The sequence below is a fragment of the Schistocerca americana genome, chromosome 7 (assembly GCF_021461395.2).
Source record: "Schistocerca americana isolate TAMUIC-IGC-003095 chromosome 7, iqSchAmer2.1, whole genome shotgun sequence".
Lineage (NCBI taxonomy): Eukaryota > Metazoa > Arthropoda > Insecta > Orthoptera > Acrididae > Schistocerca > Schistocerca americana.
The window spans coordinates 395,670,290-395,742,378 of record NC_060125.1 but is presented as its reverse complement, the minus strand read 5'-3'; positions in this window follow the sequence as shown (position 1 = coordinate 395,742,378).

Genomic DNA, 72,089 nt, shown 5'->3' with positions numbered 1-72,089 from the left:
ATCTCAAATGAAATAACAGTTGTGACTTTTTTAAAATCAGATGATCCTTTTTGATACACTCTTAATATCTTATTTTATGCATTTTCTTATCTCCAACCTGTGTAGGGAGAAATAACCATAGTAATAAAATAAATCAGAGCTCATACGTAAAGATTTAGGTTTTCATTCCTCACAAGTGCTATTAGGGAGCGGAAATGTCGAGGAATAGTATGAAATAGGTTCTGTGAACCTTCTGCCAAGCACCTTAGCGTGAACTGTGGTGCAGTCGTGTAGATGTAAACGGTATGCAGGGTCAACCTTATCTATGTCTGGCCCATTCGTTACAGCTTAATCTGAAATATTTCTAACCAGTGAACGTTGATGTGATATAGAAACTGAAAAACGGCTGCCAAGTTACGTGGTGTTAGCATTTATTTCTGCGCTGTGGACAACAGACGGACATCGCGACAACTTAATGTGAAATGCTGACACAAACCTTTATATGATCGAGAGCTCACAGCGCATTCAATATATACAAAAATACGGAGCTATTTTCTGTCTCTGTAGCGCTAAATTAAATTCTACGTAATTAACCAATAACCCGGAAGAGGAGTGCAGCACAATGGATATCCCGCACAGTTCGGAGGCTCCGGTGCTGTATTCAGATGTAAATTGAGGTCTGTGTGGACAGCTCACATTGTCAGCGCTATCCGGTTCAGTGAATTGCCTCACGCTCAGTCGCACTGAACCAAGTAAAAATTAGTCATTTTAGCCAAACTAATTCCAGTAGGAATCCGTCATCGTCAGAAGGCTTTTAGATCTAAAAGACACACACAGAACGGAACACGCCGAACTTCATGTTCATTTTTGATGTCTAATTCTATTTGCATGCCTAAGCTTTTTAATATCTGGAGATGTGACGCTGAGACATCTCGTGAAGAAATGAAGCGTTTTTTTTTTTATTTATTTTATATTACCAGCGTTCTCCTATTACTATTTCTAAGAGTGACGATGACAATTATCTGTTATTATTATTGTTTTTTTCATTGTTGGCGAATTTTCCCTAAAAGGAAATCGTTAAGCTTATGACTTTGAAGGCTTGTTCTTCTTGTCCTTCCAGTACTCCTTCATTCTCTTGGAGAGGGCCTCTTTTCTCTCCTCAGACCATTCTTGTTTGGTCCGCTGTTTTAGCGCTTCTGACTTTACATCCCAATTGTCTATGTGTTTTCGGGAGGTGCGTCTGTCTGTGGTGTTTGTGGTGCCAATTGCTTGTAGGTCTTTTCGGACTCCTTCCATCCAGGGTGTCGAGACTTTAAGTGTCTTGATGTGTTCTAGAATTTTCTTGGTGAGTCTTGTTTCAGGGAGTCTATCTAAATGTCCGTATAATTTAAGGCGCCTTTTTCTCATATCGTTCTCGATGTTCGAATATGCTTCTACTGTTGAGTTCTTCTGTAGTCTGTAGCCATCTGGTGTGGGTCTTCCTCCTAAAGTTTTCCTCATGATTTTGCGTTCTTCTTTTTTGATTTCTTCAATTTTTATTTTCCTGTTGAGTGCTGGTGGTTCGCTGGCATACAGTACGGCGGGTTTGATCACTGTGTTATAGTGTCTGATCTTGGTGTTTCTGGAAATGCATTGTTTGTTGTAGACGTTTCGTACCATGCCTAGTGATTTCCGTGTCTTCTGTTGTCTGTCTTCGTAAGCCAGTTTCTCTGTTCCGGTCGGTTCGATGATTTCGCCTAGGTATCTGAAGTGTGTGACCCCTTTAATTTTGCCGTACTTGGTTGTGATGTCGTCGCCTTCTCTTGTTAGGACTTGCGTTTTTTCAAAAGAGATTTGTAGGCCGACTTTCTCGGCGCATTCTTTCAGGATTTCGATCTGTGTTTTTGCTGATGTTGGGTCATAGGTCAGTATCGCTATGTCGTCTGCGAATGCTAGGTAAGGGATTTCCAGTCTTTTCCTTCCTAACGTGACTGGTCTCCAGGTGTTTTGTCTCCTGACTTCAGCTTCCCATTCGCTCATTACTTTGTCCAGGACGATGTTGAACAATAGCGGGGATAGTCCATCTCCTTGTCTTAGGCCAGTGTGGATTTCAAAGGGGTCCGAGATTTCGCCCATGAATTTGACTTTGGATTTTGTATTGGTTAGTGTCTGTTCGATTAGTCTTCGGGTCTTTTGGTCTAGGCCTTTTTCTCTGAGGATTTGGATGAGGGACTTTCTGTCGATCGGGTCGTAAGCCTTTTTGAAGTCGACGAAAGTGCAGATGATTTTTTTGGGGCTTGTCATGTGGGATTTTATGATTGATTTCAGGTTGAAGATTTGTTCGGGGCAGGCTCTGTTGGGTCTGAAACCCGCTTGGTATTCCGAGATGGCGGGTTCCAGTTGTCCTTGCGTTCTGGTGAGAAGGCAGGTTGATAGAATTTTGTAGATGACCGGTAGCAGGGAAATTCCTCTATAATTGTTTGTGTCTGTCCTGTCACCTTTCTTGTGTAGCGGGTGAATGAGTGCGGTCTTCCAGTCGTCAGGTATGATTTCGGTTGTCCAGGTGTTCTGTATGATTTGTGTGATTTCGTTTAGCGAGTTTGGTCCTAGGTTCTTCAGCAGTTCTGCCGTTATTCCGTCTTCACCGGCTGCCTTGTTGTTTTTCAGTTTCTTTATGCAGTGGAGGATTTCTTCTTTTGTTGGTGATGGTGAGTCTTACGGTGCGTTGGCCGGTTCTCGGGGATCGAAGGTTGAGTTAGGTTCCGGGCAATTTAGTAATTTTGAAAAGTACTTCGTGAGCTCTTCACAGTTTTCTTTGTTGGTAAGTGCCAGTGTTCCGTCTTCTTTTCTGAAGCAGAGGTTCTGTGGTGAGTATCCTTTGATTTGGTTGGCGAACGTCCTGTAGAAATCCCGTGTGTTGAAATTTCTGAAGTCTTCTTCGATGGAGTTTAGCTGATCGTTTATGTATTTGCGTTTCTCTTGTCTTATTGTTTTCGATGTTTGTCTTCGAATTTCATAGAAGTTGTCCTGTGTTTCTTGTGTTTTGTTGCTGTTGTAGTTTGTGAAAGGTGTTCTTCGATTTTGTAGGGCGATTTCGCAGGTAGTGTTCCACCAAGGGTGCCTGGGTTTTCTAGTCAGCGGGATCAGTTCTTTGGCTGGGTTCACAATTTTTTGTTTAAAGCTGGTCCAATCTTTCGCCTCTTGTTTTTCCGAGTGTTCTGTGATGTTCGATTCTCTGATCTTTCTTGTATCAAATTTCGGTGAGGTCAATTTCTTTTTGTGTTGTCTTCTTGGTGTGAGTTTGATTTTGATTCTTGTTAGGTAGTGGTCCGAATCTATGTTGGCGCCTTTTCTCACTTGGACGTCGTGGATTTCTTTCTGGTATTCATAGCAGATTGCCACGTGATCTATCTGGAATTCGCCTAGTGAGTGGACTGGTGATCGCCACGTCTTTTGTTTCTTGGGCTTTTTCATCAGGGAGGTTGACATGATTTTGAGGTTGTTTTGCTGGCAGAGTTCGATCAGTCTGGTGCCGTTTTTGTTGGTGAATTTGTGTGCAGGGAAATTTCCTACTGTTTTTCTGTAGCGTTTTTCTCTGCCGATTTGTGCGTTGAAATCGCCTAGTAGAATTTTCGCGTTGTCTTGGGGTATTTTTGCCAGGGTGGTTTCGAGTTTGTCCCAGAATTTGTCTGTTTCTTCTGGTTTGTCCTTGTTGTCTGCGTTCGTGGGGGCATGTACGTTGATGAGGGTGTAGTTCTTGTTGGCGTGTTTGATTCGCATGGTCATGAGCCTGTTGTTGATCACGTTGACTTCTTTTACTGAGTCTAGGATGTTTTTGTTTACTGCGAAGGCCATGCCGAGGAGTGCTCCTCCTTTGCCGATTTTCCTGTTGGTTCCACTCTTGAAGAATCTGTAGTTTCCGTAGTCTATTGTGTCTGAATCCGTGTATCTTGTTTCTTGTAGTGCTAGGATCGAGATCTTTTGACTGGTGAGTTCCGTTGTTAGATTGTGTAATTTTCCCGTTTGTATTAGTGTCTGTATGTTGAAGGTGCCAAAGCATGTGTGTGTTTTCTTGGGTAGTTTGCCAGAGCGCTCCGACTCGCCCTTTAGTACATCTCCAGGTCCCCCAGATTCCGAGTGCCTGGTTGCCGTCTTGCGAAGGGTGGATCGTCCACCTGGGGTAATGTTGTTTTTAGGTGTACTTGCCATTATGCTTGTAATTCGTCTGGCTTGCGCCAGTTTGGTAGAACCAGGGATTTTCAGTTCCTGGAGCTCGTATCAGCCGCACCATTGGTGACAGACGCTGGCCAGAGTACCGGTGGTTACCACACAGACGTGTCTGGGCTTTTGTGTTAGTTTTCTTCGTTTCGCCGGTTTTTACTACGGGTACTTATCCTCGAGGATGTGATAGTTTTGGTCCGCCCCGAGTATTTGATTTCCTCGGTGCCACCCATATCTGGGAGGCTTTCCCCTATCCGCCACCTGGGGAGGCGCCCGATGGAGGATCTATCAACCTCACACGGGTATCTGTTATTATTATTATTGCTAAAGCGTTATTTCTCGTATTGAGGTGGGTGACTCTGGTTACCGTACTGCAATGTTAACAGGAATGTGTAGCTTACCAATTTCGGAATTCTTTTAAAGAGCAAACCGGCATTTGATTGTGTATTATTATATTTGGCATTTGCACTGTCCATATTTCGGTTTTTTACCATTAGCAAAGTATAATGTTAGATGTTGTTAGACCGTTATGAAATCGTATTTGTTAAGCTATAACTTAATAATGGCCGAACAATTTTTAGCGCTGTGCTTGATAATGACATAAGAACCGAAATCTGGACACTACAAAAGATAAATATAATAATATACCGTCATGTGGTGGTTTACTCTTTCAAAAAATATTGCATGACTTCGGCTCAACTCCATCCAAACGTATTTAAATGGTCCGGAAACATACCCCACAGGGGTTTTGCTTCACTATGGAAACGAAATATCCTCGCTCACATTTACGTACGTCGTCTTCGATTAAGTGTTAAGAATCGTACAATGTACGCTAAATTAATTGGAAAAATTAAATGTAAAGCATATGGTGGCCTCAGAATAATGTCTATGATATTGTAGGCACAACAAAGCTACGTGAAGTAAACACAGTCCTTTGTGAATGGAAACTCACAGTCCGTGATAAAAAAAAAATGGGACTGTCTGATTGGTGATAGAAAGTGGACGAAAATAAAAGTGCATCTAGATAGTGCGCTACCGCTTCAAAACGTACTTCTTCCACCATTTCACTCCAAACTTGACGTGATGAAACAATTCGGAAAGGCAATGACTAACATGCAAGGCTGTGCAGTTATCTATCTTAAAGTTAGGTGTGTTTGTTAACCCACAATGCAAGATGAAAATCTTCAACAATTAAAAAAAAACTTTGGTATATTTTGAGATAGAAGAGAAGGAGAAGAGTGACCAACTACAAAACAAAGGTGAACTCCATGATCAGAGCATCTCGAGATATGGAGTACACCATGTCCCGGAAAGTATATACAATGATATGTCAGCTGCTCTACTTTACAGAGGCTTGTAGTGATATGTTGCATAACATGGCGAAGAACTCCGTAAGGATTTCTGCTGCAGAAAGTGGGTAACAAGGAGTGAGTATTTTCCTTGCTAGAGGATTATTCTTACAGAATGTTTCGATACGAGAAAGACATTGAATGAAAAAGAAAAACTGAGATGTATTGCCTTGTGGAGAGTCGTGTAATGGTTTTTTAATGTTTATTTAGAAAAAATCTAAACTAAATGCTATAAGAAGAGCGCGCATTTGTTAATTTACGACCTAAGTTTATGTGATAAATCTTAGAATTGTTATAAAAAGTTACTTTTTTTAAATTCCAGTTAGTGGGTCCTGATATAAGTAACAAATGTAAGGAAAAAAATTTTGGCACCCGCAATTTTAAATTAAAGGCTCGAAATATAACCAGGTTAACAACTGAAATGCTTAGAAATACAATGAATCAGTTTCATGCTGGTCATTATTTTTTCCAGTTCACAAACAATGACTGCGTTGTGATTAGAGCGACGTTGAACAGTTGTAAAGACAGCTGACTCCCATTCGTGAGAATAGATATTCAAAATAAGGTCTACGAACAGAGATGAAGGCTTTCCGTGGGTTCCGTGAATAGCTCAAGGAAGGCTGCTGCAGTGGTTCTTTTCAAAAGGTGCTTGTACATGGCACTAATTAAACATTAATTTCTAATTTTCCATCCTTGCTTGCGTGCTGCAAGGATTGAACAGCAGTGAACCATTGTTAACACCACGGTCCAAGAACTTCATCGTTATCACCATTCATAAATTTCAGTAGTTCGTAACTGAATTTTGTGCAACCAGTACAACCTCGTTTTTGCTAGCCCGTCTGAGTCTTGCACCCTCTCGCAACTTCCAAATTCAGCAACGGAAATCGAGAGAATGAAAGTTAAACTATAATAAAAAATGTTATCTGACAATATCTGAAGTGTTTTCAATGACGCATCTTCAGACAAGTAAAACCATCCTGTAAGATTTATTAATTAGTTTTGTTAAATAGTAATGAGTAAGTAAACTATAGATCCACAGTGAAAATAATAATTTGTTGACAAATAAACAGGGGGAAAGATCAAATGTTGAAGAATTCACTCTGCACCTGAGCATGCGCCGATATGAGATTTCTTGGTTAATTGGAACTGTGTATTGGATCTGTCTACCGCGATTGCTAGTCCCGGAAGGTATACAACAGAACTTCAGTCAAATTTGTGAGATAGAAGGTGAGTTACTAGCGGAAGTTTAACTGTGAACGTATGCCGTGAATCGTACTTGGACAGCTCAGCCGATATACCACTTTTTCGTGAAGGGAAGGTTCGAGTCCCGTTCTGGCACACAGTTTTCAAAAATGGTTCTGAGCACTATGGGACTTAACTTCTGAGGTCATCAGTCCCCTAGAACTACTTAAACCTAACTAACCTAAGGACGTCACACACATCAATGCTCGAGGCAGGATTCTAACCTGCGACCGCAGCTGTCGCACGGTTCCAGACTGTAGGGCCTAGAACCGCTCGGCCACTGCGGCCGACCACGCAGTTTTAAACCACCAGGAATTTTCAGATCAAATATTACAAGACATAGAAAATAGCGGCAATGGAGGACATAATAGAAAAAATTCCTACACTTCAGGAAAGGTGAGGAAATTTTTTTTATTTTCCAGATGAAAATTTTTTAAAGCAGAAATTCCGCAATTTAACACATACAATAGTGACACTTTCGCTGAGTTTTGTTGTACGTAGCGACAATAGCCTGCCAAGCGGTCAATGAGCAACACTATTGAATGTGGTGTCAGATGAAAGCGAAGAGAATCTTTTGTTTTGATTTATAAAACAGCTTTTTCACGAGAAGGATAGTATGTCGCGCAATACACTGAGGCAACAGAGGTCATGCGATACCTCCTGACACCGCATTGGACCTCCTTTTTCGAGGCATAGTGCAGCAACTCGACGTGGCATGGACGTAACAAGTTGTTGGAAGTCCCCTCCAGAACTGATGTTGAGCCATTCCATCTCTATATCCGTCCATAATTGCCAAAGTGATGCCGGTGCTGGGTTTTGTGCTTGAACTAAGCAGTCTATTCAGTCCCATAAATGTTCAATGGGATTCAAGTCGAGCAGTTTGGGTAGGCAAATCATTCGCTCGAATTGTCCATAATGTTCCTCGAACCAACCGTGACCAATCGTGGCCCGGTCACATTGTCATCCACAAAAACTCCATCGTTGTTGGAAACATGAAGTCCATGAACGGCTCCAAATGGTCTCCAAGCAGCCGACCATAAACATTCCCAGTCAATGATGGGTTCAGTTAGACCGAAGGACCCAGTCCATTCCATGTAAACACATCCCACACAATTTTGGAGCCACCACCAACTCGCATATTTCCTCGTTACCAAGGCTCATGGCTTCGTGGGGTTTGCGCCACACTGTAACCCTACCGTCAGCTCTTACCAACTGGAATCTGAACTCACCTGGCCAGGAAACGGTTTTCCAGTCGTCTAGGGTCCAATCCATATCATCACGAGCCCAAGAGAGGCGCTGCAGACGACGTCATGATGTTAGTAAAGGCACTTGCGTCGGTCGTCTACTGCCATCGCACATTAACGTTACGTTTCGCCGCACTGTCCTAACGGATACGTTCGTCGTACGTCCCACACTGATTTTTGCGCTCATTTCACGCAGGTTTGCTCGTCTGTTAGCACTGACAACTCTACGCAAATGCCGCTTCTCTCGGTTGTTAAATGGAGGCCGTCGATCACTGCGTTGTCCGTGGTGAGGGGTAATGCCTGAAATTTGATATTCTCGGCACACTCTTAACACTGTGGATCTTTGAATATCGAATTCCCAAACGATTTCCCAAATGGAATGTCCCATGCCCCTAGCTCCAACTACCATTCCTCGTTCAGAGTCTATTAAGTCCCGTCGTGCGGCCGTAATTACGTCAGAAAGCTTCTCATGAATCACCCAAGTACAAATGACAGCTCCGCCAACTCACAGCCCTTGTGTACGTGATACTACCGCCAACTGCGTATGGACATAACGCTGTCCGCCGGCTTTTGTCAACTGAGTGTAAATTACATGGACTACGAAAAGAAGGTATCACATTCGTCATACTTAAGTTTTTAAAATAATCGTGAGAGGTATAAAACCTCATATTACAACACTGTTTATTTATGATACTCTTGCAACTTACAGACATTTGAGGAAGATTGACATTATTTTCTAGAAACAGGATATGCTTAGCAATTAGTAAACGAGAAGACGTTTCTCAAAACGACGTCATATACGTATGAAATAAAGTGCAATTTTGCTCTCTGTATTTTGAGCCAAAACGTTTCATCAAAGTGGGGAAAAGATAATACAGAATGCAGTAGCTACTTCATTTAACGTACCAAATAAGTTAATACAGCTGTGGCTGAAGAGAAAACTTACACGCAAGCGTGATTACAAAATGCTGAAAGGAACGCACTTATTCCCGACACAATTAAGAGCAGAAGCGACAAATACTACAGTAAAAGCGAAGAAGTTTATTTAAAAATATATATATATATATCCAGGTAATTAAAGAAACATTAAGCTTGTCGGTTAATTTGGTCTGCTACTTTATTAGGTAAGTATTTAACTTATTTCCTTTTCTAGCTTCTTTGTTGCTCATTCTCGCTACCTTTTTTTCTGTTATTTATGAAGTGGACTGAGGATCATTAATGTACGTAAGATCCTGCCGCAAAGAAAAACGCCTTTGTTTCAATAATTGCCACCCCAGTTCATATACATGCCACTCCATTTCGCGATAATACAAAACGAGCTGCCTTCCTTGAACTTTTTCGACGTCGTCCGTCAACCCTATTTGGTTCAAATGGCTCTGAGCACTGTAGGACTCAACTGCTGAGGTCATTAGTCCCCTAGGACTTAGAACTAGTTAAACCTAACTAACCTAAGGACATCACAAACATCCATTCCCGAGGCAGGATTCGAACCTGCGACCGTAGCGGTCTTGCGGTTCCAGACTGCAGCGCCTTTAACCGCACGGCCACTTCGGCCGGCCAACCCTATTTGGTGCAGATTCCTCACTCCGTAGCAGTACTCCAGAAGAGGGTGGGCAAACGTAGTGTAGGCAGTCTCTTTAGTAGACCTGTTGCACTTTCTAAATGTTCTGCCAGTAAATCACAGTCTTTGGTTTGCTTTCCTAGCAAAGTTTTGCGGTCGTTCCAATTTAAGTTATTCGTAACTGTAATCCCAAAGCGATCAGTTGAATCTGCAGTGTTCAGGTTTGTGTGACTTGTAGTGTAATAGAAATTTAGCGGAATCCATTTAAAACTCATGTGGATGACTTCAAACGTTTTATTATTTAAAGTTATTAGGCATTGTTCTCACCACACAGATATCTTGTCTAAATCATTTTTCAACTGGTTTTAAACACCTGATGACTTTACAAGACAGCAACTGACAGCGCCGTCTACAAACAATCTAACAGGGCTGCTCAGATTTTCTCCAGAATCATTAATTTACATCAGGAACAGCAGATGGCCTACAATACTTCCTTCCGGAACGTCAGATTTCATTTACTCTTTACTAGATGACTTTCCATCAATTACTATGAACTGTGACTATTCTGACAGGAAATCAGGAACTGAGACGAGACAGGCACACAGTTTGATTAGAAGTCGCTTGTGAGGAACGCTGCCAGAAGCCTTGTGGAAATCTAAAAAATATAGATTCAATTTGACGTGCCCTGTCAACAGTACTCATAACTTCGTGAGAATAAAAACACAGATGTCTTTCACGAGGACGACCACGACATTTTCTAAATTCGTATTGGATGTTTGTTCATAAATTTTTCTCTTCGAGGTAACTCATAGTGTTCGAACTCGGTATATGTTCGAATCATCTGCAAATCGACTTTAGTGATGTGGGTCTGTAATTATTTTCTAATCTTTAAGTACGGATCTTTCGACGAGCGAGTGATTGTATATGATTTCTAAATATGGAGCTGCTGAATCAGCATACTCTGAAAGAAGCGTAAGTGGTACAATCTAGACAGGAGGCCTTGTCTTTATTGATTAACCTGTTTCGGTGCACCGAGGATATCTGCTTCTAAGCACTCAAGTTGGCAGTTGTTCTTGACCCGAATTCTGGAATACTTACTTCTTCTTCTTCTTCTCCGGTGAAAAAATTTCAGAAAAGCGTGTTTAGTAACTCTGGTTTATTGGTACTCTCATCAGGAACATTTCCATTTTTCGCACACTGAAGGTATTGATTGTGCCTTGCCGCTGGTCTACTTCAAACACGACCAGAAGCTCTTTGGGTTTTCTTCCAGGTTTAGAAACAGATTTTCGATGTGAAAACTACTAAAAGCACCTCGCGTTATATCACTCTCTGTTTCGAGTGTCTATAAAATTTTCTCAGTCTTGAGGGTTTTTCGTTCTTTTATACTTGGCATGTTTCTCCCGTTTAGTGTTGTGATCTGTTTCGTGTACCGTGGGAGATCAGTACCATCTCTTCTTAATTTATTTCGAAAAAATATCCCAATTGCCAGCGATACTATTCCCCTGAACTGAAAGCGCATCAGGTTTACGCTTGCATAGTCAGATTGGAAGGAGTGAAGCCTATCTCTTAGAAAGGCTTCTAGCGAATTTCTGTTTGCTTTATTAAGTAGATGTATTCTGCGTTTACTTTGGGTGGGTTTGGATGTTACGGTATTCAGTGTCGCTTCAACTGCCTTGTGGACACTAATCCCTGCATCCGTCATGACGCTGCCTGATTACTCAGGATTATTTGTTGTTAAGAGTTCAAGAGCGTTTTCGCAACGATATATATTTCGAATGGGCTCCTGAACTAATTGTTCAAAATAATTTTCTGAGAAAGCATTCAGTACGATTTTGGACGACGTTTTATACCTATCACCCACTTTACACATTAATTTTTGCCAACATATCGAGGGTAGGTTGAAGTCACCAGCAACTGTAATTGTGCGAGTGAGCCACTTATTTCAAATTATTTCAAATGTGGTGCGAGAGGGACGGAAAGTGAATGTTTGGTGCAGCCTCATGTGCGATGAGATAAATGGACTGGTCTTCTTTGGTGAGGAGGTTGTGACAGCAACAACATACCTTGACATGTTGGAGATGTTAGCTTTTCCGCAAGGCCGAAGACCTGAAACCAAACATTTTGTTTCAACAAGATGGTGCGCCACCTCACAGGTCGTTGTATGTTGGGAAAACTCTTAATCTATCATTTCCAGGACCCGTGATTCGTTCTCCATGTTCTCTTGGCATCACAACATCCAACTTCTTTTCTCTGGGAACTCATCGCCATCACCCCTCTGGACATGCTGCAGAGGACCTGGATGGAAACTGAATACAAGCTACACATTCTTCACGTCACCGTGGAGGATCATATGAAAGTGTTTTTATGTAACTTGCCATACAACATAGTTTTGAGAAGTACGTAAATTTATTTCATTTAATTTTGTGGTGCGGTCATCATAGAACGAGGTAATACGTGCCTTTGTTGCCTGTGTTTCCGGCATGTATATTTGCGAAGCTAGTTGTCTGTTGGTACAACTTCGTAGCAGTTTCTCAGTATCGTTCTTTTCACCGGAGTATGTCAGCTAGCAGGTGCAGGTCAATCGATGGATAATCCAGAGGAAGATTAAAATCCCGACGCAGAGCCCTGTTCTTTACTAGTTGCAGCCGTCGGATGTGTGTTTCAACAGAATTTACCAAGCAACTGCAGCATACTTGAGGAGAGATCGTATGAGACACTTGTAGATAACAGGACCAGCGAGAGTGGGCAGTCTACATTGTACGTTGAGAACCGGATATTTGTCCCAGAGTCGTCCAAGGGCTCTACCACGTACTTTGTCTATGCATTGTCAACATCTTGGACATCTGTCCAGCGTGACAACGAGGTATGGAGCAGATGGGGACCAGATCGTGACTGCTCCCCTGACGATGGCGGGCGGCAGAGCTGCTGGTACCACCCCCTTCATCGCGATGATGTTCGGGTTGGAAACTAGCCACCATTTTGTCGTCCAGCAGCCGAGTTTCTTTGTCGCCGTTTGAATTCTTCGTTTCAGAATCTGCGCATTAAATCTTTTGGTGCACAAGACTGTGTCATCCAAGTATAAGGTCAGCTTACTCCGTGGTGTTGTGGGTACGCCTGCCTTATACAACATGTAAAGGATCGGGCCAGCCACCGAGCCCTGCGACATGAAGACACACTCATCGGTTGCACTTACATCGAAATTACATTCTTGCAAATAGTTGCCCTGCAGTGTCACTTCTGGTGTCAAGACTCCATCTACTACCAAATTATACAGTTGTCAGTTACTCCACACAACGTCGGAAGTTCTGGTGACAACGACGAGGGTTTCAAAGAATACGATTTGCATCCTACACCATACCAAGTTGGTTGTACAGTGCCCTTTTCGGAAGCCCAACTGGGCATGTTACTTTTAATGTAAGGTACATACTGCTAAAAGTTAAACTATACCACCCCCCTCTCTCTCTCTTTTTATGAAAGGTATCGGTTTGTTTCATTTGGAATCGAGGATGGAAATATTTATAAGTCGTGACGATACGTAAACCTCGCACACTCGTAGTAGCGGCTAATATATACGCTAACAGTCATAAGTGTTGCTACGTATGCAAATAAATCTAAGAAGTTGTTGCGTAGGGTTGTAACAATTTACTTATGTGTCAACATACACGGCTAGCTCAAAAATACGAGTGGTTTGTTTTCTGCAAAAAATATTTTCCTTTCCTGATAGCAAGATACTTAACTTTTTTTTTGTTATCTTATGAGTAGAGTCGGGAAACCATATGACTAATTTCATTTCACGTAATAGCTACTAATGAGGCATTACGACAAAAGAATGACAGACGGGAGATGATAAAACTTGAATTATAGCGATAATTAATTATTTCCACTTAATTATATTCACATGGAGGGTGAATTATAAAATGCAATTACAATGACAAATACTTTTTATACATATATTCTGAAAAAAAACTTACCTGCAATTAACAAAATCATCTTCAGATGCAGCCTGGTACAGAAGCGTCTAGTAGGTTCGAGCGCTGACACCAGAGAGAGGATTTTCTCCATCCAAGTCTTTGCCCCACAATTACGAGTATATAGAAATTCCGTGACCTGATGTACTGATAATCTTTGTTACTCGTGATATTTCTTTCACATAAATACATTCATTTCTAATATTTTTATGTTGAAAACAGGTAAAGGTGGGGGTTTTCTCGTTCCAAAATAACACTTCGTAATTGTTTGCACATTGCAGACATAAACACGCATAGTTTCATTTGTTACTGACACTCTGTGAATCGTAACATTTTGCTACGGTTTTTAAAAGGCTTTCGAGGAAACGGTAAAACGCACCCTGGAAAGTTAAAAGCATGCTTTCCCCGCAAGTCCCGTTTTTAAGTTTCTACTCAACAGTCACTTCACTATGTTTATGCAGGATAAATAAGTTATTCTTAATGATTCTCATTTTGGCTGAAGGTCATTCAGAATTATTACGTGAATACCATTTCGTTACATTTTTCCGCTTACTATACTGTGACCAGTGCAGTTATCATTTACTATACGGTGACGAATACAGTTATCTTGTCTCTAAACCACAGCGTAAAATCCGGGCAGAAGCTCTCAGGCTAATTGTATCTGACTTTCACAACATGATAGTTAAAAATCAGACTTTCACAAGAAGATACATTAATTTCCAAAGCTACCGGCATCTGCGATTGCGCTTTCATATAGGATGCATTGAAATTGTTAATTTGTTTCGTGCTTCCTGACACAATACGTTATCCATGAACACAGTAATGGATAAATGTACATTGAAACGCCACCGGCCGAAGTGGCCGTGCGGTTAAAGGCGCTGCAGTCTGGAACCGCAAGACCGCTACGGTCGCAGGTTCGAATCCTGCCTCGGGCATGGATGTTTGTGATGTCCTTAGGTTAGTTAGGTTTAACTAGTTCTAAGTTCTAGGGGACTAATGACCTCAGCAGTTGAGTCCCATAGTGCTCAGAGCCATTTTGAAACGCCAAAGCGACTGGTTCAGGCATGCGTATTCAAATATAGAATGTGTAAACAGGCAGAATACGGCGCTGCGGTCGGCAACGCCTGTATAAGACAACAAGTTGGGACAGTTGCTGGATCGGTTACTGGTGCTACAGTGGCAGGTTATCAAGATTTAACTGAGTTTGAACATGGTATTATAAGCGGCGTAAAGCTATGGGACAGAGCATCTCCGAGGTAGCAATGAAATGGGGATTTTCCTGTACACCCATTTAACGAGTGTTCCGTGAATATCGTCAATTATATAAACCATCAAAGCTCCGACATACCTGCGGCCGGAAATAGATCCTGCAAGAACGGCACCAACGACTCCAGAAGACAATCGTTCGATGTGATAGAAGTGTAACCCTTCCACATATTGCTGCAGATTTCAATGCTGGGGTAGCAAAAAGTGTCAGCGTGCGAACCATTCAACGAAAAATCATCGATATGGGCTTTCTACCTTTGATGACTGCACGACACAACCTTTGCGCCTTTGTATCGAACAGATGGACGTGTACGTGTATGAAGGCAACCTCATGAATCCATGGAGCCTGCATGTCAGTGGTTCAAATGGCTCCAAGCGCTATGGGACATAACATCTGAGGTCATCAGTCCCCTAGACTTACAACTAGTTAAATCTAACTAACCTAAGAACATCAGACACGTCCATGCCCGAGGCAAGATTCGAACCTGCGACCGCAGCAGCAGTGCGGTTCCGGACTGAAGCGCCTAGAACCTCTCTTCCACAGCGGACAGCCCCTGCATGTCAGCAGGGAGCTGTTCTACCTGGTGTAGGCTCTGTAATGGTGTAGGAAGTGTGCAGTTGGAGTGATACGAGACCCCTGATACGTCTAGATACGACTGTGACTTCAACACATGAGTAAGCATCCTGTCTGATCACTTGCATCCATTCATGTCCATTGTGCATCCCGACAGACTTGGACAACTCCAGCAGGATAATGCGACGCCCCACACGTCCAAGAATTGCTACAGAGTGGTTCTAGGAACTCTCTTCTGAGTTTAAACACTTGCGCTGGCCACCCAACTTTCCAGACATGAACATCATTGTGCATATCTGGGATACCTTGCTGTTCAAAAGAGATCTGCACCCCCTCGTACTCTAACAAATTTAGTGACAGCACTGAAGGATTCATGATTTTAATTCCCTCCAACACAACTTCAGATATTAGTCGAGTTCGTGCCACACTGTGTTGCGGCACTTCTGCGTGCTCGCGGTGGTCCTGCGTGATGTTAGGCATGTGTAATAGTTTCTTGGGCTCTTCAGTGTAGGTCGGTTAACGAGTCATATAATGTTTTGATTTCTTCGTTGCACAACACCAAGATGTAAACTGCATTTGCGTTTGCACAGTGATGTAGAACTGAATTTTAATTAACGAGTCATAAATGTGTTAAACTGTTCGATGCTCACCAGCGCACTAGGGTTCATTTTCGTTCTTATGTTTTTGATGTGACAGTAATGTTCAGTTGGTTGGCAACTCCATAGATTGCTGTGAGCACAACGACCATATGATAAATAAAATTAGAAGGAAGGCTCTATAATATTCCATTCTAACATCTTCCTAGTTTTTCTGGTTACTACTTCCTTTTTCGCCCAAGGGACAGAATAAGTTGTGTGGCAATATGTTTCATGTGGATACATCTCCTTGTTATAAAGATAAACTTTTATGGTTCCTGGCTTCTCAGAAAAGGACTCTGTGTAATTACTTTGTAAACCCATTAATTGTGCCTACTGCTGCATATCCAAGCAGTCTGATTCTGCAACCTTTCGTTGAATCAGTTCTTTAGTGGAAATTATCTCCCTGCCTTGAGCTTAAGTATCCCTGAGTGGGTAAATTACTGTTTATGTATAATGGTTGACTCATATAGAGACTGTAGCGGCACCACAGTTTAAGATAGGAAAGCTAGATTCGGCGCAACATTTCTGAGCGAACAACCTGCAGTCAAGTGCGGGCCTGTTGACAGTAAGTCACGCCGACCAGCGATTGTGACGTAGAATGGAAGCCACGGGGCAGTCGAACCACTGAAAAGAATAAAGGCAGTGGTATGCATGATGCAAGTTACAGGCAGATGGGGCCCCCTGGCGCAACCTAAATGTTGTGAGTACGTGACTCGGAGCAGCGCATTAGCAAAACAGGGGCACACAGCCGAGTATAAATTTGTGTCATTTTTTAACTAGAGTCATTTAAGTGTGGCAACTCTCCTGGATGGTGGGGAATGTGCCACCACCAGCTACACGCAGCAGCAGATGGGGCGCTAGCGTTAAAGTCCATGGCGGGTCGCCGACACAGAGTGCATAGCCAGCCAGCCAGCCAGCGATGGTTCACTCTACAGCTCGCTACCACGGGCAGTCATCCAGGCTTCCAACACATGCCGGAGGCATCCCAAGGCGTGGGCCGCAGATTCGGATACTGGATCTCAGGAGCTTGTGGTCACTACGATCTTAGCTATGCCAGCAAGGAAAGAAGCAACAGGCGACTTGGCGGCTCCAGCAGAGCAGTGCTAAGTCATAGGGGAAGAAGACCACTGAGCCGGCTGCCAGTGCAGCACTGACGATGCGGTCCTACAAGACCAACACACCGCAGCCCATTGCATTGGGTCGCTTGAGTGGTGGCCTCAGCATTTCGGGACCCTGTGACACGGACCGAGGTGAATGGGGCACTGTAGTGGAAACAAATAAATCATTTGGAAAGCTCAGACAAGTCTTAATACAGTGCCTTCTACCTCTTCCTGCTACTTTTGGTCATCCTGATAAATTCGGTGGCAAAAGTTGCCACTATAATACTCTGGCAATACTTGTCATATACCTCTTCTATAGCGATCAATTCTAGTACTATTCTTTTCCCTAAATTATCCGCGGTACAGGTACCCAATGAGAAATCGATCATTGCGGTCCTCTCTCTGAAAAACCCCGACCAGGATACAGGCAACCGATAATTTTTTTATCTTCAGGAACGTGCACTCAAAGGCTCCATTTCCCATTAAAAGTTGGATCTGCACCTTCGTTTTGACTGCCTGTGATTTGGCGCTAATACTACCGGCTACCCTACAACCTTATACTGGAAAAGCCAACATCTTATATACCTGACATAACTCTTTATATAAAGCAAAGCTCGTCACAACTGTCGTTGGTCCTGTGCCTAAAATCACTGCAGTTTTGTCCCTGCATGTTACTGTGCTAAGGATTATTTCGGTTTGAGTGGATCTAGCATATGGCCCCAGTTCGGATTAGGCTGACCTGCCTGTTGGTTTGGCCACCTATTGGAATTGTATCTACTTGTTCACCTTACCACTACCATTGCATTTGTTATTCCATCTGTACGTCGGATAATAACTACATATATTTGTGTTATTCTTCTTTCGGTCTTCCTGCATAAGATCGAGAGAATCTATAGTGGTTAGGAATTTTTCTAAATCGTCTTCGGAGACGCTTGCTAGCTATTTCAGTTAAATGATACGAAATACTTTTCTCGTGGCCATGGATTCATCCCAATAAAGAATTTTATTGATGTAGTTTTCAATACACTTACGCATGCTACTAAGTTTTGTGCTGTCCATTGTGGGATTGTACACCTCCCGTCTAAACCTTGGGTGCAAGTGCTCCAATATTTCGCAAAGAATACCTTCTCAAATTGTTCTAAAGCTTCACAGTTATATGCAGTCTATAGCCCACAATGCCGCTTCATCGACAATGTGCGAAGTTACAAATTGTATCTCTGACGTTCTGTCCAGACTTTGGGCAGAACGTGTTCAAAGCTCTTGATAAAAATAACGGGCTGAGAAGGTCTGAAATTCCCTGTGTTTTATAAGGCTTCCCTGTAATTCGAAATCTGTGTAGCTTGGTTTTAGTTCCTCAGCTACAACTAATATCCTCTCTGGATCGCGACTGTAATTGTTCCTCTCTGGGAAAGCTATCTGTTCATAATAACTTTCGTTCCCGTATCTTTTATCATATTGCGTCGTATTTTGATCGCTATCCGGCAAACTAATTTCCTTTCATTGTAGACGTGTAATACACGCTGTAATCTCATTTTTCCACTGTGGAAGGTCCCCATCTAACGTTTGTTGAACCTGTTTCAGTTCGGTTCTTAATTCGGTTACTGATTCACCACTACCGAATGCCGTTTCAGCCATGATTCTCTGTACTACCACTTGCACTTCAGTGGCTACATGTTCCCTAATCTCACCATGTTTCATCGCTAAGCACTGAGTTATTTCAGTTCCTATTTTCTCAGTCTGAGCCTTCATGTGCCCTTCTAACTGTTCGGTTCGTTGTAGACAAAGCTGGTTTAATCTATCAATGAATCCTGTACATTAGTGTCCATGTCATATTGTGCTGCCTGACACTTTTGTCCCTTATTCTTGATCTTGTTTACTGTCACGATAAGATCCTTCATAGCATTCATATCATTTCGTAGGGTTCCTAGCTGTTCGTCTAGTGTTTGTAATAAAGCTTCGTAACACTTTATTAAAAGTTCATTTAACTGACGGGCAATGTTTTCATCCCGCAATTTCTTTGTAGCCTCTTACCTCTCATGGTGATCCATAAGTTGTGGACTTAGCTTTGCTAAAAGAACCTCATCACATTCGTTTTCTGTACGTTCTAATTTTTGAAAAAATAATGTGAAGAAATCATCGCCCAGTATTCCTGCCGCTGATGGTTTAACTACTATTGGATTTGATCTCGCATCCACAGAGGTCGATACTACTGATTTAGTAACAGTTCCTAACATGTTTTTTTGGGACTCCCTGTGTGTCAGCTGCTCCGATTCCGTTCCTATCATGTTTTTTTGGGGAAAGGGTTCGGGTACTTCACACCTTTCACCTTGTAATTTTTGTAAATTACCTAGAGATTCGGAACCAGACATCTCTGTTTCCTTCCTCGTTTGCTGACCTGTTCCAGCACGGTTCACAACGTGAATAGATACAAAATTTATCGTGTTAGCTACAGCACATAAATCGATAATCAATTGTTGACTGCGCTGTTATTTGGCCTCGAGAGAGACTCGCTACTAATCGCATGAAAATGTAACTCAAGCTTCGCACGGTTACAGCCTGTTGCTGTTATACATTCAGGGTACAAACAATACAAGATCTAACATACAATAAATCAAAATGTACCATGGTCTAACACAGTAACTTCCTGCCTTATCACCACAAAAAACGCAGAAAAACACACTAGTGCTTTAGCATATTTAAGTGTAGCGATAGATCCAGCTCATTTGGAATTTATTCTTGCCCACTAATATTTAGTTCCTTGCTGTACAATATCTCTCGTCAGTGCAAGGAAAGATTCTCAATAGTTTACCACTCAAGCATAAGTCGATGAACATGTGGAAAAATATGCACAAATTAATTTCAAGTATAATACAACAAATCAATGTATTTTCTTTTCTGTTCTTTCTTTTCCCGTGGAAATCGAGCACCATGTTGGGCGCCAATTACATCATCTCCGTCTCTCTCTTTTTTTATGAAAGTATCAGTTTGTTACGTTTGGAACTGTGGATGAAAATATTTATAAGGCGTGAGGTCGTATATACACTCCTGGAAATTGAAATAAGAACACCGTGAATTCATTGTCCCAGGAAGGGGAAACTTTATTGACACATTCCTGGGGTCAGATACATCACATGATCACACTGACAGAACCACAGGCACATAGACACAGGTAACAGAGCATGCACAATGTCGGCACTAGTACAGTGTATATCCACCTTTCGCAGCAATGCAGGCTGCTATTCTCCCATGGAGACGATCGTAGAGATGCTGGATGTAGTCCTGTGGAACGGCTTGCCATGCCATTTCCACCTGGCGCCTCAGTTGGACCAGCGTTCGTGCTGGACGTGCAGACCGCGTGAGACGACGCTTCATCCAGTCCCAAACATGCTCAATGGGGGACAGATCCGGAGATCTTGCTGGCCAGGGTAGTTGACTTACACCTTCTAGAGCACGTTGGGTGGCACGGGATACATGCGGACGTGCATTGTCCTGTTGGAACAGCAAGTTCCCTTGCCGGTCTAGGAATGGTAGAACGATGGGTTCGATGACGGTTTGGATGTACCGTGCACTATTCAGTGTCCCCTCGACGATCACCAGTGGTGTACGGCCAGTGTAGGAGATCGCTCCCCACACCATGATGCCGGGTGTTGGCCCTGTGTGCCTCGGTCGTGTGCAGTCCTGATTGTGGCGCTCACCTGCACGGCGCCAAACACGCATACGACCATCATTGGCACCAAGGCAGAAGCGACTCTCATCGCTGAAGACGACACGTCTCCATTCGTCCCTCCATTCACGCCTGTCGCGACACCACTGGAGGCGGGCTGCACGATGTTGGGGCGTGAGCGGAAGACGGCCTAACGGTGTGCGGGACCGTAGCCCAGCTTCATGGAGACGGTTGCGAATGGTCCTCGCCGATACCCCAGGAGCAACAGTGTCCCTAATTTGCTGGGAAGTGGCGGTGCGGTCCCCTACGGCACTGCGTAGGATCCTACGGTCTTGGCGTGCATCCGTGCGTCGCTGCGGTCCGGTCCCAGGTCGACGGGCACGTGCACCTTCCGCCGACCACTGGCGACAACATCGATGTACTGTGGAGACCTCACGCCCCACGTGTAGAGCAATTCGGCGGTACGCCCACCCGGCCTCCCGCATGCCCACTATACGCCCTCGCTCAAAGTCCGTCAACTGCACATACGGTTCACGTCCACGCTGTCGAGGCATGCTACCAGTGTTAAAGACTGCGATGGAGCTCCGTATGCCACGGCAAACTGGCTGACACGGACGGCGGCGGTGCACAAATGCTGCGCAGCTAGCGCCATTCGACGGCCAACACCGCGGTTCCTGGTGTGTCCGCTGTGCCGTGCGTGTGATCATTGCTTGTACAGCCCTCTCGCAGTGTCCGGAGCAAGTATGGTGGGTCTGACACACCGGTGTCAATGTGTTCTTTTTTCCATTTCCAGGAGTGTATTTCGCACACTCGTAGTAGGGGCTGAAATATACGCTAACAATCATCAGTGTCGTTAAGTAGACAAACAATTCTGGGTAAAGTTACTGGGTTTGGCTGCAACAGTTTCTTTATGTTGTCAACATACACACCTAGCTCAAAAATATGAAGTATTTTATTTAAAACTGTAGTAGTTAATGCCCGATAAATAAATATTGTTGCAGAGAGACACACTATATAATAACCTACGTAGCTGCACTATTATTCTCGATGTTACGTAAATTCTTTATTAAACACTAACCTTATATACTGCTAATTATGATTAGTATTAGAAAGCAAGATTTTTACGTCAGCTATTTACTCATAAGCTAGACTGAGCCTCATGTTATTATTTATTATCTTTGCGTTCGCCGTGTACATTTAGTGAAAAGCAACAAATATTTCCTTTTCCTGATAGCAAGATATTTATAGTATTTATTTTGTTGGTGCAGCCCGATAAAAAGTGATTAATCATATTTCAATTAATAGCTGCCAATGCGGCATTACGACAAAAGAACGACAGATGAGTAGTGACAAAACTTGAACTCTACCGATAGTTAATTATTTCCACTTAATTATACGCAGATGGAGGGAGAGATATGAAATGAAATTATAAGTGCAATTACTTTTTATGTATAGAGGGTAAGTCAGGAGGAAAGGTAAATACTTTTAGAGGTGATACTAGTGTTAATTCTGAACAAAAAAGACTCCTAATAAACATATGCCCTTTTCTTAACCGTTTCCGGGTAAACCAATGAAAACTACCAGGAACGGGAAACTAGTAGCGTCGTCCTTACTAACCGTGTCAGTACGCAATTCAGCTGCGCATGGTGCAGTTGTTTACCTCAAGTCACAGACCGACAGTGCTTGTCTTAGTGCACGATACTAAAATGTTGTTACATGAACAACGAGTACAGTTTTGTGTAGTGAAAATACCACGTATCTTCACACATGCAGAATATGCTGACATGGTGTTTGTCTATGGTTTTTCCAATGGGAATTCCAGAGCTGCTGTGCGAGAATACTAACAACGATTTCCGAATAGCAGAGTGCCAGATAGCAGAGTGTTTAGCAGGTTGTTTTACGGACTGCTTGAGCGTGGTACGCTTCCCAGCGTAAATGTTGTCTCTGAACGTCCCGTACAATAAACTCTTAATGAACTTGGGAACATTCTTCAAGTAGTGGAACACAATCCTGCTACTAGCTCTAGAACAATTTCTGCCCAACTTGGTATTCCACAAGCACGAGTGATACGCACAGTACATGAGCACGGTCTGCATCCCTTTCTTCGGCGGAGTGAACAATATCTGCATGAAAGAGATGCTGCCGCCTGGCAAGAATTCTCTCAATGGATCATTGCCAATTTGTGATTAATTCCACGTATTCTGTTCACTGATGAGTCAACATTTACCAGCAACAGAATCAACAACATGCGCAACTTTCATATATGAGGAAATAAAAATGTGCACGCTACCGTGGAAACGAAATTTTCAACGCGTTTCTCAGTCAACGTGTGGTGCGGTATTATTGATAACCAACTCATCAGTCCAGTTGTTTTAGATAACCGTCTTACTGGGACACTGTATCTTGAGTTTCTTCAAAATGTGTTACCAGAGCACATGGATGATATCCCTTTGCCAACACGAGCTCGTATGTACTTTTAGCCTGACGGAGCTCCTACATATTCCGTACGGCCAGTGACACAGTATCTCAACACAACGTATTCTGGTCGTTGTATCAGTCACCGTGGAGTCACTGCTTGGCCACCGAGGTCACACAATCTTACCCCACTGGATTACTGTTTGTGAGGGTGGCTGAAGAGTGACGTCTACAAGTGCAGAGCGGACACAAGAGAGGAACTTCTCTCTTGTATTTTACATGCTTGTTCCCAACTAGAGGAATGCAAAACAGCTCCGATCGGCGACACCACCTGTCTACAAGAGCATCAACATGCACTGAAATTGATAGTGGACTATTTAAACATCTTCTGTGAGGAAACGTACACAATTAAACAAACCAACAAACCATAACATAACACTATCTTAATTTACCGTCACCTGCACCTTCCCTGTTTCTAGCTGTTTTCATTGGTTTACCCCGAGACGGTCAAAAAAATTGCATATGTTTATTAGAAGTTTTTGTTCAGAATCACCAGTAGTATCACTCGTCAAAGCACGCACCTTTCCTTATGACTCACCCTGTGTATTCCGAAAAAAACTTACTTACAGTTAACAAAGTCGTTCCTTCAGAAGCAACCTCATACAGAAACGTCTATTAGTTTCGAAAGCTGACATAAGAATGATCATTTTACTCATCCATTTGTTTATCCCACAATTGTACAGAAATACCGTAGTCTGTGTAATTATTAGTATTTGTTGTATAGAAGCAATTCGTATTAATATCTTTATGTTCAAAAGACGTAAAGGTGGAGAGTTTTCTCGTTCCAAAATAATATTTCATTGAGAGTACATTTACTTACATAAACAGGCATAGTGTTGTTCGTTATTTCCACAGTTCACTTGTGCTTATCCTGACATTTTACTACCGTTTTTACGAGGCTTTCCAGTAGACGGTACATATCTATATTTCTACATTTAACTGGAAGAAACTGATACCACACAAAACAATGAAACGAAGGTTGTGTTTCCGGCAACTGGCATCCTTATCACTAGAAAGCAGAATAAAACCTCAAGTAGTGCGTAGATTCTTTTTACACGTGGAAGTGCATACATACAGTTTCTACCGTGTTTCTAGTCTTTTTCATTACCAGATAAGATGATATTGGATTATTTCATTTCATTTTTAGTTTTTATTAATTTTTTTATTTACTTTACGGTAATTAATGACTTTTGACATTTTACTTTCGCTTTAGTCACGAAAATATATTACTATTTTGTGCATTGTGTAGAAAAATGGTTAATAATAGACATAAATCTCTTAGCGCTTGTGACTTTAATAGTCGGCAGGCTTTCTCGCCGATAGATGCAACTTGGTTCAAATGGTTCAAATGGCTCTGAGCACTATGGAACTTAACATCTTAGGTCATCAGTCCCATAGAACCTAGAACTACTTAAACCTAACTAACCTAAGGACATAATACACATCCATGCCCGACGCAGGATTCGAACCTGTGACTGCAATTTGGTCGTCATAACGTTTAGACGGTAACAACTTCGACAGAAGTGAATGTCGCGATTATGTATGTCACTTCCTTGACGACATGTAGGAAGTCTGGTGACTATTAAAGCTTGCGGCTGTACTGCCCTGGTCCCGAACGGCTGCCCTCCAGGGCAGAAGGTGGGGTGCAGCTGAAGTGAGCATGGAAGTGGCCCAACGGCTGGAAGGTGCTTTGGTCTCAGAGTGGGCCTTGGAGCCAGCTGTATTCTGTAGTCTCGTTGTATATGTCTCGTGGTAGTTGCTTTTAGAGCCTTGTCGCCCCGTTGACTGGTGTAGATCTCCCCTTTTAGAAGGAGCTGAAAGACTACGATCCCCTTGTCAAAAATTGCTGGGTATTTATGTTATATCTTAGCCAGTAATGCCACCCGAGCCCGCTGCCAAAAGGTTGGCAGCATCAAAGTCCGGACGCCGTCCGCATAAGCAGCGCCAGCGAGACAGGAAATCGCCGCAAGTCTGCGCGCGCCACCGCTGGCTTCTGGGTTCTTAAGCGCTGGAGTCGCGAGCGCTAGGACAGTTCTGTATTCGCCGCTCAGTTGTATACTCGCCACCGAATTATGTACTTGCTAGTCAGTTGTGTGTTCATCGCAGCAGAGTTGTTGTTTGTCGTCAGCCGACGCTGACCTAGCCGCTCCGTCTCGAACTAGACAGATTTCTGTAGACACGGAGTTCACTACTGTTTCTGTATCTTCGTTAATAAAGATAAGTACCGACTTTTATTTAATCAGTGTTTGGGTTTTCATCTTTCTGTTCACTGTTCCAGCGGACCGGTCGGCCCGCTATTAAAAGTGTGGCGGTGACTTCGTAAGCCGTTTCTACAGCGAATTGCTTGTCGCTACGAACACCGCCACAAAAATTTATGCTAGTTGGGCGCCTACATATTTTGCCGAAGCATCACATCTAACCATGTACGCCGAAACAAGTCCTTAAATTGGTTGTGTAGTAACCAGCCTGCCGATGCGAAGGTCATCCTGCCTTTCTTCTGTATCGTCTTTATTGTTTTGTTGGCCCATTGCCTGGTTCGTATTGTGGAAATTGGCTGGTGGCGTTGCCCCACCTGATGTAACAGTGTTTGGTCGCATCCCTACTCGCCCGCTCGCTACAACCTAGCCGCAGCTGTGGCAGCGTCATCACTACACTTGACCCATCAAGGAGTTTCAGAACGATTTTCAAGACACTAAAAGGGGTCAGTGATTCATATGTTTGGGTGTCAGTTCTTTATTCGTAGATGACAGAATACGGATGTAGGCTGCCAGACTTGCTAGATAGAGGAGGGGCTGTTCCCTCGTACCATCATCACCCCTGGCCTCCTTTGTTTACACTGGCCGCCGATCCCACAATATTGTGTACACATAATAATAATAATATCGTCTAGGATTAAGTGTATTCGATTAGTTTCCAAATATTGGTAGTAGTACACCGCCGACGTAAAGCTGTGTATATTTCGGAGCGTTTGAGGAACTCTATGTAAATCTACTTCATTCAATCAGATTTTACATATTACAGTATTCCGTTTTCGAATGGGGTGGAGAATACTGAAAGAGCAAAATCCGGGATGGCAGTTCTTATAACAAAGAAATTGATCCCGAAATAATTAACTGGACAGTAGCGAATGAAGGAATAATCAGTAAGAATAAAAAATCGTCGAAAAAAACTGCAATATATTGGGTGTAAGGCCCTATATGCCGCAGGGGAGAAGAAGAGAGACTTCTTCGATAACTTGCCAAAAGTGGCTGATGAATTTCCAGAAGGAAGTAGACTGTTAATAATGGTGGACTTAAATTGACGAACTGAAAAAGGTTAAACGAAGACCCTGTAGGTCCATGGCAAGAGGATGTACAGTGTGGTAACATAAGAGGTTGATTGACTTCTGTAAGGTTCAAAAGTGTACTGTAATGAATGTACAATTCCACCACAAAGAAATTAGTAAAAACATTATCAAGAAATATAAAATCAATTATAAATTATGTTATAGTGCAAAGATAGCCTGTGATTAAAGTACAGGAATACAGTGTGGCTATAATGGTTATATAGTTACTTCAAAAATTCGTTTTCCGATGATACCAAGATAAAACAGAAGAATGGGACATCGGAAGTAAAACTACAGACGATACAAAATAAGCGATACATCTACAACAAGAAGAAAGTGTGAAAAGTTTACATCAGCAAATGTTAAACCTAAGAACGGTTGCAGTGGAGTAGGATTGAAATGCCAATGAACTTCTGGGCGTAAAATTTTTTAAGGTTTTCTCCAGCCAGCACCAAGCCATGGTAAGGCAGGGTTGAGCGTAGAGATTGGAATAACCAAGAGGAGAGCCGACATCGCAATATTGCAGCCCATAACAAGGCCGTCGCCAAACGTCGCTTGAGCGAGAGACGTGAATCGGCCAGTTTAGTAAAATGATCTCACTAGGGAAGGAACATAACGTCGTTTTGACAGTGCTGCAAGTTGCTGTAATAATGTCATTACCTCTGACAGGTATAACTACGAGGGCTATCCACATAGTACATTACGTTTTGGAATTAAAAATAAATAAAGTATTGGAAATTTTTTTAATTATATACAGATGAAAGCCACACTTAAATACTACTTTTCTACATAGTTGCCATTTAAATTAAGGCACTTATCGTAGCGATGGACCAGCTTGGAAATTCCTTCGTCGTAAAATTCGGTTGCCTGCGCCTTCAATCACGTAATGACTGTGTTTTGGGACAGAAAAGGTGCGATTTTTGTGGATTTCCTGGAAAGAGGCACTACAATAAACGCTCAAAGGTATCGCCGAACTCTGCCCAACCTCAGAAGAGCAACACAAAACAAGCGCAGGGGAAAATTGGGCTCAAAGATCTTGCTGATTCACGACAACGCCCGGGCCCACACGGCAAATGCCACTCGTGAAGTTCTCGAATCTTTTAAGTGGGAGTTGTTTCCTCATCCGCCGTACAGTCCCGACCTGGCACCGAGCGACTTCCACTTATTCCCAGCAATGAATAAGTGGTTGGCTATGCAGCGTTTTGATGACGACGCACAACTTCAAGAAGAGGTAATTCCAAAACGTAATGTACTTTGTAGATAGCCCTCGTATAAATACTCGGGCTCCCGAGCCCCTAGATCTTCCAGTTGCAGTGAGTCATCATCGAGGTAGGATCCGTGGTGTGCTACCATTCGCCAGATGACAACAGACAGCCTGGCCTACGGAACTCAGCCGTGTCAGCTGCCAACCACTCGTCTGCTGGTTCATTGGTTCATTGGGGTCGCGCTGATGTTGCTTGATGCACTATCACACTGTCGCTGCTCGCCCCCCTCCCCCCTCCCTCCCCACGCCTTGCACTTGCATCTGTGAGCTGACAGTGGCGTCCACGGCCTTTCTCTTCTCGATACCGTAACTTTGCACCATCACTGCTGTCCCATTCAGAGCCGCTGGGGGTTGACTGGAACACTCCTTAAGTGGTCCCTGAGTGTGCACTAGTCAATGAGCAACGCCTGCATGCGGCTTGGGAGGCTACCCTGCACGACACCGCTGTCACCTCACCAGCGGCCTCAACAACGAAGTGCACGCGGCAGCGCGTCCTACTCTGCGTGGTGCGTCCGCAGCGCTCCTCGCTGCTGCAGCAGAGAAGAGCTAATAAATGTGTGATCTGTTAATCCTGTCTCAATAGCGCCCTCGGCACCTGACAGGCCCTCACCACCGTGCTGTACGCTTCTTCTAAGATCTGGAAGGCTCACAGCAGGCCGACCCTTGTAGAACCATACGGTTTTCAAGAAAAGTTGACTAAGAAAGTAGAGGAGGAGGTCTTAGGAAGAGAAAGGCAGAGAAGAGTAAGAACTGACTCCGAAGTTGTAGGAGGTGGTTGAGGAAAATAAGGAGCTATATCGCATTTGGGTAAACTCTGGTGAATGTAATAGGTACAAGATATATGGACAAAGACCTAAGAAATTAGGAAGAGGTGTGGGAAGTATACGAGTAGTGGGGACCTGGAGCATTCGCTTAGATATAGGAAATCACTGGAGACATGGAGGATAATAAGCAAGATGAAAATGGCTAGCAATCCCGCACTCACAGTTTTTATTGAACAATGGGAAAGCACTTTGAAGAACAATTGGAGCAGATCAGGTGGTAGAAGTCAACAACAAAAGCAGCACATTAGGTAATACAGAATCCATAGTAGAGGAAGGAGTAAAAATGATGCTGAAAAAGGCAAGAAATGGGAAGGTAAATGGACTAGAAGGAGCTGTGATAGAATTGTGGAAATATGTACTCCCTCAAATGGTGAGACTTACGTGTAAATTGTTCTGTCAGATTGTGGAGGAGGATGGGGGGGGGGGGGTACAGGAAATGGGATGGTGAATACCAAGAGAATGTTGTTTTTAATAAGTATCTGCGATTTATGAAGAAGGAATCAAAAAGCATGCAAGTAATTATAGGGTGATTCGTATTATGGAATCTATCAGGAAACCATTTACCGCTATACTGAAAAACATGTTGCAGAGTCAGATTGTACCACCATAGCTATAATGCTCTACTGATTTATTTTGCCTTATTGTTTTATTTAATGTTACATGGTTGAGTTTCTGTAAATGTTGTTTGATTGAATCGATAACACAAAATTGTATAGTCCTTTCTTTGTAAAAACTTTGATGTCATGGTTTGGTTCTATGCAATGTAATATATCAGTCATTTAAATTCTTTGTCTCATTTGGAGGGAGGCAAAACTTACTGTATATAATTGTATTTTTGTTTAAATAATTTATTATAGAAATACCAATATGTGCAAATGACATGTTTTGTTTAAAGTAACTACTTGCTGTTATGTAAACTGCTGACCTTCACTTAGGGTTCTTAGTTATTTTGTATGTAAAAAGTGGTGTGGTTCCCCTCGGGAACGGAACTGAGTAGTGAGCGCAAATTGTGGTTCGCATAGGTACAAGAGGTGGATTAAGAGTCAGTCGGGGACGAGCTACCAAACTGTCAACTGCTCGCGTAAGTATTGTGCTGGTTTGAGAGAGGCTTGTCCTGACGCTTTCCAATGCCTCGAATGGATGGATAAAGAGCTGGAACTATTCTGGAATTGGTATCTATCATCGCCACCAAGAAATGAAAGAGTCCAGCAATTCTACCTGCAAATCCACGTACCAACATGCAATCGCCACCACGTTGCGCAATCACTGTAATGTACAGTGAAGGATCAGCTCATAGGGTGTTATAGTGTACCCAAATATAAGGTAAAATTTGACTGAACTCTTGTACCTACCGTGATTTATCCTTAGTCACATATCCACTTAGGGTCCCTCCAACGCTAAAGTGTTTACCGAGTGTCCTTTATTGAAGGCATATTAAAACTGATGTGACTATAGAGTGTGCTAAAATTAATATTGTTTGTTGAAAGGATGTTACAAATATTTCAAATTTGTGTTTCACACTAGTAAAAGTTCAGAATTGCAATTGTTGAGATTATATGTTCATGCTTGCTAAGTACTTTTTTCTGTAGTGTACTGAAAGTGGTCTTAGTTTGCTCTGCTACAGTGGTCAAGATTAAGGGCCCCCCTCCATTGAAAGTCGTTAAAATGCACAAAGTTATTTAATTATAGAAAGTTTTAATCACTCTTGCTATTCAAGTCATGTTCTGTACAATATTGGGTTCCTCTTGTGTATTGAAAGTGCATATTAATAGTGTAATAGGCTCCACAGTTTATCCTTTATGCTCATGATAAATAACAATTAATAGAAAGACCACAACCTATGAAAACAGTAACTATTTTTATTCAAAATTCAGTGAGAAATTGTTTGTTAATGAAATACATTTAACTTTCATTCTAAATAGAAAAGTATTTAGCCGGGAGAGACTTAACCTATGACCAGTTCATAATTTTGCAGTGAAGTACATTTACAATTTTTTGTCAGATAGGAACATGTTTGAAAAGTAATATTGAACCTATGTCCAATTTACGATCCTAAAGTGCACTTTAATGGTAATATTATTGAAACTATTCAGTTTGACCAAGCCTTGAAGGCGAGAGTGTATGTCATTTTCTGTCGTCCTTATGCAAATAGCCTTGTTGTCCTATAATTGTTAGCACTTTCTTTAAAGTCGACATCTGTTAGTGACAGAGTTCATTGCACTCTCATACCATAATGTATAGGCTGTGTCTGCCCATTAAAGTTACTGATATCTATTTTTTTGAACAAGAATGTTACTCTTTCTTATGCCTAATTAGGCTGGCGACCATTGTCTTTATTCTTCGAACAGTGTAGATAGGTAAAATATTGCTTGTTACTGTTTAAATATTTACGTAATTCTGACGTGCACTTCCGATGAGCCACCTCCATTAGGTACAACACGGTCAACATAACGAAATTCCTCTCAGAGGGTAACACTGCTCTGCTGCTTTATACCATAATTGCTTTAACAAGATAGTTTTATTTCAAGACCTGCCTCTAACTTCAAGGTTATGGTATAGCAGACGGAAGTGTCATAAGACCAAGGGAAAGATGCGAGAGAACCATGTAGATTTTAGGGTTGGACGATTTTCTATGGATCGTATTTTTATCCTTAACAAGTAACTGAAAAGGCTTTGTAAGGGTCCGGAAGTACAACTAATATTTTCGGATTTAGTAAAATCGTGTGATTTTGTACTCATCAACGCACTATGGGAAGCGATGGAGTATATCTCTTATTAGAAGAATGTAACACCAGTAGTACGCATTAGTTAGGAAGAACGATGAATGAGCCTTTCTAAACGTTCAAAGTACTTAGACAGGGCTCCATTACGCCCTGGTCCTGTTTAAAATATATAGGAAGCACGTGTGGGAATTTCTTCTCAGCGTGGAACTATTTACTGACTATTATTGGCCGATTATCAAGTATTGATACCACAAAGTAGGGATGATGTCAATTTTGTGATAAGGCAGTTAAATGAAACATTGTACTAGGAGGGCCTAGATTAAACACTAGCGAAAAGGAATTTCCGTTAGTGGGAGGAGATGGAAAAGATGTAGTACTGGCGCAAGGAACTATTAAAGCTGTAAAGCAGTTTAAATATTAGGATCGCTTATACATACCTCGGGAAGCTGTGAAGCAGATGTGGGAGACAGAAACCAACAGTCAACTTTAAGATGTTAAATAGAGTTCTGTGCAGCGGGCCAGTTTCAAAAGAATTCAACATTAGGATTTTCCAAACAGCAGCTGAAAGAGTACCATCATATTGTGCAAAAGGTTGGACACTGGAAGAACGGCAGAGAAGTCAGTCCAGGTGTGCCGTAACAGTATGTTTGTCTATCATGTTTCACCGCATTTCTGTAAAGTTTCCATCCATGTCTTAATGTTCAAATCATTCAGAATACCCCCGTAAGTCCACTTTTATCCATCGAATATCGTAGTGTTAGGCGTCTAGCTTCCGACACAAAGTAAGTTGTAGATCGGACTTCCCCGAGTCACGATGTTTTCCTATGTGGCATAGTCATAAAAAGTTTCAAAAAAATTGTTCAAATGGCTCTGAGCACTATGCGACTTAACTTCTGAGGTCATCAGTCGCCTAGAACATAGAACTAATTAAACCTAACTAACCTAAGGACATCACACACATCCATGTCCGAGGCAGGATTCGAACCTGCGACCGTAGCGGGCGCTCGGCTCCAGACTATAGCGCCTAGAACCGCACGGCCACTCCGGCCGGTATAAAAAGTTTCAAAATTCTTATAAGTTTAATGTAGGACGTAGTTTACTTTTTCACGTGGGATATAATAATTTCTAATTGATTTCGGAACAGTCTAAATTTCAGCGTACCGGATCAAAATTATTTAAACTGTTAAATTCTGAAAGGTTGCACGGGACACCGAGACAAATTTTATTCTCTAATGTCATATATTCCTGTGAGTATTTTTTAAAATACAATAGGAAGTTTTCTCTGGATGAAAATTGACTAAACTAACAAACTCTGGGAGGTTGCATGGGACAATCATGGACTTTGTCTGATGTGGACCTGTAAAGACAAATTTTTAATTCTTTATTACCAAGAGATAACGACGATTACAGTAGAGGTCCAAAAATGCCTCCATTGACTTCTAAACAGAGGTTACACTGGAGTGTCATTTTCTAACACGGTCAAAGACTGCAGGAGTCTCCTTAATTCCTACTGTTGCTGCTACTATCTGGACAACGAGATCACCTTGTGATTCAACAGGGGATCTGAAAATAAGCCTGCACATCTCTCGTCACACAAAGAAGTACGGGAAGGGCGAGAGGGCGAAGGGGAGGGTGTAGAGGGTGTCAATTTAGGGAATGGAGTAGGCCATGGTGCAGGACCACCAACACTGGCAATCCACTCTTCTGGGGGCTGTCTGTTCAAGAATGGACGCACAGGATCACTCAAACTGCTGGCATCCCGTCATGCTGGACCACAAGCGCTGTCATGTAGCTATGGCATGTCATCCAGCAATTCCGGCAATGCTCTGGCGAGAAAAGTGTAATGATTCCTATCATTCACTGGTCAAGGGAGGAGATATGGTCCAATTAGTCACCAAAAACGTATGCCCACACATTTACGTAGAACCGCAGTTGACGAGCGCAAGGAAATGCGGCATGTGGATTAACCTCGCTCTCAACATGCGAACTGTAGATCTTGAAGGCCTCACCACATCCGAACGTAACTCCATCTGTATAGAGTACAGAGAATTGAAATGTAATGTACCACTGCGAATACTATGCTTTTGAGTGGATAATCATCTGTTTCCAGGTTGTGCGTACACTGTCAGTGAAATGTTTTAATGCTTGCTCATGAATGACATTCGTTACATTCATATGATTCGTCCCCTTGTTATGCGCAATTGCACAAGTGCTGAGAGCGATTACGCCCTCTGCCGGATTAAAAATCCTCACAGGTAACTATGACATCAGAGAAAAATCTTTCTTTTGGTGCCCCGTGCAACCTTCCAGAGTTTTTAGGTTTAAACAATTTTCGCCCTTTATATCTACATGAAAAAGAGTATATTTTTGAGAATTTTTTAAAGTTACATGTTACATCTCAGAAACTCAAAAAACGTTCCACGAAGTTTCAGGGATCACTAGCTTTTATCATAGATTTTTCTGTTGTAATAACAGAAAGGTCCTTTTGTGCGTTAATGGCTTCAGTTGGTATAGGCAACTTGCAGACCCAATATAGCCTAGTATAAGAGATCCACAAATTAATAAAGAATCAGTAGTTTCTTAAAGACAACTAGTAGCCCTAAGTCTTGCAGCGTAAGGAACAGAATCAGCATAATTTAAAGTTATTTGTTAACTGTTCTGTAAAATACGTAACAGCCACAATGAAGCCTCAATGTGAACGCTGTTTTTGATCATGGAATGAGTCAGCTGCTGCTCGTAACTAGTTGTAAATCGGCATGACTAGTGTCACAGAACTGGAAGCTGCTGTGGGTGTGTGTGTTGGTAGGGCTATGAGAAACATCTACTAGAGATATCGAATATACTTCAAATACTATCCTACCCTGTGAACATTGTCACCTCTATAGGAAGTTCTGTGGGCCCTGTAAAGCGGAACGTGTGCAAAGAAGAACTCAGAGCATATAACACCCACTCGCCCTGACCAAAACGTACGAGCTGATGACTTCCACTGAAACTAAACAAGTGAGAACGTCTGAAGTTTTTGGGAAACCTGTTGGGCCACATGACAAGGAAAGGAAAACACGAAACGTCTCGGTTCTATTAATCGTCCTTACTCAAATGATCACAGAGAGGCCTTGCTCACCACGTTTATATGTCTTGAGGCCTAATTCAACATGTTGAAGAAGAGGTTATTCTAGCAAACACTAAGGGAACATAATGTAACCAACTGCAGATTGTGGCTCACGTTGGAGCAAACGAAGTTAGAATAAAATCTTGTTCGTTTTCAAGCCGCATCAGTTCAAATAAAAATCTCCAGATTTCGATAGCTATTTCCACAATCCTCGTTAAGAGTAAAAATCACTGACTGCAACGGCTGGCACGGTTTCTCGCTTACACCGGGCCGCCGTATTTCAGAGCAACGAGCAGAAAAGTAGGACGTGTGCTGCAGAGACGTGGACTGACCGGTGTTCCGGCACACCTCCCTGTTAAATACTACATAGGTCTCCGTGTGCCCCGTGCATAGGGTGTTCCTTGCGAATGCGACAACATCTACGACGAGCAATTAAATAGTTTCCGTTCTAAAGCCTTAAACTGCAGACTCTGAATGCCAATCAGGTAAAATCATCGTGAGAATTGATCCAATCATCCCACCGACGCACTAGATTGAAGACACCAGTTTAGCAAAGCACAGTGTCCTGTTGCGTGAAGAAGTCCGTAACTGCCTGTTGCACATCCTCGACCCTTTTTAAGGGACCGAAGGAGTGATAACCGCATGGGGAGAGGTCAGGACTATAGAGCGTGTGCCCCTGTGTCTGCCACGTGTGTGGCGTAACTCAAGCGTTACAACTTTTACGATATAAGGAGATGCGTTACCAAGAAACAACAGCGGCCCTCGTCGCAGTTTTCTCGGTCTGTTCACCTTAATTACACGTGCTGCTAAGTACACATTATTCATTCTCCGATGGCTGTCTACCGGTGTCCTTTGGCAGCAACATTTGCATTTAACGCAGCTGCCTCAGAAAGACACATAAATGCTATACTAATTCCTTGCGTACCTGTTTGTGCCTATCTACCCGATTCGCAATGCCGCTACGTTGCATATACGCTTCGCCAACGCCCTCAAACAGGTACTTTTTGATGGCCCCTTAAACCACAAGCGACATGTTAAACAAAAGAAGCTTGAGAAATCGGCTGTAGCTCAGCACTGCTTGGAAAACGGCCACAAAATACGAGATTCTTGGTTCTTGCGTCAACATATTAAGATTCCGTTATAAAGGAGCTCCTGAGATTAGAATAAACAGCAACAGTTTTAACAGAGACCAGTGGTACACATTTGGTAGGCCGTGGGGGGCGGGCTTAGGGTATCTAAGGAGAGCAAAGGATGATGCTTGACGTTTGTGGGGAGGTGGGAGCTACAGTTTCAAACCCTGGCCCCTCGCGCTACTTGAAGTTATTCGGACCCGCGCGGGGCTCACGAGAAACACAGGCCTGCAAGCAACTTGTGACATCACAATAGTCTGCTTGTGCACCACACTTCACGAACGTTCGGCTCCGTGCAGGGCTCTTGGGAAATCAATATGTAACTGATAAGGTAACCACTAGAGGACTTAATGTAGTCGTGTGCTTTCGAGACCTTGCATACATTTAAAGGCGCAGTCAAGAATTATTACACTCTGAGCCGTGGCGCCATTGAGTTAGTAGACTGTTCTGTCTGGCGCCACTGGCTCAAGTGTAGTACTGACTATCCCTCTTGGGCCTCTATTTCCAATATCTATGAGGAAGAGCTGGTATCTGTGGGTTGTGTCCTTAGAAGGTCTTTACTTGCCAGTATACAGGGCGAGTCACCTAAAGTTACCGCTGGATATATTTCGTAAACCACATCAAATACTGACGAACCGATTCCACAGACCGAACGTGAGGAGAGGGGCTAGTGTAATTGCTTAATACAAACCATAAAAAAATGCACGAAAGTATGTTTTTTAACACAAACCTACGTTTTTTTAAATGGAACCACGTTAGTTTTGTTAGCACATCTGAACATATAAACAAATACGTAATCAGTGCCGTTTGTTGCATTGTAAAATGTTAATTACATCCGGAGATATTGTAACCTAAAGTTGACGCTTGAGTACCACTCCTCCGCTGTTCGAACGTATGTATCGGAGAGCACCGAATTACGTAGGGATCCAAAGGGAACGGTGATGGACCTTAGGTACAGAAGAGACTGGAACAGCACATTACGTCCATATGCTAACACCTTTTTATTGGTCTTTTTCACTGATGCACATGTACATTACCATGAGGGGTGAGGTACACGTACACACGTGGTTTCCGTTTTCAATTACGGAGAGGAATAGAGTGAGTCCCGACATGTCGGACCAATAGATGTTCAATGTGGTGGCCATCATTTGCTGCACGCAATTGCCTCAGTGAAAAAGACCAATAAAAAGCTGTTAGCATGTGGACGTAATGTGCTGTTCCAGTCTCTTCTGTATCTAAGGTCCATTACTGTTCCTTTTGGATCCCTACGTAATTCGGTGCTCTCCGATACACACGATCGAACAGCGGAGGGGCGGTACTCAAGCGTCAACTTTAGGTTACAACATCTCCGGATGTAATTAAGATTTTACAATGCAACAAACGGCACTGATTACGTATTTGTTTATATGTTCAGATGGGCTAACAAAACTAACGGGGTTTCATTTAAAAACAAACGTAGGTTTGTTATAAAAAACATACTTCCGTGCATTTTTTATGGTTTGTATTAACCAATTACACTAGCCCCTCTCCTCACGTTCGGTCTGTGGAATCGATTCGTCAGTGTTTGATGTGGTTTACGAAATACATCCAGCGGTAATGTTAGGTGACTCACCCTGTATATACGAGTTTCGCTGGCCCGAGAAAGAGGCACGAAGTTTGCGGATAGGCTGTAGCTTCCCGACAAGAGGTGGTCACGAGGTCCGAGCGGCCGAAGCCACGAGCTGCGCAAGGAAGGGCCTGCGCAGAGCGAAGATACAGGACTACTTCAGCGGGGTCAGCGTCGACCACGAGCTGCAGGCCGACATCCCTTTGGTTGGTTGGCAACATTCGTGCCGGACGACCGCTCGTCGCCTGGCTGGCTATCATCGGCACCACTCAGTAACTGCTGCGACGCACCGTGGATCCACGGAACCTCTTGCTGATAAAGGGGAGTAACATTCTGTAATCCTCGTGGTGATCTGTGTCATTGTCTACCTGCCGTCTTTATTATTTCTGAGCACTTCTATTTTCACAAGTTCGTCTTGACTTGATCACATAGGTCTCTCTACACTTTATGACCGGTTTCGGCTTATTGCCATCTTCAGATCTTTAAAATATTCTGATACAAATCATCGTACATGCACATGTTTAACTTAACTTGACGATGACTTGTATCAGAATATTTTAACGTTCTGAAGATGGCGATAAGCCGAAACCGGTCATAAAGTGTAAAGAAACCTATGTGATCAAGACGGACTTGTGAAAATAAAAGTGCTCAAAACAAAATGATGACGGACACATATACTTTATGTCTTCAGTTGATATTATTTCTGGTTTGTGCCTGACCCACAGAGTTTTACTCTGTCGGCTCCTTGGTCGTAAATAGTATAGGCCGTAGCATTGTACTAAGGCACTAGTTGTCGTTTGAAAATTTGTCCCGCTATTATATTGCCTTCCTTTCTGGTCGTAAATACAGCCGGAACAATTGTACTAAGTCACAGGTTTCCGTTAAACAAAATGGGGCCTTGTGGTTAGATTTGGATGTTAAACAGTTCAATTCTTTGATTGTAATTTCGTTTCTCAGTTATTAGTTATAATCTGAACAACCTGTTATACTAAGCTGTTGGTTGCTGTGTTTGAAAGACTGGGTCATTATTGGTGTATTTTAGCTGGATCTTGTGGTTCTGCCAGGTGAGTTCTCATGTAATGAGTCTTCAAAAGTAATGTTTTAAGACGTTTCTTCAGAGCGGTCTTAGTAATTACAATCAGTTTAACTTTGAAAATATTAAGAGCCAACTGTCACCAGGGCTTTAGTCAAAATAAAATTGTCAGAAGGGACGGTCTGGGATCCAGTCGCACATTGGTTGCCGATTGAAATTAAGAGGTTGGTTGCTTTGAAGTAAGCCTTATAATTGTTATATTGTCACGTAGAGGAAGGTGTAAGTAGATGAATGACGAACACTAACTTCACTTAACGAAGGTTTATTCACCACTGCCAGCCGGAGTGGCCGAGCGGTTCTAGGCGTTACAATCTGGAATCCCGCGACCGCTATGGTCGCGGGTTCGAATCCTGCCTCGGGCATGGACGTGTGTGATGTCCTTAGGCTAGTTACGTTTAAGTAGTTCTAGGTTCTATGAGACTGATGACCTCAGAAGTTAAGTCCCATAGCGCTCAGAGCCATTTGAACCATTTATTCAGCACTTGCACATACAAGAGCGTGGAGCGAACTGCCTCTGGCCGGAACACATACGGTATATACAAAGATACAGAACGTTCCAGTACAATGATTCTTGCCATTTGTGGATACTTCTAGAATGTACTCGAACCGAATATAGAAATTAAAATGTTTCAGTTCAGGTGAGTTTAAACTCATGACCCTCCATGCAGCCCAGTATCATAATCACCACACTACGGTTACTGCGCTACTCGGTTTCTTGTGCGACAATATTGTTTCCTTAACTGTTTAACCTTTAAGCACAGGTGCGCATCTTAACTCCGAACCTTTCGACATACAGCTTTCAAATTAAAAGTTACGTCTTCCGCTTTGAGTAATTAAATCACTCTTGTCATCAGTAGGAGGAGGAGGAGGATATTAGTGTTTAACGTCCCGTCGACAACGAGGTCATTAGAGACGGAGCGCAAGCTCGGGTTAGGGAAGGATGGGGAAGGAAATCGGCCGTGCCCTTTCAAAGGAACCATCCCGGCATTTGCCTGAATCGATTTAGGGAAATCACGGAAAACCCAAATCAGGATGGCCGGAGACGGGATTGAACCGTCGTCCTCCCGAATGCGATCATCAGTAGTGCTTATGTAGTTTGCAGAAGGATATTTAAAAAGACAGACTGTGTCCAGCGTGGTAGTAAACACCGTTGTTTGACCCGATAACGGGCGGGCTGCAGGTCCGGCCGTCTTGTAATCATTGTCATATTGGTTGATGTTTTTCAATAGAGCCCTTCAAACTTCTTTGCAGAAGCTCATTCAGCTTAAGGTTTAAGGCCAAAAGAATTTCGCAAATTTGTTCATTTTGTTAAAGAAAATTTTATCGTTATATATTAAATGAACAGGTTGTGTGAAAATAAAGTTATATTGGTGGGTCCTCCCATCCACGTTTCCCGTAATTGCAGTAAGTACCACTTATCACACTCGTCTTCAGTAGTTACGAGCACCCCGCTGGAGACGACTATTTTCAGTCGTAAAAGACCTGCAGTGTCATATGCTATAACGTACAGGCCATGGCCTGTCTTTCTCGTGGGCCTCGTTTCCCGCGGCCGGCTTGCGCTGCTACGAACTTCACAACACGCCTTCCGCGCACACGTCGTCTAGGCACTCTTCGGCTGGTGCCAGGTGCTGCAGTCGTACCTGTAAAAGGCAGCCCCGGCAGGCGCTGGCTTTTACTCCTGACGACGGTGGTGGAAACAGCCGACGAAAGCTCGAGAACTTTATTCGAATTCGATTTCATTCAGACATGCCGGCGCGAAAGACTGAGGAAACGATGTCTGTCATCTGGTCTCCAGGAATTGGCTGAGTTTGAGAAGATCGGTATTGCTCATGAAACTTTCGTTTGATGTATCAATGAGTCTTTTTCCGTTTCAAAATAGTTAGTTCCACACAAGCTATTGGGTTCCAAAACGACCTTCATATTACTAGCATAGACTCATGGGTGTTCTCTCCCCCATCTCATATTAACTGGCTTTAAATTTCTGTCCATCCACCTCTTTTTGTTTCATGACGGTAGTTACACGACTTTGGACTGCCGTTGGATGGTGTTATTTACACTGAGATGACAAGAGTCATAGGATGGCGATATGCACATATACATATGACGGTAGTATCATGTAAATGCGCTATAAGAGCGTAGTGCATTGACGAAGCTGTCATTTGTACTCAGGTGATTTACGTGGAAAGGTTTCCGACGTGATTATGACTTTTGACGACGTGAATTAACAGACTTTGAACGCAGAATGCTAGTTGGAGCTAGACGCATGGTATATTCCATTTCGAAAATTGTTAGGGAAATCAATACGCTGATATCCACAGTGTCAAGAGTTTGCCAATAGTACCAAATTTCGGGCATTACCACTCATCACGGAAAACGTAGTGTCCGGCGGCCTTGACTTAATGACCGAGAGCAGTAGCGTTTGCGTAGAACCGTCAGTACTAACAAACAAGCAAAACTGAGTGAAATAACCTCAGAAATCAACGTGGGACTTGTGACGAACGTATCCGTTAGGACAGAGCGGCGAAATTTACCATTAATGGGCTATGGCAGCAGACGAATGACGCAAGTGCCTATGCTGACAGCACGACGTAGCCTGCAGCGCCTCTCTTGAGCTCGTGACCATATCGCTTGGACCGCAGACGGCTGAAAGACCGTGGCCTCTTCAGATGAATTATTCAAAAACAGTCTTAATCGCATTTATTATTATTATACCGCCAACCGGTTTCAACCCGACGCAGGAGTCATCTTCTGGGCGTTTACAAAATGGCTCTGAGCACTATGGGACATAACATCGGTGGTCATCAGTCCCCTAGAACTTAGAACTACTTAAACCTAACTAACCTAAGGACATCACGCACATCCATGCCTGAGGCAGGATTCCAACCTGCGACCGTAGCAGTCGCACGGTTCCATACTGGAGCGCCTAGAACCACTCGGCCACTCCAGCCGGCTGGGCGTTTACACCATTGGTCAACTACTGGTGGTGTCACTCCTGTCTACATAGCGGCAGTGACACCACCAGCAGTCGACCAATGGTGTAAACGCCCAGAAGATGACCCCTACGTCGGGTTGAAACCGGTTGGTGGTTTAAAAACAATAAATGCGATTAAGACTGCTTTTGAATAATTGATTAATCATACTAATCGTAGCTTCGTCTCCACAACCATGGTGTCCAAAAAACTATATGAGTCCCGATTTCAGTTGGTTTAGAGGAGATGGTAGGGTTCGAATGTGGCGCAGACGCCGACTAAGCCATGGACCCAAGTTGTCAACAAGGCACTGTGTAAGCAGGAAGTGGGAATCTGAAGGTATGGGCTATCTTTACATGAATGGACTAAGTCCTCTGGTGCAACTGATCCTAGCATTGACTTCGAGCGGATGATCTGGCCATCCAGATTGCCCAACATGCATTCCATCGAACATAATCGAGAGGTCAAATCGTACACAAAATCCTGCACCGGTAAGTGCTATGGACGGCTGTAGAGGCAGTATTTCTGCAGGCGACTTCCAAAGACTTGTTGAGTCCATGCCACGTCACGTTTCTGCGCTACGCCGGACAAAAGGAGATCCGACACGATATTAGTAAGTGTTCCATCACTTTCAAAAAATTCAAATTGCTCTGTGCACTATGGGACTTAACATCTGAGTTCATCAGTCGCGTAGAACTTAGAACTACTTAAATATAACCAACCTAAGGACATCACACACATCCATGCCCGAGGCAGGCTTCGAACCTGCGACCGTAGCGGTTGCGCTGTTCCAGACTGATGCGACTAGAACCGCTCGGCCACAGCGGCCGGTCCCATCAGTTTTATTAACTCAGTGTGTAGTGCATCTAGCATTTACATATCCAGTGTGATCTTTTCAGAAGGGCTCGTCGTAAGATGATGCTACCCTGTAGTCACTGCGCAACATTGAAGCTGTAGAAGTGTCGTCTGGAATCACAATTAAGGGCGGAGTCACGAATTCAGACGGATGTTCGGCGCCGTCGCTGGCCAGAAGTGACGGTGCTCGCCGATACAATTTGTCGCCGGCTAAACGAGGACTTTGTCAACAGGCAGGCAGCTGCGGAGCGGCGCGGCGCGAGTTAATTGCGAAGAGCAACGCGGCACGGCGCGGCACAGCGTCGCGGCGCGCCGTCACTTCGTTACACTGGCGACACAGCGACACAGCGACTGCAGCGCCGGAGCCGGCGTTTATTTTAATGAAGCGCGCCGCAGATCTCATTCTGTCGGTAAACAGCAGAGGCGACGGGCGCAGCGACACTGCGTGCAAATTAATAATCCGCGGGCCGCGAGCAGGTGCGCGGAAGGGGATGCGACGCCAGCTCCCTGTTGCCTTCTTCTCTACGGCTGCACCATCCGCAGTTGTTACGAGAGACGACGCAATTCGTGACGCAGCGGCGTCGGAGCACCGACTTATACCAGCTGCAACAAACTATATCTCCACGGAATACGTTTTACTCCGGAGTGATCGCTTCACCTAGTAGTGACTAAAAGGCTTTACAGTGCCACGAATTTTTGTTAGTATTCGTTAATCTCTAATAATATATGAAGGACAGACGTTGTTACAACAAGGAGAACTGCCTCAATTTAATCCTCGTACCACTGAAAAGATGAGTAAAATCAGTATTAATGTAAGGGTGTTGAAAAACAGATGAAATTGTTAAAATTGAACAAAACCCCAGGGCCCAACGGAATCCCTGTCAGATTCTATACCGAATTTACATATTAGTTGGCCCTTCTTCTATCTGTAATCTATCGTAGATCCCTCGAACAAAGAAACCGTTCCCAGTAGTTGGAAGAAAGCACAGGTCACACCCGTCTACAGGAAGAGCAGTAGGAGTCATCCACAAAACTACCAACCTTGACATCGATTTGTTGTAGAATTTTTGAACATATTCTGAGCTCAAACACAATGGGGTATCTTGAACAGAATGATCTCCTCCATGCGAACCAGAATGGATTATGAAAACATCGATCATGTGAGACACAACCTGCACTTTCCTCACATGACATACTGAAAGCTTCTGATCAAAGCAGTCAGGAAGATGCAGTATTTCTGGACTTCCGAGAATCATTTTGCTCAGTACCTGCCGTAAGCTTATTGACGAAAGTGCCATCATGTGCGGTATCAAGCGAAGTTTGTGACTGGATTGATGACTTTTTGGTAAGGAAGATGCAGAATCTTATCTTGGAGGGAGAGTCATAGACAGACGTAGAAGTAACTTCGGGTGTGCGACAGGAATGTGTGATGGGACCCTTGCTATTCGTGTTCTATATCGATGACCTTGTGGACAAAAGTGAGCGTAACCTCAGAGTTTTTGTAGATGATGCAGTTATCTGTAATGAAGTACTGTCTGAAAGAAGCTGCAGAAATGTTCAGCCAGATCTTGATAAAATTTCTAAGTGGTAGAAAGATGGGCAACTTGCTTTAAACGTATAGATATGTAAAATTGTGCACTTCACAAAAAGGAAAAGAGGTAGTTCCCTATGACTATAACATCAGTGAGTCAAGTTGGCATCGACCAACACATACAAATACCTGGGTGTAGCATTTTGTAGGGATATGAAATGGAATGAACACAGGCCCAGTAATGTTAGATTTTAGTGTATTGGTAGAATACTGGCGACTGCTTACAAATCGCTCGTGCAACCCATTCTAGAAAATTGCTCGATTTTGTGGGAACCATACCAGACAGGACTAACAGGAGATATTGAAGGTATGCAGAGAAGGGCAGCAAGATTGGTCACAGGATTGTCTGACCCGTGAGAGGGTGTCGCTGAGATACTGAAGAAACTCTACTGACAGACTCTATGAAGATAGGCGTAAACTAACCAAAGTCTACTAACAAAATATCAAGAATCGGCTTTAAATGATGACTCTAGTAACACAGAGGCATTCAAACTGTCATTCTTATCGCACTCCGCAAGTGAATGGAACGGGAAGATATACTAGTAACTGGTACGATGGGATGTGCCCTCTCCCATGCACTTCATTTCGGTTTGCAGAGTATATGATGTAGACATAGATGTAGAAATCTCGAAAAGTTCTTGACCGATATACTTCAAATTTTTGCACGATAATCGTTTTGATGCAAAGATACAACATATTCTTTGTTAAACAATAATGTACAGCTTTTCTCCTAAAACGAACTGTGAGAATGAAAACGTTGCGCTGTGCTGTGTTATGCTATGCTGCGAAAACGCGTGGTTTCGTTTTCTTTCTCTCAGTAGGTTCTGGCTACTATGGCAGGCCGTTAAAAGTTCCATTAGTAGCCGTTATTTTGGACACGAGTGTCAGTCTGATGTTCCTAGCAAGGAAGATGTGCCATAGTTTGGAACATGTTTAATTTTAATATACTGACTTGAGTATATTTGCTCTAAACTTTGATCATTACTTTCTCTCAATGCAGCTTTACGGTTTCTTAAAATTTCATTCTGATGAAGATAGCCTTAGAGGTGACGAAACCTTGCATCTGGTTCGCTGTGTGATTCCTAGTTGAAACGTATATACGAATGCTGAGAGACAACCATGATGAAAACTGTGAAAAATACATCTATTATTAATAAAATGAAGCGCTCTCACAAGGAAACATCACAAACCTGACCTAAAGCACATTGATAGATATTAGCCACAACAATAGAGTCCGCCTGAAGATTTGGGACATAATTCTGATAATATGCAATTATGACAAGGAAGTACAGCTTTCAAACTTCCGTACGCACTGGTTGTTCGACGCATGTTCCGCCCCACTGCAGCCGCCTGATGCCCGAGAGCGGAGGACTGCACAGTAGAGTGACATTCAGAGCCCCCTATTCACGCGATGTTAAAGGCGACGGAAGAGGAGGACGGAAGAGGAAGACGGAAGATGTAGTGGAAGGGGGTCACATCTGTCCAACGAGTTTTCCAATCTTGTTCAGAACACAGTTTATTCTACTCTAAAAATGGTAGGTAATATGTGTAGGTAATGTGCCAGCCTCTCGTACGTATATTTCAATATTATGCCATTCCCTCTCTTTAACAAAATTGTAAGTTAGATTAACATTCATATTTTAGAGTGTGATCTCGGTGTTCGCAGGCACTATATTTACAATGTGTGGTTAATGCCTTTGTCTACATGAGAATATTGTGGGCAGAATGTTTTTGTAACTGTAAATGTAACCTGTAAATGTAACCTGTACAGAACTTGTACCCGGGTGATTGCAGTGAAGGCGATCAAGAAGAGGGTGCGAGATAAACTGGGGGCGTCCCGGCGGAGATTCGAGTCCTCCCTTGGGCATGGGTGTGTGTGTTTGTCCTTAGGATAATTTAGGTTAAGTAGTGTGTAAGCTTAGGGACTGATGACCTTAGCAGTTAAGTCCCATAAGATCTCACACACATTTCAACATTTTTTTATTTTTTATTTTTTTTAACTGGAGGCCATATATATGTTGTTGTTGTTGTGGTCTTCAGTCCTGAGACTGGTTTGATGCAGCTCTCCATGCTACTCTATCCTGTGCAAGCTTTTTCATCTCCCAGTACCTACTGCAACCTACATCCTTCTGAATCTGCTTAGTGTATTCATCTCTTGGTCTCCCTCTACGATTTTTACCCTCCACGCTGCCCTCCAATACTAAATTGGTGATCCCTTGATGCCTCAGAACATGTCCTACCAACCGATCCCTTCTTCTGGTCAAGTTGTGCCACAAACTTCTCTTCTCCCCAATCCTATTCAATACTTCCTCATTAGTTATGTGATCTACCCATCTAATCTTCAGCATTCTTCTGTAGCACCACATTTCGAAAGCTTCTATTCTCTTCTTGTCCAAACTATTTATCGTCCATGTTTCACTTCCATACATGGCTACACTCCATACGAATACTTTCAGAAATGACTTCCTGACACTTAAATCTATACTGGATGTTAACAAATTTCTCTTCTTCAGAAACGCTTTCCTTGCCATTGCCAGCCTACATTTTATATCCTCTCTACTTCGACCATCATCAGTTATTTTGCTCCCCAAATAGCAAAACTCCTTTACTACTTTAAGTGCCTCATTTCCTAATCTAATTCCCTCAGCATCACCCGACTTAATTAGACTACATTCCATTATCCTTGTTTTGCTTTTGTTGATGTTCATCTTATATCCCCCTTTCAAGACACTGTCCAATCCATTCAACTGCTCTTCCAAGTCCTTTGCTGTCTCTGACAGAATTACAATGTCATCGGCGAACCTCAAAGTTTTTATTTCTTCTCCATGAATTTTAATACCTACTCCGAATTTTTCTTTTGTTTCCTTTACTGCTTGCTCAATATACAGATTGAACAACATCGGGGAGAGGCTACAACCCTGTCTTACTCCCTTCCCAACCACTGCTTCCCTTTCATGTCCCTCGACTCTTATAACTGCCATCTGGTTTCTGTACAAATTGTAAATAGCCTTTCGCTCCCTGTATTTTACCCCTGCCACCTTTAGAATTTGAAAGAGAGTATTCCAGTCAACATTGTCAAAAGCTTTCTCTAAGTCTACAAATGCTAGAAACGTAGGTTTGCCTTTCCTTAATCTTTCTTCTAAGATAAGTCGTAAGGTCAGTATTGCCTCACGTGTTCCAGTGTTTCTACGGAATCCAAACTGATCTTCCCCGAGGTTGGCTTCTACTAGTTTTTCCATTCGTCTGTAAAGAATTCGTGTTAGTATTTTGCAGCTGTGACTTATTAAGCTGATAGTTCGGTAATTTTCACATCTGTCAACACCTGCTTTCTTTGGGATTGGAATTATTATATTCTTCTTGAAGTCTGTGGGTATTTCGCCTGTTTCATACATCTTGCTCACCAGATGGTAGAGTTTTGTCAGGACTGGCTCTCCCACGGCCGTCAGTAGTTCCAATGGAATATTGTCTACTCCGGGGGCCTTGTTTCGATTCAGGTCTTTCAGTGCTCTGTCAAACTCTTCACGCAGTATCATATCTCCCATTTCATCTTCATCTACATCCTCTTCCATTTCCATAATATTGTCCTCAAGTACACCGCCCTTGTATAGACCCTCTATATACTCCTTCCTCCTTTCTGCTTTCCCTTCTTTGCTTAGAACTGGGTTTCCATCTGAGGTCTTGATATTCATACAAGTCGTTCTCTTATCTCCAAAGGTCTCTTTAATTTTCCTGTAGGCGGTATCTATCTTACCCCTAGTGAGATAAGCCTCTACATCCTTACATTTGTCCTCTAGCCATCCCTGCTTAGCCATTTTGCACTTCCTGTCGATCTCATTTTTGAGACGTTTGTATTCCTTTTTGCCTGTTTCACTTACTGCATTTTTATATTTTCTCCTTTCATCAATTAAATTCAATATTTCTTCTGTTACCCAAGGATTTCTACTAGCCCTCGTCTTTCTACCTACTTGATCCTCTGCTGCCTTCACTACTTCATCCCTCAAAGCTACCCATTCTTCTTCTACTGTATTTATTTCCCCCATTCCTGTCAATTGCTCCCTTATGCTCTCCCTGAATCTCTGTACAACCTCTGGTTCTGCCATATATATATATATATATATATATATATATATATATATATATATATATATATATATATATATATATGCAGATCACAGTGACTTGGCTGTGCGTGTGGTTCTGGGAAACAATGTTCAGTGGTTCTTACCTGTAGACAAACTTCTGGCCAAAGCTCTCTCCTCCACTTGCCACTTGCTAAGGGCTGGACAGCAGGGCGCCGGTTTACGAAACGTTTGACCTTTGCCAGGGGCCAGTCCATCGCAGGAGATGGCAGGATAGCTGTGAGTGGGTGGTGATAGCCATTTAATAGCGACTGCTATTAACTGAGCTTTTGTGTAAACGGTGGAAAGGCACGACTGTCTGGAAAGTTTAACAGCTTCCTTTCAGAAATTGTAAATGGTCGGCCAGAGAAACTAGATCACTCCATGAATGAGGGACTCTGGTCCCGTCCACGTATACGTCTTTTACCAAAATATTACCATGCTTACCTTGAGAACGACCTCCCTAGTCTAAAAGCATCTTTTTTCAGACAAGACAGTCGCTGATTGGCTCCTCTCAGGAAATGTATAGCAGCGGCTTGCTCCCCGACCGCGGGGACCCCGGTGATGTATCTGGATTGGCTAACTGGACAACAGAACAGTCAAGAGGGGAGATTGAAGGAGTACAATACATTTCGATTGGTTTGTGCATTTGACAATTGCACCAGCCAAATTTGTTTGGCCAGATCAGCCAATGGATGCACCTCACACTGAAATCTGCCGGGATTTCCGGGCCCTGATAGGGAAGTTTCCCGGGTTCAAATAGTCATAACTCTAAACCACGTAGTTCGCATATGTTCGTGGACGCATTAGAGCATTACAGATGCTGCAGCGATCGCTCCTCGCCCACAGCGCACCATTTTCTACTGCCGCCTGGACCATTGTGCAAGGTAAACAGTTGCTGCACCGACGTAGGGTTGTTAAATGATATTCACAGCTCCCTGTTCTCAGAGGAAACATAGTTTGCTATAGAGTTGATCGTAAATGATACCATTTCAACAGAATGGGGCCTCACAGTAGATTTCGTTGTAAAAGGGAGTAATTCAGGGGAGAATTTGTATAGCTTCCACCCCAATGTATGCTTCGCCAAATCAGACAGCATCCCTTATCTGATATGTGCCACACAGTCGTAGTTACTAAAGGTTTAATACAACTTGTCATTATTTTGTAAACTTAAATAACCCATAGTTCTCATTCATACTTCGTCTACTATTCATTGTTTTTATTTTATTGTGGTGATACACGAGTAGCTTCATTCCGAAATACACTCCTGGAAATGGAAAAAAGAACACATTGACACCGGTGTGTCAGACCCACCATACTTGCTCCGGACACTGCGAGAGGGCTGTACAAGCAATGATCACACGCACGGCACAGCGGACACACCATGAACCGCGGTGTTGGCCGTCGAATGGCGCTAGCTGCGCAGCATTTGTGCACCGCCGCCGTCAGTGTCAGCCAGTTTGCCGTGGCATACGGAGCTCCATCGCAGTCTTTAACACTGGTAGCATGCCGCGACAGCGTGGACGTGAACCGTATGTGCAGTTGACGGACTTTGAGCGAGGGCGTATAGTGGGCATGCGGGAGGCCGGGTGGACGTACCGCCGAATTGCTCATCACGTGGGGCGTGAGGTCTCCACAGTACATCGATGTTGTCGCCAGTGGTCGGCGGAAGGTGCACGTGCCCGTCGACCTGGGACCGGACCGCAGCGACGCACGGATGCACGCCAAGACCGTAGGATCCTACGCAGTGCCGTAGGGGACCGCGCCGCCACTTCCCAGCAAATTAGGGACACTGTTGCTCCTGGGGTATCGGCGAGGACCATTCGCAACCGTCTCCATGAAGCTGGGCTACGGTCCCGCACACCGTTAGGCCGTCTTCCGCTCACGCCCCAACATCGTGCAGCCCGCCTCCAGTGGTGTCGCGACAGGCGTGAATGGAGGGACGAATGGAGACGTGTCGTCTTCAGCGATGAGAGTCGCTTCTGCCTTGGTGCCAATGATGGTCGTATGCGTGTTTGGCGCCGTGCAGGTGAGCGCTACAATCAGGACTGCATACGACCGAGGCACACAGGGCCAGCACCCGGCATCATGGTGTGGGGAGCGATCTCCTACACTGGCCGTACACCACTGGTGATCGTCGAGGGGACACTGAATAGTGCACGGTACATCCAAACCGTCATCGAACCCATCGTTCTACCATTCCTAGACCGGCAAGGGAACTTGCTGTTCCAACAGGACAATGCACGTCCGCATGTATCCCGTGCCACCCAACGTGCTCTAGAAGGTATAAGTCAACTACCCTGGCCAGCAAGATCTCCGTATCTGTCCCCCATTGAGCATGTTTGGGACTGGATGAAGCGTCGTCTCACGCGGTCTGCACGTCCAGCACGAACGCTGGTCCAACTGAGGCGCCAGGTGGAAATGGCATGGCAAGCCGTTCCACAGGACTACATCCAGCATCTCTACGATCGTCTCCATGGGAGAATAGCAGCCTGCATTGCTGCGAAAGGTGGATATACACTGTACTAGTGCCGACATTGTGCATGCTCTGTTGCCTGTATCTATGTGCCTGTGGTTCTGTCAGTGTGATCATGTGATGTATCTGACCCCAGGAATGTGTCAATAAAGTTTCCCCTTCCTGGGACAATGAATTCACGGTGTTCTTATTTCAATTTCCAGGAGTGTATGTTTCTGATTAAACCAAGCGACTGCTTGCAATTATTTTAAATATATTCTCGTATTCATATTCTGCAGCTACTGGTACGCCTTATGATCGAAACGGGCAAACCTAAGTAGCTGAAGATTTATTGTGAAATGAAGCAAAGAGCTTAGGATTTGCAGTGTACTCATGCCAGTCACGTTGAAGAATGTGAGACTGCAAATGCACTTAACTTTTACAGCGGAAGCTTTAAAGCCCAAAGAAAATAACGTACTACAGTGATGCAGGTAACGAAATAACGATACGCTACTTCTTAATGACACACTCATTCTTTTCGTTCCTTCACACTACATTTGTAAATCACAACATAAAAATGTTCAAAGCAAAGAGATATTTGGCAACAGTTACAAGTTAAAACCACGCATATTGACACAATGAATAAGGCATGTTACCAGTGAGGGAACAATATTTTACTAGCGGCTCAATCATTCTCCTTTACAGCATTTGATGCTCGGGCATTACGTGGCTGCAGAAGAGTGGAGCAAGTCACGCTCGAGCATGTTTAAAGGACGTACTTTCTGAAGGTCGTGACTGCATTCCAGCATAATTATGGCCCATATCTTCGAGCGGAATCCATTGCCGGACCTGAAATTTTGTAAGTGTGCTTTTTGCTCCTTAAAATACGAGGTCAAGTTGTTACCTTGTTAGGGTCGTTAACAAAGTTTTAGTCGTGGCTGCTACGAGACATACGAAATGGAAGGTGGTCTCTGATAAGAGTGCTACAGTGCAAGTCATTTACCAGGTGATGATCACGCTCCAGGCTGCGCGGATGACCGTGCTAGAGTCGGTTGGCACTACTACGAGAGGGGGTTTTGATGATGGGAACCCTCAGAGCTGGACGGCCAGCGTTAACGGCGGTCACGCTCAGAAGCGAAGACTTAATACTATCGAAGTTTTTACTGTGATGCCCAAGTTTTTATTCTAACTATCGAAGATTTTACTTTCACGTCTTTTCTCGACGCTTGCAGTTGTCGCCTTCGATGTCTCGAAGTTAACCGTCCTCTCTAAGACGTCCTCTCTTCTAGAGTTCTCCAAGGCATGCATCCGATTGATCAGCTCATAATCTTCTTCTTGCTGACCAAATTATTTGCAACAACTTTTCGAAATTCGGAACACTGCCCACAATACTCATGACACATAAACCACACGCAACAGCCGAGAAGGTTGTTCTCAGAGGATATTTCTCCACTGTAGTCTGTTCCATAAGTTATTGATGTCTCATATCATATAGATGTGTCCATTTGTCATCTCTTCCTTCAAAAGCGCCTTTACACCTTGAATACCTGTTTTTACCCCAGCTCAACCATATTCTTTGAGCCCATATACGGTGTAACATATATTATAACGTAGAATAGAGACTTCAGGAGAACTTTAAGTGGGGGGGGGGGGGAGGGGGGGGGGGGGGGGGAAGAATCGTTCCATAGCCTCTGGCCTCAACAATCTGCACATGTGCCCTCATGGACTCCAGTGACAGGTGGCTATTGCATTAGGTTGACTGAGAGTCTCCTGTATCCGACATATCACAGAATGATACCAAATAGCTTTGAATCACTGCAGATAATGTAGGTACAAAATTTTGCACATTACATATGACGTTACTAGCCCCGATCTGCTATTTCATGTCAACTGGCGACCATGTCATTCTGTTCTAGTAGTACCATTCAAGTACCATAGAGGAGTATAAGGGTCACGGAGTCATTACAGCACTACCTTGTTCGGGAAACATTATACAAAGGACTAGCGGTGAATGTTGATGTTGTTGTCGTCTTCTGTCCTGAGACTGGTTTGATGCAGCTCTCCATGCTACTCTATCCTGTGCAAGATTCTTCATCTCCCAGTACCTACTGCAGCCTACATCCTTCTGAATCTGCTTAGTGTATTCATCTCTTGGTCTCCCTCTACGATTTTTACCCTCCACGCTGCCCTCCAGTACCAAATTGGTGATCCCTTGATGCCTCAGAACATGTCCTACCAACCGATCCCTTCTTCTAGTCAAGTTGTGCCACAAACTCCTTTTCTCCCCAATTCTATCCAATACCTCCTCATTAGTTATGTGATCTACCCATCTAATCTTCAGCATTCTTCTGTAGCACCACATTTCGAAAGCTTCTATTCTCTTCTTGTCTAAACTATTTATCGTCCATGTTTCACTTCCATACATGGCTAGACTCCATACAAATACTTTCAGAAACGACTTCCTGACACTTAAATCAATTTCTCTTCTTCAGAAACGCTTTCCTTGCCATTGCCAGTTTACATTTTATATCCTCTCTACTTCGACCATCATCAGTTATTTTGCTCCACAAATAGCAAAGCTCCTTTACTACTTTAAGTGTCTCATTTCCGAATCTAATTCCCTCAGCATCACCCGTCTTAATTCGACTACATTCCATTATCCTCATTTTGCTTTTGTTGATGTTCATCTTATACCCTCCTTTCAAGACACTGTCCATTCCCTTCAAATGCTCTTCCAAGTCCTTTGCTGTCTCTGACAGAATTACAATGTCATCAACGAATCTCAAAGTTTTTATTTCTTCTTCATGGATTTTAATACCTACTCCGAACTTTTCTTTTGTTTCCTTTACTGCTTGCTCAAAATACAGATTGAATAGCATCGGGGAGAGGCTACAAACCTGTCTCACTTCTTTCCCAACCAGTGCTTCCCTTTCATGTCCCTCGACATTTATAACTGCCATCTTGATTTCTGTACAAATTGTAAATAGCCTTTCGCTCCCTGTATTTTACCCCTGCCACCTTCAGAATTTGAAAGAGAGTATTCCAGTCAACATTGTCAAAAGCTTTCTCTAAGTCTACAAATGCTAGGAACGTAGGTTTGCCTTTCCTTAATCTTTCTTCTAAGATAAGTCGTAGGGTCAGTATTGCCTCACATTTCTACGGAATCCAAACTGATCTTCCCCGAGGTCGGCTTCTACCAGTTTTTCCATTCGTCTGTAAAGAATTCGTGTTAGTATTTTGCAGCTGTAACTTACTAAACTGATAGTTCGGTAATTTTCACATCTGTCAACACCTGCTTTCTTTGGGATTAGGATTACTACATTGTTCTTGAAGTCTGAGGGAATTTCGCCTGTCTCATACATCTTGCTCACCAGATGGTAGAGTTTTGTTAGGCCTGGCTCTCCCAAGGCTGTCAGTAGTTCTAATGGAATGTTGTCTACTCCCGGGGCCTTGTTTCGACTTAGGTCTTTCAGTGCTCTGTCAAACTCTTCACGCAGTATCATATATCCCATTTCATCTGCATCTACCTCCTCTTCCATTTCCATAGTATTGTCCTCAAGAACATCGCCCCTGTATAGACCCTCTATATACTCCTTCCACCTTTCTGCTTTCCCTTCTTTGCTTAGAACTGGGTTTCCGTCTGAGCTCTTGATATTCATGCAAGTGGTTCTCTTTTCTCCAAAGGTCTCTTTAATTTTCCTGTAGGCAGTATCTATCTTACCCCTCGTGAGATAAGCCTCTACATCCTTACATTTGTCCTCTAGCCATCCCTGCTTAGCCATTTTGCACTTCCTGTCGATCTCATTTTTGAGACGTTTGTATTCCTTTTTGCCTGCTTCATTTACTGCATTTTTATATTTTCTCCTTTCATCATTTAAATTCAATATCTCTTCTGTTACCCAAGGATTTCTACTAGCCCTCGTCTTTTTACCTACTTGATCCTCTGCTGCCTTCACTATTTCATTCCTCAAAGCTACCCATTCCACTTCTACTATATTTCTTTCGCCCATTCCTGTCAATTGTTCCCTTATGCTCTCCCTGAAACTCTGTACAACCTCTGGTGCTTTCAGTTTATCCAGGTCCCATCTCCTTATATTCCCACCATTTTGCAGTTTCTTCAGTTTTAATCTACAGGTCATAACCAATAGATTGTGGTCAGAGTCCACATCTGCCCCTGGAAATGTCTTACAATTTAAAATCTGGTTCTTAAATCTCTGTATTACCATTATATAATCTATCTGAAACCTTTTAGTATCTCCAGGGTTCTTCCATGTATACAACCTTCTTTCATGATTCTTGAACGAAGTGTTAACTATGATTAAGTTACGCTCTGTGCAAAATTCTACCAGGCGGCTTCCTCTTTCATTTTTTTAGCCCCAATCCATATTCACCTACTACGTTTCGTTCTCTTCCTTTTCCTACTGTCGAATTCCAGTCACTCATGACTATTAAATTTTCGTCTCCCTTCACTACCTGAATAATTTCTTTTATCTCATCATACATTTCATCAATTTCTTCATCATCTGCAGAGCTAGTTGGCATATAAACTTGTACTACTGTAGTAGGCGTGGGCTTCGTGTCTAGCCTGGCCACAATAATGCGTTCACTATGCTGTTTGTAGTAGCGTACCCGCACTCCTATTTTTTATTCATAATTAAACCTACTCCTGCATTACCCCTATTTGATTTTGTATTTATAACCCTGTATTCACCTGACCAAAAGTCTTGTTCCTCCTGCCACCGAACTTCACTAATTCCCACTATATCTAACTTTAACCTATCCATTTCCCTTTTTAAATTTTCTAACCTACCTGCCCGATTAAGGGATCTGATATTCCACTCTCCGATCCGTAGAACGCCAGTTTTCTTCCTCTTGATAACGACGCCCTCCTGAGTAGTCCCCGCCCGGAGATCCGAATGGGGGACTATTTTACTTCCGGAATATTTTACCCATGAGGACGCCATCATCATTTCATCATACAGTAAAAGCTGCATGCCCTCGGGAAAAATTACGGCTGTAGTTTCCCCGTGCTTTCAGCCGTTCGCTGTACCACAACAGCAAGGCCGTTTTGGCGAGTGTTACAGGGCTAGATCAGTCAATCATCCAGACTGTTGCTCCTGCAACTACTGAAAAGGCTGCTGCCCCTCTTCAGGAACCACACGTTTGTCTGGCCTCTCAACAGATACCCCTCATTTGAGGTTGCACCTACGGTACGGCTATCTGTATCGTTGAGGCACGCAAGCCTCCCCACCAACGGCAAGGTCCATGGTTCATGGGGGGGAGCGGTGAATAAGGATCCCCAAATAATACCATCAATGGATTATTGTTTCGTGTTTTCAATGAAACAAGAAAATTAAATAATCGTACAGTGCAGCTCAGAGCACTCAAGTTGAGTGGGACATTGTGGTTCAAATGGCTCTAAGCACTATGGGACTTAACATCTGAGGTCATCAGTCCCCTATACTAAGAACTACGTTAACCTAACTAACCTAACCACATCACACATATCCATGCCCGAGGCAGGATTCGAACCTGCGACCGTAGCAGCTGCGTGATTCCGGACTGAAGCGCCTAGAACCGCTCGGCAACAGCGGCCGGCGAGTAGGACATTAATTGCATTTTAATTTCCCCATGTTACCTGAAGAATCACATTGTGTGAAACATTAGAAATGGTCATTGGGAAGCTAGTCAAAAGCGAGGATTATCCCGGCATTCATTCCCCACATCGCCAAATTAGGCCAGGATGTACGTTCATAGAAAGTGGTTTTCTGACAGTTTGGCCTTCTCTCTAAGGTGTAGGGCAGTGTACGATGGCAGCAACATAGCTGGTAGATGACTATTAGAGAGTAATGAAGCATTAGCCAGCTAACTAAAGCTCTGAAATGAGTGAGATGAGTCTGTTAAGATGGTCATTTCTTACGTGCTCTTAATTATTTCGTACCTTCTTGGCCACCAGTTTTCATTCATTTTCTGCCAATGATAAGATATAACAAAAGCCTAAGCAGTTTCCATTGCTTGCCGGACATCATTTTTTCAGTTCACGTACTGTGAACAAAGTCTGTGTCTAGTACGGTCTCAGCCAATACAAGCCTGGTTGTTTTAATGTCTTTTGTCCATCACCCATACAGCCAGGTGCAGAATTATTTTTTATCATTTAAACGTCCAACAGCCTGAACCGTTAAAGACCATCACTTAGCAATTACATTCACTTAATCTGAAATTAAATCAACAATCTAAGAAATTTAAAATATGTCCATTAAGGAAAGCCTACTACCTTTTTTTAACTTAAATTCGGTACATTACCGCCATGATTTTAGTATTTATGGCCTAATATATTACCCTTCCTGAACAAGTTTTTCCTCTTAATGAAGAACAACGCTCCCTGATGTCTATTGATGAAATTATTCGGAATCAGGCTGGACTTTCATGTCGCAACAGAAAATATAAGGCGATCTTGCATATGTGTTTAAATCATGCAAATGTGTGATTGAGTAGTTCCATTATCCGAATATATCTAAAAGCGTGAATGGGATCTCATTTATGTAGAAAATGGCTGCACTGCAGATGTAGACTGCACTCGGCATGGCCTAACACATTTCCTTAAAAAGCATGAATCACAAATGCCACTCTCATCCAGGAAGTAATACGTCTGTCGAAGCGCTCAGCAGCTCAAACCTGCCTTATACTTGCTGTAATATGGGTGCAAAGAAACAAACATTTTATATGTCGATAACAGTTTATAGCGGTTGCACTGAAGGCAGAATGTACTCAGTGAATTCTGCTCTGATCGGTTAGGACTCAGACAAAGAATAAGTGAGCACACGGACACTCGAATCGAAAAACGTAATTATTTGTGGAAGAGAATGAGTTAAGCAAAATTTGAAATAACTTTTGATTATTACTCAATTAAAAAGGACGTAAATTAAGTAACAATGTACATTTGTCCGACAAGGGCCATGCGGTAAGACAATTCCACATACAATGACGGAAAATGAAAACGCAACACCAAGCTGGAGCTGTGTGACATAAACGAGAATTGGTAGGCGAGTTTCTACATTTGAAATATTATGTCTATTCAGATTTCGTGCCAGTCGCATAAGAATGGCGCTAGTAGCACCACTATGACGATGCAAATCAGGTTTGCTTTAAATGTTTGCTACAACGGTGGCAAGGAGTCGCTTACTTTAATCGTAAATATATGTCCAAGTGACGCTTAACGTTATTATTTTTAAATAAAGAAAAGTATTATCTTCTTACAATCTCCAAATCGTGAGCTACACCCTTAATTTTTATATTTGAAGTTAGTGAATTTACTCATGGCATTTTGATACCTATGTCTGCGGTCAAATTAATCATCAAATTAACTAATTTAATATGACAGAATTTTGAATTGTTGGTGTGTCCATGTATCACCACAATAAAACGAAAACAGTGATTCGTTGGAGGAGTATGAATGAGACCACTTGCGTATTTAAGTTTACAAAAATAATGACAAGTTTTATTCATCATTTTATAACAATAATCGAGATGGTCAATCTTACAAAAACAATGACGAACATAAAATGGCTGCCTCTGAGCATAGTCATCAGTCACCTAGAACCTAGAACCGGCACGAACATAAATCAGAAAAGGGATGGTGCTTGGTTGGCAAAGCATTCATTGGAGATGAAACTATACAAATTCAGCCCTGAACTAATCCCTTTTACAATGCAATCAGACTTTGTTTATAAGAATCACGTGAATACCATTTAACAACCTTACGTGTGTGCAGCAATACTTTACCCTTTCACTATGATCCAGGAGGCAACAGAAAACGGCACGCTGTAATCTTCTGACGCGTCCATGAAAATTTGCAAACTACGCGGACTTGCGTTCTGATTATTTGAACTCCAGAAACTTCCCTATCAGAGCCCTGAAATCCTGACGAATTTCAGAGTGAGACGCACCCGTTCGTTCGTCTGGCCAACCAGTTTCATACACAGGCACGACGGCGCGCGCCGAAATTGTCAAACGTCAGACGACCCACTCAGGACGAATAAGTCCATGCAAGTGACACACGATATGTCCGAGAAGACATGGAGTTCCACTGTCAGAAGAGTTGGAAACTGCCACTGGCTCCTAGTCCACCACAAGTTGCAGACCACAAGTGTCATCCACTAGGGAAAGCCCTCAGGTTTTCCACCAGGGGAAGACCAAAAGATGAAAAAAGCAAAGAATCACAGTCACTTCACATCAAACCACGGCAAGGGAGCCGAATGAGCAGAAAATCGCCTCCTCCACCTCGTACAAACCAATCGACATACCCTCAACATGGAGTCTCCCTTTGACTGTTCTGATGGCCTGGTAGCCAATCCAGACACAGCATCTGGGTTTCCACACTGTGGGAGCAAGCCTCTGCTTTAAATATCCTGAGGAGAGTCAATCAGCGACTCAAAATCTCTCTTGTCTGAGAATAGTCTCTTTTAAATGGTTTTCTCCACCCACTAACTGGTTGCCTTCCCGATGGTCTGTCGCCTGGCCCAGTCAAAATGTTTTGTGGGCCAAAGCCCTCCTGCTCTGATCCTAAGTGGAAGAGTGGAGTGCCACGGCTCGAAGTCTTTCTACTGATACAATCCACAGAGCACTGCTTCCACAATCACTTGCACAGCCAGCTCACCGAACACAACAGTTTATGGCCAGCAGTCCATCTTTCTCCCTGTTCTCCGTCGCCTCCACTACAACCCCTCGCGTACAAGCTCTCTACAGTCGACACATTTCCTCACCTAAAGAGTCATAAACCACACATACCAAATGTAGTACTTGGGAACAAGGAGATTATGACCTGAAATATGAATACTGATCTGACTGTCAGTATAGTGAAAGTGAGAGTGTGGCTTGCCACCTCTCAATGGCCGTGAGCGTTAGGTACCTTTGGCATTGGACATGACGAGTTGATGTTAATCAAGAATCCTGATAAGGCGACAAAGACGTCATTATCAGGACCTGATTGAACGAGATCGTGTAAGAGAGCTACGAGAAGCTCGACGTTCCTTCTGCAATATTGCAGAAAGAGTTGGCAGAAATACAGCCACTGTACATGACTGCTGGCAGCGGTGGTCAGGAGAATTCTACGGTCACAAGAAGACCGGACTCTGGACGACCCCATGGAGCTTCTGTGGAGGAAGACCATCGTGTTCGGTTTATGGTTTTGGGGCACCGTACTGCAGTACAAATCTGAGCACCAGTTGACACCATAGTGACACAACGAACTGTTACAAATCGGTTATTTCAAGGTAAGCTCCGAGCCAAACGCCCTGTAGCGTGCATTCCATTGAATCCAAACCACCGCACATTTCCAACATCAGTGGTGTCAAGCGAGAGGTCACTGGAGAGCAGGGTGGATGTCTGTTGTGTTTTCTGATGAAAGCTGGTTCTGCCTCGGTGACAGTGATGGCCGTGTGTTGACTAGAAGGGGCCAGTTGAGGACCTGCAACCAATGCGTCTGCCTGCTAGACTCACTGGACCTACATCTGGAGTTACGGTCTGAGGTGCGATTGTGTATGACAGTAGGAGCAGTCTCGTGGTTATCCCACGTACCCCGTTTGCAAAATTGTACGTCCGAATCTCTCAGTTTTTTATGAGAAGCACTGTTTTCATTTGGAGTAAGTTCGTTCGGCAAATCAGTAGTAAGTGGACTCACATTTTCCAACGGTGATGATGAAGAACTGCTTCGCTTTGCCAATGAATCATGATTTCTTTTCTTTTTGTAGTTTGTAACCTCCCCCTCACTTATCGACCTTAATGATAGTGAAAAATTAAAGCGCATGCACCTAATGGAAATTTGGGAAAAGCAATCGACACCAAAGTTAATTTGTCAGTAAAGAGGGAGGAAAGGGTTACATCTAAATGTAAGGAAAAATGCAAATGAAATTGGTGAAAATTAATTTTGAGAAAAGGGTAAAATTAACAAAGAAAGTAAATGTGCGGTCATTACGTTAACAATTAATTGGTGATAATTAGATATTTGAGATTTGGGGAAAATTATGGTTGCCAGTCCTATGGACAACTACTATAATAACTGAAAATTAAAGATTAATGCACATATAATTAGCACTAAAAGCATGGCAACTGAAGGTTGACAGGTGCCGTGTGAAAACGGAATGTTTGTCAGAAGTAATAAATTTCGCTACACTCTGACTTAATTTAGCAAAAGAATTAATAAAACCGGAAAATTGAAAGTTAATTTAGTGACTGAAATTAATAGTGAACTTTGATTCTGAAGCACTACGAAATTCAATAAAATAAGGTTAGTCTTGGGCTACCTCAACAATCATTTCAAAAGCTACTTGAATCTACGCAATTTAGAAATAAGAGATTTAACTTTGAACTTGAATTAAATGATTCTGAACAATTAAAAATAGTAAAATTTAGTACGTACCAGGCTGAGCTGCAGTCACAGGTAAGCTAAAATATGGTAACAAAACTCGCACTCTTAATTTGTGCTTGTGTAATCTAAATATTGTAGCCAGCTATGAATACTTTAACTGAACTTTGAAATTAAAGCAGTGAAATGGAATGATATTGATTCAATGCTGGCGTATGAATTTCAGCGACACTCGGGTTTATTTCAGAAAAGGAAGGGACCCTGCTTGGTAATGCAATTGGGACGATGAGCAACAAAGGTTCATGCTAAGTTGCTATGTTTTTGTTATGCAACAGTTTGAAAAGCTGAGGTCTGCCATACAGTCCTAAAACTTTACGTGCTTTTAGTCTTCCTTGTTGGTTGATTGAAGGTTTGCAATCGTCGATTGGGGTGGTGGCGACAGTCACACATTGTCGGCCATCGCTGTTGCAGAAGCTGGATGTTGGCGCGCCTTCTTCTCGACACGGTCACCAGGCGAAACGGGCCTTTGATGTGCGCCAGCTAATCCTTTCCGTCCGCGACACCGTGTCAGAAACTATCATAGCAAGTCGAGCGCAATTACATGCTGCCAAACCCCGAAAGCGCGGCAACCTGCAGGAGCGTCTCACAACACACCTGTTCCACCGCCCTACTCCAGCCAGACTCCCTCCGCCCGCGCTCCGTGCGGCAGAGTTAACACTACCAAAGATCCTAAACACTTTGTTTCTCCACACGACCTATCGATGTAATCGTTCGATAGCATAGTTTTCTCTAGGCAAGACCCAGCGTAAAAATACAAATAATATTTACAAAATAAACCAATTATACACCGACATAAATGCATAAATATATATACAAATAGTAAAACAATTACAGTGTATAAAGACACAGAAATGTCATATCTTCAGGTAACAAAATAAGGAAAAAAATTTATAGTACAATACATGGAAATAGGAGGATATGCATTTTCCAGCGTTACAAGTTCACATGCTTTTTTAACACTTTTGCTCTAGCTCTAAGCATTTTCACTGCGAAAAATGAAGCACTAAATACGAAATAACTGGACAACAGCAACTTTCACATAGCACACTGTTTACAAACAATCCCGTCACATATTCAAAGAGTAACTTGAGGGAACCAGAGGGAAACATTTTCGGACAAATAGTGTATAAAGAGTTGCTGGAAAGCGAGATATTGAATTCATGTCACATAAATGTACTGCCAAGAAGTTTATGGTCAGCCATGAGAGACTTGTATAATTAAAGCGCAATACCCCATCACACAAATCTACAAAAATAAAACAGTAATAGTTGTAGCACAGCTATGTATGATACGTCGCTGGCCGTTGTGGCCGTGCGGTTCTAGGCGCTTCAGTCTGGAACCACGTGACCGCTACGGTCGCAGGTTCGAATCCTGCCTGGGGCATGGATGTGTGTGATGTCCTTAGGTTAGTTAGGTTTAAGTAGTTCTAAGTTCTAGGGGACTGATGACCTCAGATGTTAAGTCCCATAGTGCTCAGAGCAATATGATACGTCATTTTAAAGAGGAAACTTCGCGGAATATAATACTTTAATAAAACGAAAATTGAATTTTTAACCCATAAATCCGATTCCGTGTCCCCTTAACATACCAGTATTGCACATTTGCGGTGGCTTATCTCGGGCTTACATTAATCTGTGATCTTGCAATGTTGATCACTTAAATATGTTACCTAGACAAATCTAGTCCCGAAATTTCATTACTTTATGTTAATTAGTTTTCGGTACTGTCTTTCTTCCCGTCAATATATTATCAAAAATAGAGTAAAAAGGAGTTCTGTATAACCTCAGATATCTGTGATAATATTAAACGAGTGGTACAGTAAAGTGAACCCTGATGTACAGCCGAGGATTACCTATTGAAAGAGCAAATTCTCGATCAGAATGAACAGATTTATCCTTGCTCACAAGGAAAACAATCCAGTTCAGCTGAAAACCATGTAATAGAATATTACACAAAAGTAAGCAAGCATTAATTCGTGAATGCTGCAACTTAGAGATGAGCACTTCGGCAGCATACAAAACAAAGGCATCTGAACTTAACAAAATAAACCGAGTTGTTTGCGCACTGGTTCCGCACAAAGAATAGTGTGCACCTATGCCCAGCGGTCAGCGGAAGAAACGCGATGCTTTGCCTGATTGTCTGCATTGCCGAGCTAACTCTTATCCGCCCAGTTAAAGCAAGCTCATTGGTCTTTTAGTTAGTTTTAAACTTATTTCTGTACTTTAGCACAGCAACACGGGACATATCTTTCGCCATATTGACCGACTTGGCTAAGCTATTGTGCCTTCTACCGAGATCAAGCAGTGCCTCTCTGTTTGTAACATTACTGATCAGGGGAACATAAAATCTGTTACTCATGGATTTCGATGAGGCTTAAATATGTTGAAAAGGGATCTGTCTTTAGTACCTATCTAGCGGCTTTTCAAGCGACGGCCCTGGGTCCCGAGAAAATCGGTGTTATAGTTTTATGCGTAGCTCCTATACCTGTAACGTTGCCCTGGTTCGATCAAGCGAGCGTAGTGCAGCGACTGAGGTACCCAACTGCTACGGTTGCTGTGCAAGTTCAAGTCTCGCTCGTGTATTTTACTTTTTATATTTCATTGAACAGAATATTATTAAATAGTATATGTCATGCAAATTTATGGAAGTATAACCATTTTCGTCGTTGTAATTTCAGTAATAATTAACCATTACAGCAAACATTCTTCAAATGTGAATTCCGTTTGTTACGGAGTAGATTACAAAATCGCTATACTCGCTATCGCTTTCATCGCTTGCACTACTAGATCAGAACTCCAGATTGTATTTGTCGTAGAAATAACCGAAACACAAATTCATAGAGTACCACGCACATTTAATGAAAGATATTGCCTTGCAAGCACACGGATTTTTCAGAAGCCATACTGGGAAACCATTTTGTTTGAATTAAAGAAGATTCTTTCTTCTATCAACTTCGATGCGAATAATGCCTATCTGATCATCCCTTTGAAAACATGCGCGTTGGATTGAAACAAAATTAAAGATTTTTTTAAAGGAATCTTCACACTAAACGATTTCTGTGTTACTAATGAGCAAATTGGGAACATTTAGATTTTTTCGTCATAATTTTTACGTCTCTGTAAAAATAAACGTCACAGGGTTGTCAAAGTGGAGCACCTTCCGATGAGATAGTTTTTGCGGTCCAGGAGCATGCTTGTCTTGCATCTACACTACTGGTTATTAAAATTGCTACACCACAATGATGACGTGCTACAGACGCGAAATTTAACCGGCAGGAAGATGATGCTGTGATATGCACATGATTAGTTTTTCAAAGCATTCACACAAGGTTGGCGCCGGTGGCGACACCTACAACGTGCTGACATGAGGAAAGTTTCCACCCGATTTCTCATACACAAACAGCAGCTATCCGGCGTTGCCTGGTGAAACGTTGTTGTGATGCGTCGTTTAAGAAGGTGAAATGCGTACAATTACATTTCCGAATTTGATAAAGGTCGAATTGTAGCCTATCGTGATTGCGGTTTATCGTATCACGACATTGCTGCTCGCGTTGGTTGAGATCTATTGACTGTTAGCAGAATATGGAATCGGTGGGTTCAGGAGGGTAATACGGAACGCCGTGCTGGATCCCAACGGCCTCGTAACATTAACAGTCGAGATGACAGACATCTTATCCTCATGGCTGTAAAGGATCGTGCAGCCACGTCTCGATCCCTGAGTCATCAGATGGGGACGATTGCAAGACAATAACCATCTGCACGAACAGTTCGTTTTGCAGCAGCATGGACTATAAGCTCGGAGACCATGGCTGCGGTAACCCTTGACGCTGCATCACAGACAGGAGCGCCTGTGATGGTGTACTCAACGACGAACCTGTGTGCACGAATGGCAAAACATCATTTTTTCGGATGAATCCAGGTTCTGTTTACAGCATCATGATAGTCGCATCCGTGTTTGGCGACATTGCGGTGAATGTACATTGGAAGCGTGTATTCGTCATCGCCAAACTGGCGTATCACCCGGCGTGATGGTTTGGGGTACCATTGGTTACACGTCTCGGTCACCTCCTGTTCGCATTGACGGCACTTTGAACAGTGGACGTTACATTTCAGATGTGTTACAACCCGTGGCTCTACTCTTCATTCGATCCCTGCGAAACCCTACATTTCAGCAGGATAATCCACACCGCATGTTGCAGGTCCTGTACGGGTCTTTCTGGGTACAGAAAATGTTCGACTGGTGCCCTGGCCAGCACATTCTCCAGATCTCTCACCAATTGAAAACGTCTGGTCAATGGTGCCCGAGCAAATGGCTCGTCATAATACGCCAGTCATTACTCTTGATGAACAGTGTTATCGTGCTGAAGCTTCATGGGCAGCTGTACCTGTACACGCCATCCAAGTTCTGTTTGACTCAATGCCCCGGCGTTGTTCTGGGTACTGATTTCTCAGGATCTATGCACCCAAATTGCACGAAAATGCAATCACATGTCAGTTCTAGTATAATATATTTGTCCAATGAATACCAGTTATCATCTGCATTTCTTCTTGGTGTAGCAATTTTAATGGCCAACAGCGTACAAAGACTTGATCGTAAAGTGTCTGATCAGTCTGCCCTCCCCACAGATCAAACGAACTTTGTACAAATATTAGTAATTTTAACTACGAACCACAAACGGAATGTATGTTTGAATAATGTTTGCTTACTGATTAATCAATGAAGAAAATTGCAACTGCGAAAATGATTATTTTTGAATAATTCTGCATGACTTATACTACTGAATAATATTCTGTACGAAGAAAATGAAAAAAAAATGTACACGGGCAGGCTTTTGAACCTGTACCAATAGTCGGACAGCCGGGAACCTTAGCCCCTGGGCTATTTCTGCGTGGTCGAAACGTTTCTAACTTTACAGGTATAGGAGGCACGCATAAAATTTCACCATCGCTTTTCACGGAAAAGGGGGCCTTTGCATGAAAATTCCTACTAACTGCCGGCGGATAAAGTCAAACCATGCTTGAGCCCATTCTTTCTGGTAAAGATTCTGTGGAGCATAATGAAGACATCTTAATGGGAGAGCTAATGAAATTAAGTCGTCCTTCAGAAAATTAAGTAGAATTCTAATAAAATTTACACGCGCGAAATTCAGCTAAGTAGCTTCCTTGATCACTGGCTTTAATTTCCGCACAGATTACCTACATTACGAAACGAAGTGACTAACCGGATTGCTGACCAAAATGTTTTATCCTATGTACGCTCGAGAGCAGCACGTGTTACTCACCGCACCACCAGACCGCGTCGTACGGTCTGTTACCAAAAACTTTCTAGATAATTCCAGACGATGTGCTCTGGTGCAACGTCACTGACTGGTCGTAGAAAGCCAGCCGATTGTCAGAATAAAACGACGCCACGTCGCACAATGTAATGGATCCCAAAAATGCAAATGTCTATTACTCAACCTCCCAGCAGTTTTACGAAAAAGAATTCGAACAAGAGGTCGGTGGAGAAGGTCACAGTTCGCACGTTGGTCTGACTGACCAATCTTTTTGTAATGTCGTCCGAAGGTCGCAGTGCCACACCAGAGTCAGCAATGTGCATCGATAACTTAGACATTAGCGATATCTTGCTGCAATCCGTAACGGCGAATAGGAGGCTCTCCTGAAGAAAGGCCCTCGCTCTCAGCATCTCAGCGCCATCGAACGGAGGCCGATGTAGAGCGGAGCATGGATTCGTTCTTCCCAGTTCGCGACCTCCGACTAACTAGCCAACGTCATCTGGTTAGGACACCAGTACTATTGAAATCCCAGATGGAAGCGTACTTCTATAAATGTTGAACTTCTACCTCAAAAGAAGAGTTTGTTTTCATGTGCATCAAGTGATGATTTACTGATAATTCAATCAATGCCCTAGGCTGTCGACAGGGGTTGATATACACCAACGGGGACAGTTGAAAACGTGTGCCACTACCGAGACTCGAACCCGGGATCTTTTGTTTACATGGCAGACGCTCTGTCCATCTGAGCCACCGAGTGCACAGATGATAGTGTGACTGCAGGGATTTATCCCTTGCACTCTCCCCGTGAGACCCAAATTCCCAACTTAATGTCCACATACTACATTCGTAGTGCCCCTGCCCATTACACTCATTGCTCGCAGCTGACAGTCTTACCGAGTCCCGTAAGAGTTCGGGCGATTCGTGTGCATCCAGCACAGAAGAAGAAGGTCGATGGCCGGTTAGTCTTTACTATATGAAAATGGTATCCGTCCTTTCGAACATGTCCGAAATAACAGATTCCATCTTCATATCATGCTTTACTGTTCAAAGACAGTTTGTAAATATTCGACTCATTCCTGTGGCAATGGACTGCGTAAAGTTAATTACATCATTTTATCATTCTTGTAATGAAGTCAACTAATTGTTACATGTTGTATTTCCGATCAGCTAGTTCCGATCAACCATCCCTCAGATCGATCAAAGAAACCACTTACACTTTTAAACGAACTTTTAAAAACATTGGTCCATTCACAAGCCAGTTTCCACAGCTGTTAATTCAACAGACATTCTCACGCTTCCACAGTGAGAACCAAGAAAGCTGTACTAATACTAATACTCTCACAATTGCACTCTCGAGTAAGCAAACATTCATACATTACTGAGATAACAAAGATTATTCTATGGGCAATGAGTAGCGTAGGATGCTGATACGAGATAAATGGAAATGAAATCAATAAATCTGACTCCACACACATGAATCTCCTTGGTATTGGTATATAATAAGAAAATAACAGAGGATCAATCTTGTGGACTAGATGAAGCTAAGTTAACCGTTACAAATAATAGTTTCATGAAAGGTGACTGGGACAGCCAACTTTCACAGTCCCTTGATTGATCAGCAGGACTCCACTTCAAAGTACAAGGTACAGATATGCTCTTACTATGCAACCACAGATATAATTTCCCTAGCAGGCCAGAACAGGGAGTAGATAGTTTTTGCACCTTGGTAACGACTTAAAAACTCACATAATGTTATTTAATAAGAAAGACTTTTTATAGTAGACAGCTTTCTGGAAGACTGATTACACAAATCATATTTATTCATTTACTACATTATGCTGTAAAAAGATTAAAGAAACACTTTGGCTTAATTCTTCTACTATAATATGATAGAGGAGTCCGTTGTTATAACCGATAACTGGGCTTTTACTGTTTCAAGTCAACTTACTTCCTGTAAAACCGCATTATGAGCAGTGCCGGTTCCATTATCATTTCACCCTTTTCCCGTTCCTCTCGCAGGAGGGGTGATAGTCGTTAAGCCTCCAGATGAGTTTCACCTTCCGCTCATGGTTTCTTCACGAGATTCATGCAGAGAGAAATAATTAATACGACTCATAAAATAAATCGTTTATTGTTCAGTCTCAGTTGCAATTTTCCTTTAATCACGTGCTACGTTTCGTTCACTCTGTATCATGTTCAGATCTAAGTAATTGCGTCATCAACCCGTATTGTCTGTTCAGAACCAGAGTACTTTTATATGAGATTCTGAAGAGATAAGGCGGGTTACTGTTGCAACTACCCAGATCTGAATTTGATCCAGAATTATCTAAACATGTCACGTGGTAAAAATAAATGGCAACTGAAAGTAAACAAGAAATGAGAATTATTTTCAGTATCAATACAGTTGTTGAATTTTTAGAGTCGATCATGTCGGCCATTGTGAATATTATCTGATTCTTTTGGAACGTATGCTCCTGGAATTCTTAGAGCAGTACTCTGTATGGCGCCTAACGTCTTTCTAGTAGCATCTGCGTTGTAGTTTGATGATCATCTATAAAAAGTTCTTGCGCTCACTAAGCCAAAGGGAGAGTAAACACATCGCTGTATCTAAATGTTCTCTGACAAGAGTTCCTGATTGATGAGAAATCGACAGGAGTCAATCGCATGAGTATTTTGTGAGTCACTTCAGTCGTGCATGAAGACATTTCGTTCGGATTTCTTCAATGAATCTCAGCCTGCCATCTCTTTTGTCTACAGTTACTTCACCCAATCATTCCACTTTAACTCGCTTTAGATGGATAAGGTATTTTGCGGTTATTAGTATTTCCAGTTATTTATAGCCAAAGAGTAATAGAATGATGATGATGAGGTCCCATACTCCAAGGAGAGTAGGGAACGATGCGGGAGATCCGCACCGCCGACTAGGCAAGGTCGTAGCGGAGGTGGCTTGCCATTGCGTTCCTCCGACCGTATTAAGGATGAATGATGATGATGAAGACAACACAACAACACCCACTCATGTCGAAGTAGGGAAAATCCCTGACACCGCCGGGAATCGAACCCGGGACCCCATGCGGGAAGCGAGAACGCTACCGCAAGACCACGAGTAATAAAAAATTATGCAAATTTGTGCTGAATACACTTATTTCCGTAGAAGATGAACTGAAAAATCCTGTAGCAAGCATTGCTTTTCTGATGTGCTTCCTCCTGTATAATACATTTCTCTTGCGTTTCAAACACCATCACGGAACTTCAAGTTTCGAGAGACTGTGCAGAGATATTTTCTGGGTATTTTGGGATCAGGGACCTGCGGTCCCCGGTGCCTCGTTACAGAGTAATTGCATTCATTATGCCCACTCATCTTCATACCTCATTGTCTCTCCTGCCCTGTTTGAAACAAACGTGATCCTTTCCCTCACTGCACCTCCAAGTGAAAACTGAGGTGCGCCCTTTACTCTTCGTCCTCCAGCTTGCATTCAGATTGCTCCATTCTGTCTCCGATTTGTTTTTCAGTTAGTGTCAGTTGCACGTCAACAGTGACACACGGCTCTGTGAAGAGGTTTGTTAATGAATAGTTGGCCGATATGTGCGCCGCGTATGGGTTCACACAATGTCACGGAATAACTGCACGACGGCGCTATTCTCAGCCGTGTCCAAAGCGATGCCAACATCACAATACTTTTCCATCTGACAATTATTCCAGTACTCCGTCTTTTACATATTACAAGCTTTTACTATGTATCGAGCCGACCAAGACCACGTGTACCTCATACCAAAACACTCATGAAATATTGACGTATAGGATGTTCAGCTTCCCCTACCTATCAATTTCATGCAACCCGCAAAATCTTCAGATACCACAGATATTCATATTCTCCTGCTTGCTACGTTCATAACACTAGTCCTACAGAAAAAAAAGGTCAGTACCATTTTGTAGGAAATTTAACATCGTTAAATTTTCTACCGGGACATGTTTTCGAATTATTCAAGGAAACGTACGAAACTGACCTTCAAAAGCGTGTTTGTTGAATAGCTCGAAAACTGTGGCCTGGAGGGAAAACATGTCCCTGTACAAAATTTAACTACATTAAATATCCCACATAAAGCATCCTTTTCATTTCTACTATAGGGCCGGCCGCTGTGACGGAGCGGTTCTAGGCGCTTCAGTCCCGAACCGCGCTGCTCCTACGGTCACTGGATTGAATCCTGCCTCGGGCGTGGATGCGTGTTATGTCCTTAGGTTAGTTAGTCTAGAGGACTGATGACCTCAGATGTTAAGTCCCATAGTAAATATGTGTAAGTGCATTCATTTCTATTTGTGACTATATATATATATATATATATACATATATATACATGATGAATGGTATTTTATGTGTGATTAACAAATATCTTTAACGATTTTCTAAATCAATATGTGATGAAAGAAAGTTTTCATATTAATGTAATTCCTCTCAATTTATAATTATTGGTTTTCACCTGCATGTTCGGTCCTTTGGTTTGTAGGAGCACACCATGGGCGCGAAGCAACCTCTGCACAGAGGGAGGAGGAGGATACGTCCAGCCAGGTAGTGGCAGCTTAACAGATCTGAAGATTTCCCTCTGAACTTGTTTGAACAGGTGATTTATTTATTAATCGTACGAATGTCCACTGTGGAGTAGTTCCAGAATGCTGTTTTCTTGTTCAAGCAAAGTCTTTCAGTAGCACCCATCTCGATCAATTAGTCTTACGTTTGTCGGTCTTATAGAACAGCCAGAGTTACCCCGTCATGGAGTCAGTATCTGTTACAATGAACCTGATCTCAGGCATCATGTCGGCCAAACTCTGGTACTGAGAGCTCACGTGCTCAAAGATCTAGTATGCCTCTATGTATCACAATGTTTACCGTTCACGGGGTGCAGACTACTTTCGTAATTTACACGATCACGACAGTCTTCAGAAAAACGTCCATGTTGAGACTGGCTAACAGGCTGTCATTTTATATCATCAATTATCATTGGTCACAGTTCTTTCCTCATTTTAATCCGGCTGTCTCTTTGTAAATGCCAGAATATATTAGTCGTGTAATCTTGACTGCAATGCTGTCTTTATTAACCAACAAAAGCTGGTTACCATTATTAGTGCACTCTTTTCTTCTAGTTTCAGTGCCAAATATTTGTTTACTTAAATAAATGTAAATCTTTAATAAGCAATATTTTTCACTAACTAGTCAAATTATCACTCCTGTTAATTTTACAGTTGTGATATTACGCTGCTCACCAGTATCACCATGAGTAATGTTAATTTATTGACAAGTTAAGTGTTCGGTTCACGTCTGTAAGCAAGATGGAATACGTATGAAAGCGACACAGGACATAGTTCCTTTCCTTTGGTTTCACGTGTTAGAACAGTGGTAGTCGACCTGGTCCCTACCGCCCACTAAGTAGGCGTTCCTGCTCTCATGGAGTGCGGTTGAGGTTTTAAAAACATTTTCATAGGCTTCTCAAAAAGTTTGTTGTCAGTAATTATTATTATATGCCTAAAGTTGCACTAACTCTGCGTTATGTATTTTATTAAGTTACTTCCCCACTTTACCCACATAATAAATCACGAATATTGTGGAATCAGTGGGTGATTGGAAAATGTTACTGCTAACAGAGATATACAAATGTGGGTAGTAGGTAAAGAAGGTTAACTATCTCCTATGTGTTAGAGAAACTGGTGGACACGCTAGCTGTATCACCACAAAATGATTTGACACTAACAGCTGGAATCGTTTTAAATATATGTTTTATAGCTGTCAATATTTTAACTGCTTCTGCCGGAATTTCCTTCTATCCTATGGCAGTCTCTTATATTCCCGAAACCGCTCGAATCTAGAGCTTTCTACTAGTATCGTCTGTGCTACGTAGTAGAAACATCCTGAATTCCGAGGTACAAAGCAGAAAATATCTCTGGGGGTATTTTCATAGCTGCTTTTCGAATGTGTCCCAAATCCCCTTAATTATTGCTGCCTACCATCAACAATAATGTCAGTATATTGTGTGAATAGCTACAAATATCCTTTATTCCAACTTGGGGAAGGTGTT